The sequence below is a fragment of the Peromyscus maniculatus genome, chromosome 18 (genome assembly GCF_049852395.1).
Source record: "Peromyscus maniculatus bairdii isolate BWxNUB_F1_BW_parent chromosome 18, HU_Pman_BW_mat_3.1, whole genome shotgun sequence".
NCBI lineage: Eukaryota > Metazoa > Chordata > Mammalia > Rodentia > Cricetidae > Peromyscus > Peromyscus maniculatus.
In genome coordinates, this window is record NC_134869.1 from 53,858,913 (window position 1) to 53,931,001 (window position 72,089).

Sequence of the window (72,089 nt, forward strand, 5' to 3'; positions counted from 1 at the left end):
TATGTGATATACCATTAGGCCAATTATTCTTTTTCTTGGGTCATTTTCTCTGGATGATTTGTCCTTTTTCTTCAGATGTCTCATTTGTGTAGTGGTCTTCAGCTTCCTTAGCTGGATGCCTTCATTCTCCTGGAAAGACAAAAGCAAAACCCTGCCACAAATCTAACTTTGGGCAAGTTATAGCTGATCAAATGATAAGCATTTGTTAGTCTTATAAGTTAGTTTAGACTGAATGGTCATGCTGATTGATGAACTATCACCTCTTCTAATCAAGAGGTCTCTCTTGTACAAATCTAATAATCTTTTAGTTGTTCTGGGGAGGAGTTTCCCTCATGGTGATAGGGAATGACTGAGCCAAATTTGACATGGAGGCCCCCAAGAGGTCCCCCAAGGTGTTTCCTGAAAGCACAGGATTACCTTGTCTGTCCCTTGTTGACCTGTAGTCATTGGTCCAATGTTGGCCTTTGCTGCACCTCCTGCATACTCCAGAAGGGAGGGGCCTCCTGTTTGGATTATTCCTAGGGAGAAAAAATTGGTTCTAAAAATGCCCTGTTTATAATCCCTTTTTATGTGACCTTGTTTGCCATAGTTAAAAACTTGACATTTTGAATTTTTTCTTTAAGCCTCCGGAAATCACTTCTCTTATCCGAGCATCATCATGGTTATGAGATTCAATATTGACTATATCTCAGATCCATTCCTCTGTGGGAACTGATTTTGCCTTTAAAGGTCTAATTACTCTTTTGCATTGTGAAGTAGCATTTTCAAAAGCCAAAGATTCAATTATTATTTGTTTAGCTTCTGAATTTGGTGTCATCCTATTTACAGCTGAAGTCAATCATTGTAAAAAAAAATCAGTGAAGGTTTCCTTTGGGCCCCGTGTAACTTTAGCAAACGACTCACTTTTCTTTCTGACTTCTTCAGTTCTGTCTCAAGCATTCAAATTCTATGCTTCATGCCATAGAGCCAGGGTGTGATCATCATATAGAGACTGTCTTTGTACATCTGCATAATCAGATAACTCAGTACGCAGTAAATACAAGAGAAGTCAAGAAGACCTGGGAAAATGGGAATCAGGCAATGCCTGGTAGAGGATGGAGTTACAAAGGTTGTGGAACCTGGAGATCAAGTTCTCCTTAAAATCTGAGAAGAAGGATACACAGAATATTTGTGTCCTTAGTGGGGAGACATGAGTGGGTGGTCTTGAGCACCTTCACAGCTGTCAAACTGCTGGGAGTCAACAGCTGGTTTCGTAGCTCCCAGATAAAACAATGACCTCCAACATAGAAATCTTAATAACCAGATGGAACTCTCACACCTGGGAACTGATGGAAGCATTCAAGCTTCTCTTTAAAAAACAAAGATACCGTGGTCCCTATTGACTCAGGTTTTTTGAAACATGTCTACTCTGGCTCTTTCTGCCTCTCTCTAGTAATTCTATCTCTCAAAACAGTGCATTAGAGATTTCCTCCTCCTGAAAAATCCTTTCTCTTGCTCTATTATTCCTTCCCCTTTCTTCAGGAGTAAGACATCTACTAGTTCCTATTTTAAACAAGGCTGCTGACTTCACAAGCTCCTCTGATTGCTGGCTTTATTCCAAAATATAACAACTGCATTAGTAATATAAATCTCCTAGGCACCTCCCCACTGATATGGAGGAAATTGCCCACACTAAGGCCTCAGACCTGGTTTTAAAGCATGCCCTGCACAGTTAAACCATTGACCGTGCCGTGGGAGGCAGCTGTAATCACCAAACTTGAAGGCTGCCTACTCAGGACATATCTTTGGGACAGAGGGCACATAATTTTCCTTGAGAAAAAAAGGTTTCATTTTTCTAATTTTAATGGAGCTAGCTCATTCTTAGGAATAGGAACTGTCTCTCTGGGTGATTTCTGTGTGTAATTTGTATAGAAAGGAAAGGAATGATCACACTGAGAGCTAGAGGGTGACAAGACTCAGACTCTCAATACTATGAAATAACTAGGTTTCATCTTTGCTTCATAAGATGAATTTTCTCAGTGATTTCCTTTATAAGATATGATTAAATTTCTGTTCCAAATTCTCTATATTGAACAATTTTCAGTGAAGGATATATAAGGAAACCCCCATTTTATTCATATATAAATTTAAACAAACTTTCACAAATTTTTATTTGTAATTAGTTTTTTTTGACAATTTTGTGTAATTCATTATATATATATATATATATATATATATATATATATATATATATATAGTATCTTCAGTGTCTGGTTTTAAATAAAAAGATGCATTTCTCATAAAAGCTTGAGGTCAAAATGTGCCTTCTCACTAAATCAATGCAGTTTACTTCCATTTCTAGATTGAAATTCTTAGAATAACATACTCACATTGGGACTTACATTTTTTCTTTTTCTTTTTGAGATTATAATAAAGCTATAATCTTTCATCTCTTCAGATTCTCCTGTGTTCTACTCTTCTTCAAATTTATGACCTCTTTTAAAATATTATTGTATTCATATGTGTATATATGTATATACATACACATTCCTATATATAACCTGCTCGGTCCATATAATGTCATTTGTATGTATGTTTTCAAGGCTGACTAGTTGACACTGGACAACTCCAGGGAAGATGACTTCTCCTTTTCCCGAGTCTCTTCAGTTGCCTACAGTTCTTTTTGTAAGGTTGATTCCTTGTAGGCTCATATTTAAAAAATAGACACTGCATTATTAGTATTTGGTAGTAAAAATGTAACAATGCATTAAATTTTATCATCATTATGACTCAATTATATATATGTATACACACTTCTATCTCTCACATGTCATCTATCTATCTATCATCTATCATCTATCTATCTATCTATCTATCTATCTATCTATCTATCTGTCATCTATCTATCTATCTATCTATCTATCTATCTATCTATCTATCTATCTATCTATCATCTATCATGAGACCGTCACTCAAGGAACATTCTCTAGTCTGTCTTCTAAGACCAAAAAACAGACTTAAAGGGAGTATACTATGACTTGGTTCAAGTAAATGATCCAATATTTGGCTCTAGGGATGTTATGCTATGTTTCTATATAAACTGTTTATGGAAATTCAATAAATAATATTCATTTACCAACACAAAAATTGCTGGTAATAATAAACATTCTTAAATTCATAGAGCCTTAAACTACTCTAAGGATGTATTTGGTACGAGAATGAAGATCATCTCCAAGTATTTAACTAATCTATTCAGCTTCTTTTTTTTAGAATGTACACTTGTATCTTATCCTGGCAGAATATGACTTAGGTTTTTAAAAAAATTATTTACTTAATTTTATGTGTATGAGTGTTTTGTCTGTATGTATGCCTCTGCACCATGTGTGCGCATGGTACACATGTAATGGTAAGGGGAGGGCATCTGATCCTTTGAAAATGGAGTTACAAGTATTTGTGAGTTACTATGTGGGTGCTGGGAACTGAGCCCAAATCCTCTGCAAGAGCAACAAGTGTTCTTAATTGGGTTATTAATCTCTCATTCTCTCCACCCATTTCATCAAAATTAAATTTGTTTCTTAGGAATCTGAGATAGATAAGTGATTCCAATTGAAAATTAGCCATAATAATTAATATTTGCTAATTATGATCATTACAATTTATCTTCAGAGCTTTTATTTTGAAAATATTCTTTTATCCTGCTCTTCACAAATATCTATCATCAGTGTATATCAACAACAACTCTCCAAATAAACAATGAAGGAAACAGAGGAAGTGAATCTGAGGGAGACGGGAGGTAGGGGGAGCTAGGAGGAGTGGGAGGGGGAAAGTGTCATTGGGATGTATTTTATGAGAGAATAATCTATTTTGTTTTTTTGAGACAGGGTTTCTCTGTGTAGCTTTCATGCCTGTCCTGGATCTCGCTCTGTAGACCAGGCTGGCCTTGAACTCACAGAGATCCTTCTGGCTCTGCCTCTCAAGTGTTAGGAGGTGTACACCACCACCTCCTGGCTAAGAATAATCTATTTTTAATAAAAAAAAGATATAGACAATTACATGATGCTGATATGGAGGAAACTTCTACACTGAAGGATATGTTAGATAGATTTGAAAGGTCAAAGGCCATTTCTTTGTAAGATATACTAGAAAGTGGCTTTATTTATTGATGGTGTTTGTGTTTACATGCATGTACCTATTGTGGAATAATCTTTTTGTACACTGTGAAGATGTGTCTTTGCCAAGGCGCCTTCTTATTGGTTTAATAAAGAGCTGAGTGGCCAATAGCTAGACAGGAAGAGGTTAGATGGGACTTTCAGACAGACAGAAAAGAGCCAGACACACAGAGGAGACAGGAGGTACGAGATAGAAGAGAGGTAACACCACATGATAGAATGCAGATTAATATAAATGGGTTAATTTAAGATATAAGAGCTAGTTAGGAACAAACCTAAGCTATAGGCCAAGCTTTCATAATTACTAAGAAGTCTCTGTGTCATTATTTGGGAACTGGCTGGCAGGACAGAGAAAGATTCATTACATATGACACCCAATGTGGGGCTCAGATATCCAAACACAGGGCTTGAGAAAACTAAGATAAGTTCCGGACAAGGAGCCAGATGTGGCTTTCTAGTCTTACAGTCTCTCAGGTGGGACAGTGCTTGGCATACAGGGTTGTGACTACTGGTCACTGCCTGTGGGGTGGAGTCAGCCACCAGCACCATGTGTTAGCCCCATGTGTTAAGCTGAGCTATGTGGCAGCTGACGTCGCAGTTTAAGATTTGTTTCATGCAGTTAGCGAATGCTGCAGGTGCTCAGTAAAGACAGATGCAGACAGAAGAAAGTTCTAAACACATTCCCATGTGTTTAAAAAATATGTGTAGGTTTAAAAAAGGAAAAAATAGATATAGATAGTCATAAAAAGTATAAAAGTATAATAAAATAAAATATAAAAAGTATAATAAAATAAAATCTTTAAAGCAAAAAATAAAATAATATAATAAGCCATGTAAAGATGGAAAATACACAGGGACTCTGGATCCTCTGTGGTGTCTTGTTGATTTGGAATTTTTGATTGCTGATGAGTGAACAACAGCTACTGAGAGAAATGGGATTGTAAGAGGGACTGCTGAATTCAACCAGCCTAGATACTTTAGGAATTCATTAACTTTTAAATGGATGTCTGAAATTGTATTGCTTTGGGGAAGAGGTTATGCTTTTGTTTTCACAGAAAATGAAAGGCTGTGGGTTCCTTCAATGTTGATAGAGATCAGGTTTGTTCAGGCAAGACCTTCTGGAAATCATGGCTACAGACATAAAGAAATAGACTTAGAAAAACTACCTGTTCAAGCATAAACCAGAAAAATCATAATTGACTGTCTTGTGTACAATACAAGTCTATACTTATTATATCCTTCCTGTGTCTCTGATGGTGTTGAAGATATCAGATAGTTATAGTTAGAGTCTTTCTTAGTTATGATAGAAAATAAATTAGATACAAACATTTGGACTCCCCAAGATAAGGTAGATTTTGGAGTATTTTCTCTAAATTTACCAAATAGTAATGGACTGGACATTGTAAATATAATTTTTACCTGATATTTTTTTTTCTTATTTTATATAATTTTACTATTTTAGCTGTAAAACCTTTCTTTTTTATTTAGACAAAATGGGGGAGTGTTGTGCAATAACCCTTTTGTATACTGTGAAGATGTGTCTTTGCCAATGCACCTTCTGATTGGTTTAATAAAGAGCCGAACGGCCAATAGTTAGACAGAAAGAGGTTTGTTGGGACTTTCAGATGGAGAGAATAGAGCCAGACACATAGAGGAAACAGAAGGTACAAGATAGAGGAGAGGTAACACCACATAATAAAACATAGGTATATAAGTGGGTTAATTTAACTTATAGGATATAGTTAGAAACAAGCCTAAGCTATAGGTCAAGCTTTCATAATTAATAAGTCTCCATGTCCTTATTTGGGTGCTAGCTAGTAGAACAAAAAAAGAAACATTCCATGTATCTCTTCATATTTGTGTTTTACTTCTATTAATGGTATTTTATTTATGTACTACATCAGTGGTTCACAACATTCTTAATGATGCAACCCTCTAATACAGTTCCTTATGTTGTGGTGACCACCAGCCCTAAAACTTTTGTTGCTATTTCATAACTGTATTTTGTTATTATTATGAATCATAATGTTCATAATAAGTTATGCAACCTAAAGGGATTGTGGCCTACAGGTTGAGAACCACTGTTCAAGATGACCATTTTCCTTAGTGACACAGTAACTTTGGATTTTTCTTTTTTCTTTTCTCTTTTCCTTTTCTCCTTTCCTCCCTCCTTCCTTCCTTTCTTCCCTCCCTCCCTTCCTTCCTCCTTCCTCTTTCTTCCTTCTTTCCTTCCTTCCTTCCTTCCTTCCTTCCTTCCTTCCTTCCTTCCTTCCTTCCTTCCTTCCTTCATAGTTTCTTTCATGTGTGAGTGTGTATCTGAATGTGTCTGTAAGCACCATTTATATGCCTGTGGAGGTCAAAAGAGTGTGTTGGATTTTTGGAAGTGAAGTAGGTGGTTATGAGCCACCTGATATGTGCACTAGGAAATAATCTTGTCAACTACAGGAGTATTAATCTTTTTAAAACTTGAGCCATCTTTTCAACCACAGTAACTTTGATATCCTAGTATTTTCAACTTTTCTATATTTATTAAACTCTTCCCCTCTTTTGTTATACCTTAATAGATGGAGGTAATTAGAAAAATCACACATGGTTTATCTCTTCTTCAGAATTTAGTCAATGCATGAGGGAAAAGGATAATTATTTAACTAAAAGTATGAGCAATAAATCGCTTAGCTTCACATTATATAAAAATACATTTCAATCAGCTCACACATTTAAGAGTCTAAGTTATGACAAAGGATTTCTGTTCACCAAAATAAATCAAAGACTCATCAGGAGAACCCATGGAGTTTTCAGAAGACTTATTTTATTAGATTTTCTCTTTACCATTTTTCAAAATGATTTATGTAATTTATTGTAGAGTATGAATAAAATATATTAATTACCTTCAACAATAATAGGTGAGATTAATTCTCAGCATGGATATTATTGTTTATAGAGTCAAACCAAGTGAAAGAGACTATAAAATTATACCTAGTAATTTAATAAATACTAACATTTATATTCATAAGGGTTTATGGAAACCATAGGCTCAAAATCTCATGTTTTGTTCTTTAGATAGAACGTAATTTCTCATTTTTTTTTTTTTATTTTTTGGTTTTTCGAGACAGGGTTTCTCTGTGTACCTTTGCGCCTTTCCTGGATAATTTCTCATTTATGACACTATAAGTTCAACTTCATATCTCAGAATTTATATGGCTTTGTTTTCATTCCTTTTTTTTTTTTTGAGACAAGAGTTCTCTGTATAGCTTTGGTGCCTGTCCTGGATCTTGCTCTGTAGACCAGGCTGGCCTCAAACTCACAGAGAGCCGCTTGGCTCTGCCTCCTGAGTGCTGGGATTAAAGGTGTGTGCCATCACTGCCTGGTTGAATTTGTTTTTAGAGATATAGAGAAAAATTCAAATGGGCTGTGTTGATTTGTGATTTTAGTTTAGTTAAATTCTCTAAGGTGCAGCTTTTATGTTCAAAATAAAATAAAAATTTTCAGATTTTTTTGAGAATTGAAAATGTATAAATAATTGGGCTCTGAAAATTGTGAAGTACCAAGGCTCTGAGAACAGCTGTATTATTCCTTTTCAAATTGTAATGAAATCTCAGATTTGACAGTATATTCACAGCAGTTGTGACTTATTAAAGGTATTATTTAATTCTGCAAATAAAAGTGTTGATACTTGACTTCATTTAACCTTATAAACACTTGAGAAATTTTTGTTTTTATTTTCAAATTAAAGCATTGAGGTTTAGAGAGATTTCATAACTTTCAATAATTCACATGACTAGCAGTTATTAAATATCATCAGATTATGAATAAATAATATTTTCTTCAAAACAGAACTATATAGCCTATAATTTATTAAAAGAGAAATATGGAGATATTTTTGATTTTATCAATATAAAATATATAAGTCAAGCAACAAATATTTTAGTCCCATTTGGTCATGTCACATTTCAAAACATAATTTCAGCTTATTTTACTTGAGTTGGTTTAAGTTGTGCTTTGAATAATGAATTGAATGGAAATAGAGAGCCTTGTACTGCCTTCGATATATCCAACTTTCCTTTGACAGAAAATAAAACAAATTTCACTTTATCTTTATTAAATCTTCACAATGGTATATCTTCACATTAACACATTCTTTCATTTGCTTCTGTAAAATGTGACTTTGTAAAATAAGTCTTTGAAAGCTCGTTTTACTTGCTGGTTCCTCAAGGTATAAATAAACGGATTCAACATGGGAGCAATTGATGTGTTGAGAACAGCTACTGCTTTTGTTAATGATGCCCTTTCTTGTGCAGAAGGTTTCACATAGATAAAAATGCAGCTTCCGTAGGACATAGAGATGACAATCATGTGAGAGGAACAGGTGGAGAAAGCCTTTATCCTCTGACTGGCAGATGGAAACCTCAGAATGGTGCTGATGATGCAGATGTACGACAGGATCACTAGAGCCAATGTGAATAGCAGAGTGACAAAAGCAAAGTAAAAGCCGATCATCTCTAGACTCCTTGTATCTGAGCATGAGAGCTGTAAGATGGGAAAGTAGTCACAGGAGAAGTGATAGATGACATTAGAAGCACAGAAGTCTAACTTGAGGACTAGCATGAGTGGTGGGAAGATGGTCAGAAATCCTGCCAGCCATGAGGCGAGGACAAGAAGGGTGCAAACTTTCTGATTCATGATGATGGTGTAATGCAGTGGTTTGCAGATGGCGACATAGTGATCATAAGACATAGCAGTTAGAAGAAAGAACTCAGACACCCCCATGGAGATGAAGAAAAATAACTGAGCCAAACAGTTGTTATAGGAAATTGTCTTGACTTTAGTAATTATTGACCCCAAAAATCTGGGGATGGAAACACTGGTGAATATAATTTCTAAGAAGGAGAAATTCTGGAGGAAGAAATACATAGGAGTCTTTAGGTGAGAGTCTAGCAAGGTAAGGATGATGATGGTTACATTCCCAGTGAGACTTAGTATATAAGTTATTAATAAAAAGATGAAGTTCTGGATCATCTGTTATGCCCAAGAGCACAAACTCTGTGATCACAGTGTGGTTTCTCATACTGATATTTTTCTTGGAACAAAATCTATTAGTGAAAATGAAACAAAGAATTTAATTTAGTAATATGAAAGTTTCAGAGGAATAAAGAGTTAAAGGAAGATGGTGTATGAGGAAAGGGCTCTTAGGGAAGTAAAATAAAACTAAGAATATATCATAAAGCCATATACAGTCTTCCTATATCTTAAAGTAGCTAAAATAAGGTTTAAAAGGAGACTAAATGGAAGTACTTTGCATGGGAAATCAACACTGCTCTAATAGCAGTAGACTTTAAATTAAAACACTATTGCCAGGTATGAGACACCTCCTTATGAACTGTTAGCCAATCATCCCCCAGAAACTCTCAAAGCAACACAGACTATTGCCATTATTTTTGGTTTCCCACCAAAACTAGAAATTAATACCCTATTGCTGAAAATATTATATAGTTTAGATATAGAGTATTAGGATAGATAGAATACAGAATATTCAAGTTTAAACTAGGCTGGACAGTTTCATCACGTTGGCTAGTATTCACAGTGCTGGAAGGTTCTATGCAGGCAGGGGAAGGTGAAGAGTAATAACTAGCCATATTCAGTTGTAGGTCCTTTGGGATGCAACACTGAACTGCCTGAAAATATATGCCCACCAGGTCAATAGTGACATGAATGTTCTAAGGGTACCCAATAGCTTCCATATTGGATTTGAGACCTGCTCCAATGGAGGGAACACATGCCTGCCTCTGTAGAACTGGTCAAAAGTCTATGGACAGAGAGGTCACAGTTCCTCTTGGTGAATATTCTATGAATTTTTTTCAAATGGAAATGTAAACTTCTTTCTGAATATTTATGTTTATACCCATAGATGAATGTGGCTCTCAGCTTTGGTTTAAAGACCCTCTTTCAGCAGTGTGGGATGGGTCAACGTACTGGAAATTAGTGGCTGTTGAATGTTTGGTCCTAAACAGGATGTCTGTCATACTTCACTATCCACCAGCATCCAGTGAACATTGCAGAAAAGAAGGTGAATAAACTGTGGGAACCATAGGATGGGGAGGAGCTCTGTATTCTGGATAGGGCACAGCTGTTGCAACAGTGAATGTGCAGCAGCTGTCTGCTACTTGAAAATAATTTGTAAAATAGAAAAAGAATTATTTTAATGCAATGTGTTTGAAAAAATATAGTGTTAACATTTCCATTGACATGATAGAATGGCTTCCTCCCCTGTTAGAATTATTGTAACTATTTGTTCATTCCTCATAAGGAGATTGATACATACTGTACTGAAAGGGAAAGTGTGTTTACAGATATTTGTTTATAGATCTCTCATCCATGAGTTCACATAAAGCCTCTATACATGCAATTTCTATACTCGCAATTTCTATACATGCAATGCCCTGAATTATAGATTGTTGTAATAACATTTATCAATTTCACCAATAGTTTGAATAGTCAGATACTGTGTTCTAAAAAAATGGATGGTTTTAGAACTGAAATGTGTAAGGTTTTGTGTTGAATCTGATGCTATATGTTAATTTACAATAACTTATTGGGTCGAATTGATAATACAATAAAAACTGAACACAGTTATGGTTATTATACTTTTCAGTCTTAGTACATATTCTCTTAAATACAATCCCAGAAATGCACTTGTTTGTGCTTACAGAAATAAAGGAGTAGTATCTCCTTGGTTACAAAGATTGCCTCCAATTAGAACTCTAATATAATACTATAACACATTGATGTAGTCACATGAGTTTTTATGCTTGTTGTTTTAATTATCTATGAACATTTTTTTTCTATAGTAACTTTATTTAGGGCTGAATAGATAGCTCAGCAGGTAGAGACAACTGCAGCTAAGCCTGGGGCCATGAGTTCAATTCCTTGAACCCATGTGGTGGAAGGAGATAACTGACTCCTGGAAGTTATTCTCTGACTTCAATAAACATGACAGGGTACATGCATACAATAAGTGCCGTACAAAGTTAAAACAAAGCAAAAATCTTTACACTTTTAATCTTCAGTTTTTCAGAGAACAAAAATGAAGTCATGAGGTAAAATTTTAATGCAAATATAACATTGTCTCCATGAGGAAATAGTAATTTCTGAATTATTAGGAATAAATAGAAATTATCATGGAATATACTTTATTAAAATTATAAAGCTAGAAATGTAAACAACATGACTTCTAATGTCTTGGTATGTAGCAATGAATAGCTGACTGTTACATAAGTTCTTTTTTGTGTGTGGTGTCATTGGTTTTTAATAGCAGAAACTGGAATACTGACAGGAAAATTATTGTGGGTTTTCTTATTTTGAGACAGGGTCTTACTGTGTAGATTAGGAAGGTCTGGAACCCCTAAAGATCCATTTGCCTCTGCTTCCTGACTGCTGCTTTTATTCAAATAATGGACATTTCTTCTCTTTTGTTTGCTTTTTTGTAATCAACATTATTTTATATTAATGCATGTATATATCTGTCATTAATATAACATGAAAATTTCAAACCAAAAGACAATCTGTTATTGTGGCTGAAATATATTAAAATATGTGGCCAATAGCAATTAATATGCCTAAGTGATGATTTGAGTAGCTCTCCTTTTCCCAAATAAACTATTCAGTAACAGATGAAATATACTTATTAAAAACATATAACATACTTTTTGTTATGTATGAAAACACCAATCAAAAATTTGTACTCTTAAATGCCTATTCACTTAAAATATTAAGCTTAGTATATTTATACTATTCTTGGGAAGTTTCAAATTTTTTAAAAGTATTTTTTATTAATTTTTCATACACTATATCTTGATTGTATTCTTTTAACTGCCCCAAGTCCTCCTAAATTTTTCTCATCTCTATGCCCATTCAACTTCATGTTCTATTTTCCTATTTCCTCAGATAAACCCCAATAAATATAAAACAAAAATAAAAACAAATGAACTAAATACAAAAGAAAAGAAAACAACAAAGAATAAGACTAAACACAACAAAATAAAAAGCATAGAGTTTATTTTGTGTTGGCCAACTACCCCTGGGCATGGGGTTTGCCCTACAGTGTGATTGATAGACCCAGTGACACTCTATTGGAGAAAACTGAATTTCCCTTTAGTGGGACTCCTAATGGCACATTGCTGTACCCATAAATAAAACATTTCCCATTCATTGTCAGAGAAACTTCCTCTTGCAGTAAAGAGTAATTGACAGAACCACAGCTGACAATGTGTGGAAAGTGACAGAGTTTGGAGCACTCAGCTCTATCTCAAAGTCCTCTTCTCAAGGCTCATGGAGCTGTGAGGAAGAAGAGGCTTAACAAAAAGTGCTGGAGGTCATAGATAACACCAAGAAAATAGTGTTACCCAGACACAACAGGACTACAGATATGATATCACAGAGCCTGTGACAGCATACACAAGACAGACAGAGAGAGAGAGAGAGAGAGAGAGAGAGAGAGAGAGAGAGAGAGAGATTTAAACAAGACAAAATCCCAGCAGGGAGAGGGTAAAGTGAAAACAAAATCCCACCTCTAAAAAAGAACCCATTTTCAATTCTAGAGACTTTGCTGATTCAGTTCAACCTCATGTCTATTACATAAAATCCTCTCACATAGATGAAGAACACTCCTGAAGTACATGAACAATTTCTAGCAGTGTCAGAAGTAAAAATAAATTTATCTAAAATATCTTCTTTGTATGAACGTACCAGCTAGGAACTGGCCTGAAAAACTTATCATCTTAAATCATGACATTTCTTTAATTTCCAGGGAATAGTGGGTGGTGAAACATTTTAAAGTCCTCCAAAGTAGGTAAAGATTGAATATTACATAAGGATAAGACAATTTACCTTCTGTGGTCACTATAAATTCCTGAGAGACTAGCTTGAAGAAAGGAAGGAAGCAATCAGAGGTTAATTCAGATGTAATGCTCTTATGAAATATCTGTCTGGAAAGCACAGCAATATAGGGAGATGAAAATATTGTAGGCCAATGAACTGATGTAATCGACCTCCTTTCTCTTCAGCCAAACTTAATTTTCATAATAAACACATGGGCTGCTCTAGACTTGGTAGATAATTTATTCTCAGGTCCTTTGGGATTGGCTAAATATAGAACTGAACTATTCTAAAACATTTTCTTTGTTAAGGGTAGCATCCATATTTTACTCACCTGTACATTTTGAGAGCCCAAAGAAAATGAAAAACTAATAAAAAACTATTTAATATCTTTACAAATCAACAAAATTTTATTTGATACTAGTGAAAGTATAACAAGCTGCATTTACTATGGACATCATTATGGGGCGGGGGATGTCTCAAAAAACTACCACATGACTCACCTATACCATTATTGGGCCTGTACCCAAAAGACTCTAAATGCCACCACAGAGGTATTTGCACATTTATGTTATTTTTTTCTCAATTTACAGTCAAGGAAATGGAACCAGTTTACTGTTCATTAACACATGAATGTGTGGTATATACCCTCAATTGATTTTTATTTAATCAAAGAAAAATTAATAATGACATGTATAGAAAAATGAATAAATCTGGAATTTCTTATGTCAAATTAGGCAACTCTGACTCAATAAGACAAAATGTCATTTTCTTTCATAAGTGAATCCTAGATTTGAACTGTTCTATGTGTGTATGTATGCACAGCTGTGGTGTGTGTCTTGGCCATGAAACTAGAAATGGTACCATGAGAAAGGAGGGGGAGGGTTTTAAGCAAACAGAATATGGAAGCACAATAAATATGATATGAAAGTGGGAAGGAAAAACTGGGGGAAGATTGGTTTAGGCAGGGAACCTAAGTGGGTAGAATCACAAAAGCAAAGTAGGAATAAAAATTCCCTAACAAGACCAAGTACTTTGTGCTTTTACTTTAAAAAATAAAAAGGAGAATGTGTTAAAATTTATTTTTTAAACTAATAATGTTGTAAGATGCAAGAATATTAGTAGTATATAATAGTGTATATAGTAGTGTATAAGGATATACAGAGTCATTGTTATATTTGCAACCTGGCTTCAATTTCTCTCAAATCTTCAAATGAAATTGTACACAATATTATAGTCTATGAGATACTTCTATGTATTCACTCAGAAACAAGTCCTATTTACTCAGTTACAAGAGATGTTTTCTTTATACTTTACACACATTTACAAATTTTACAGATGCATTCAATTCATGAAATTTTATTATACAAAATACTCTTCAGATTTCCTGTATGTTTTTCCTTTTCTAGTCATTATTGTAAAGAGCGTTACTCATGATCAACCTTTTAGACAGTTGTTGAAGATTGAGGAGGGTTGCATATAGTTTAATAATGTAGGAAGAGTACTGTGCATATTAGCATGTTATATAGTTTAAAACTACACTAATAGATATTGAACAGAAATTATTTTTATGTCTATGAATTGTCTATAAAGAGTTAATTTTCTATTGTGCTTATTGTGTAAATTATTAGATAAAGGGATTTCTGTACATTAATATATAACTTGAATTTTAGGTAAATACACAAAATAATGGGTTTCATTATGGAAGTTTATACACATGTCATTCCTTTGATTCCTTTATTCTTGTGTACTACACCTCCTCACTCATTTTTCAAATTATTTCATTCATGTTGTGACTTTCCTCTGTATGTCTCGGCCCTCTGTTAAGTCACTGTATATTTTTTCCAGTTAGAAAAATTTTTCAAAAAATTTTTTTATTTAATTAACATTTTTTCATTCCCCTCATCACCTCCCATCTACCCCCTCCCCATCCATTCCTCCTCAGTCTCCATTTAGAAAGAGGCAGGGGCTTGAACAAAGCATGGTACATCAAGTTGAGGCAGGATCGAGCTCCTCCCCTTGATGGATAAGGAAATGTGGTACATTTACACAATGAAAAATTTACTGAGCTGTAAAAAGTAATGGCCTCATGAAATTTGCAGGCAAATCAATAGCACTAGAAAAAAATCATTCTGAGTGGGGTAACTCAGGCCCAGAAAAAAACAAAACAAAACAAAACAAAACACATGGTATGTGCTCACTCATAAGTGGATTATTAGGAGTAAATTATAGGATAACCAACTACAATCCATAGCCCCAGAGAGTCTAGGTAACAAGGAGGGCCCAAAGAAGGATGCATGGATTTTCCTGGGAAAGGGAATAGAAGAGATCTCCTGGGTAAATTGGGACAAGGGTGAGGAGAATGGGGTAATGGGAACTTGAGGGAGTGGGTTGGGCAGGCTGAGTATTGGGGGCAGGTTGGAGGCTGAATGGGGGCATGGGAGTAACAAAAGAGACATCTGGATGCGCGCAGGAGAGGGGGTGCATTTTGGGGTTAGAAAAGTTTTGAAATCTATAAACTGTAAAAATAATGTGCCAGGCAAGGTGTGCCTACTGTGAAAATAGTGGCATTGTTGTTAATCAGTGTCTTCAATTGCTTTCTGATTAGAGTTGAGGCCCATTCTACAAGATTGATTCTTGCCTGATTCTGTAAACCTAGGTAAAAAAATAACAGCTAAGGAGGGCTCAGGCTCTTGGATTAACCTAATGTTGTTATTTAACTAAGTTATCATTGTGCAAGCAGCTTTCTATGTTTATATCCATAGACAAATGTGACTTCCAGATCAGAAAATCTTTTTTTTTCCTCCCAATAAACGACAGGGATTACAGACACACATAACTGCTGTGGTAGAGAATAATACGTAATAGTTGATTACTCAGGTCAAACCAGCACATTTACATATCGCTTTCACAGGCTCAGGGATCATTTCAGAAGAAGTAGTAGGAAAAAAGAAAGAGCTCAAAGAGGAGGAGACAGGCTGGATAACGCTGTCTTTTGGGCATGGTATGCTTCTCTTGGTACTTGCAATGGTTGACATAAGACTCCACCCATCAATAGTCAATCATGGATCAGGGAAAATCTCATTCAGCTCTACCACTTACGTATGAAAATCCAGAAATAAAGTACAAAACGGGGTATATCTTTGATATGAAATTCCAAAAGAGATAACACTCTCAATAGTAGTTGAAAAATCACCTGTAGACATTTGATTTAATTTCAAATGGATGTAAGAGGTATTAGGGGAATGTTTGTAGGGAAGGATGATGGAATTTAAGGGAGCAGGGGAAAAAGGGTAATAGAGAACATGAGTCTTGATGCATAGATCATAACTGACATACTTGGAAATTATATTCCCCTTTTTTCATTCATGTCCCAGTAGCATACTATTTATGCCTAAACCTTAACTCATTGTTTTGAGAAGAATACAATCTGTGAAGTACCTGTTTGAAAGCATCCTTCACCTGTTGGCTTCTTAAGGTGTAAATGAAAGGGTTTAGCAAAGGGGCCACGGAAGTATTAAGCACAGCTACACTTTTATTTAAAGTCACCCTTTCCTTGGCTGATGTTTTCATGTACATGAAGATACAACTCCCATAAGTAATGGAGACAACAACCATGTGTGAGGAGCATGTGGAAAAGGCCTTTCTCCATTGTTGAGCTGAAGGGAACTTGAGGATGGTTTTGATGATGAGTGTGTAGGAGAGGATCACTAAGATCAAGGTGATGACCAGTGTCATCACAGCCAAGGCAAAGGCCATCAATTCTATGAAATGTGTGTCTGTGCAAGACAGCTGGAGGACAGGAGAAGTGTCACATAGGAAGTGATCTATTGTTTTAGAAGCACAAAAATCCAGCTTGAGTCCCAAGAGCAAAGGGGGGAAGATGACTAAGAACCCAGTCACCCAGGAACTGATGACCAGCAGGTGACACACTTTGCTGTTCATGATGATGGGGTAGTGCAGTGGTCTGCAGATGGCTACATAGCGATCATATGACATTGCAGCCAAGAGGTAGAACTCTGTGATTAGTAATAGAAAGAAAAAGAATAATTGAGCTGCACAAGCATTGTAGGTAATTGTTCTGTCTCCAGTGAGGATGCTCATTAAGAACCGTGGAATACAGGCAGATGTGAATGCCATTTCTAGAAAGGAGAAATTCCGGAGGAAGAAATACATTGGAGTCTTGAGGTGGGGATCCAGCAGGGTGAGGAGGATGATCACTAAATTCCCCATCAGGCTCAAGATGTAATTAATAAATAGAAACAGGAAAATCAGAATTTGTAATTGAGGGTCATCTGTCAGTCCAAGCAAAATGAAGACAATCTCCACAGATTGGTTCTTCATTTCCTTTTCCCCCCTAATAAGTCTATAGAAAACAAAACAAAATTAAATTTAAAAATAAATTAAAAAACAAAGAAGGAAAAAAACCCAAACAACTAATATCACATATCATACATAAGAAAAATCTTTATTCCTTTGTAATCATATCAAGGTCCATTTTCATTGTATAACCCATGTAAAAATATTTTAATGTGTTTAGAGTTCATCTCATGAATATATCATATACCTCATCATTATGTGTCTTAGTTAAGCTTTCTACTGTTACCATAAAACATCATGACCAAAAGTAACACGGGGAGGAAATGCTTTAAAGGGTTTCCCTTACTTTATAGCTTTTAAGTCCACTAGTGGGGGACTCCAGGGCAAGAACTAAGGGAAGGAACCCAGAGGCATGAACTTCTGCAGAGGCTATGGGGGAGTGCTGTTTACTGATTGACATGCTCTTCATGGCTTTCTCAGATTCCTCCTAGGACCACCTTTCCATATCAACCATCCATCAAGACAATGCAACATAGACTTGTCCAAAGGTCTTTCTGGTGGGGATATTTTCTCAATTGAGGTTTTCTCTTCCCAAGTGACTATAGCTTGTGTCAATATGACATAATGCTAGCTTATAAGACTCAGAACCTTATTTAACTCTAAGTTAAGTAAGTCCTTTTGCCTGTTTTATAGGAGGCATGTCAGTTATGTGTTCATCTGTTCCTGTCTTTGTAGTAATTTATTTAAAGAAATTGTGCAAGTTTGTGGTATTTGAAAATTTCTCATTTAAAAATATTGAGTTAGTTACTACTTGAGTGATACAATGGTTATAATAAATGATGGTGTTCCCAGTAGCTGTAGTAATTCCCAAAGTAGGGATCTACATCTAGGGCATTTCTAAGAAAGAAAATCCTTAAAGAAGAAAATACATGAGACTGTAGTAGGAGGTTCTAGTAGGGTGAGTGTGGTGATAATCAGAGTTCAGTTCCTAGAAATGAACTGTGGAACACAAAATCACACAAATTTCTAACTGAGTAATCATGTGAACCTGCTACCATAAGCTCTGTCTTTCTAGTAGGATTTCTCATTACCATTGTCTGTCTTATGACAGTTTTGAATGGAGAAAAATATCTGTATGGAAAAAGTAATAACTAGTGTTTAACCTATGAATACAAAGCCAGTGTTTTAAATAAAAATACAAGGCTCATTTTTCATTTTCAAACAATTGTATAAGACAAATACCTTAAATTTATACAATACTTAGATTCAATATTAAAACTTTGTGTATCCTGCCAATTTTATAGTCATGTAAGCATAGGAAATTTTGAAATAAAAGGAATATTTATTTTGAATAATTAAGATACACTTAAAGTTTAGAAAATGCACATGTTCTGTATAATGTCATTGAATACCAGATATTTTCCTGATTTGTTTTAGGAATTGTATAGTAGAATCAAGTGATATGAACGAACAACAATCTATATCTGTCAATGAATATGCACATCCACAGAAACAAACCTAGACAATATCAGTAATTAGCATTAGTTCATTGGTACTGTTTTATTCAGTCAACCAAAGATTAGCATATCTGATTTTTGAGTGATTTTGTTTTATGGCCAATGACACTGGTGTCCTGGTATTTCCACCTAATAAAGGATGCTGAATTTATGCTTTTCATTTAAGGCTTCTGAGTTATCACTCATACCGCATTCCAGATATGATTTTTTTCATTATGAACAGTTTGGTAATGCTGTTACAGGGAGCAACATACCATCTCTTTTTCATTTCTGTGGTATTGACACAATGCAGGGTCTAGTGATATGAAATGTCTGTTAAGTTACTGTAGGAACAGAAAAACATGTAAATATTTTAGGACATACTAAGAAATCACAGAATGATATGATACGAATAATAGCAAACAAAATATTTTGGCTAGCATTCACAGCAAAGGGTAGACTGACTGAGGCTGATTTCAGAAGTCGTGATTTTAAAATTATTCTATTTTATAAAAGCTTTCCTTAAAGATTTTATTCAAATTCGAATCAAAAGCCAACTCACATAACATTTATTAAAAAATTAATGACATCATCTCTAGTGAAAAACTTTTATGAGATTTTTAAATAACCATAATATGATCACTTGGGCCATTTAAAGTAAAAATATATAAGGTCGTATGTTCTTCATTGTGAATGTTAATAGAATTATTTCTAACCCCTGAGGTACAAATTGTTCTTTAGGAAACAGTAAAAGTTCAAAAATAAACATATAAAGAACCAAAGGATAATTGAAAATCAATTATTTCCTTTGTTATTTATGGGAATATGCAGAAAGATACATATGAGCATTTGGATATTTAAATGGTCCATAAAGAAACCAAAAATTTGAGGTAGGATGTTCTAGGCAGATGACCCAGCCAGAGACAAAGAAAACCTAATGTATCACACAAGCTTTGCTTGGAAAAAATACTTATTATTTTCATATTTATTCATCACTCATAGAACCATAAACTATTATAAGGAAGAGTACCATGGTCATTGAAGTTCTGTAGGACATGTAGATGTTATAAAACAATATATCATAAAATATGCTAATTTATACAAATCTTCCCATTAGTAGCACTGATGCAACTGTTTAATTATACTATACTTACACTAAGTTTTCCTCATATGAAATTATTGATTTTTCTGATTTAACAATTACACACCTCATACATCTTCATAGTACATACTGTAAAGGAAAACAACACAAATCACACTGTGTGTAATATGACCCACAAGCACATAAATACAATTGCATTTAGTTTTGTTGGAGCTTATGGATACCACATAAAATTGGAAATTTTTTCTAATGTTAAAACATATTATATTAAAATACTAACCCTTTATTAGTTCAAAAGCTCTCTTCAGTTGAGCATGTAAATTCCTCCAAATGTGTGCTTTCGTATGTCAGTTATTATCCTGGTGAACAAAGAGTGTGGATGGACCATTCCTTCTTCCTCATTCTATCCTAAAATATATGACAGATTTGCTTATTTATATAAGCAAATGAACTAGCGATACTATTTTTGACTAATAATGCTTGGGAGGAAATTAGTATTTCTGTAGTACTATAGTTCATTTATTTAAAGCATTTAAAACCTTGTTAAATGTAACATACACCATAATATAGAAATTCACCATCTCTGAAATAACGAAGAATTTATGCTTCTGTTTCCTATAGGAAAACATTTAATAAGAACAAACAATTCTCAGGGTAACTAGACCTAACACCACCTTTTCCTAAGGGATTGCCAAATTGTATGATGCAGAAATCCTGCTTATAAAAGTAAACATCCACACATAGACTTTTACTTCTTTTAATTACAGTTCAGAAAATTAATTACTGATTAATATTTCATTGCCTAATTTACACTAATCTTTTGTAAATATAACTACATGGTTCTGGGTTCAAAATCAGAGAAAACAAAGAATATTTCAAGTGAATGTGAAAAGTGATAATGTAAGATGGGAAAGTATAACCTGTTGTATACCAATTAACCCTAAGATAAAGATGTTATTCTAAAAATGCCTGATTCCTCTTGGCTCATTTGCTTAACAGTATATACTGTCAATCACAGGACCATGCCAACACATGCAGGCATTTCAAACATTACTACAGATGCACAGTTCTTTGTAAAGCTGAACCTTAACTTTTTTTTTATCATTCTCTTAGAGGTCAATCAAGTTTTCAATTATAATAATTAGAACAGTATTAACATCTAAAATTGTTTAGCTGTACTAATATCTAAAATATGTATATTATATGATGCATTTTCAAAAACCATAAACTTCTCAGTGTTCAAAATTATGTTACAATCTTTGGGATGAATTCCTCATAATGATTGCCAAATGAAAAGTAAACAGTAATTTAAACAAAACTAAATAAATTCTCTATCTGGATTCAGTCAATTCCACATTAATGGACAAGTGCTCCTGTTTCATTCATTCTCCACAACTGAGTGGGTTGTCTTCAAATATTCAGAATAATTTGTAGCTTAGCGATATTTGTTTAGAATCTATGTCTTCTACTTTCATATCACTTTCTTATTTTTTTTTCGTATAAGAGAAATCCCATCCATTTGCCTTTGGATTCTTGTTTTATTAATTTGCATGCTGAATTTTAGTACCATCCACTCTTATGAAAATGATCTGATTTTGTTCTTTTTTGATGAATGCACTGCACGATGTGCATTATTATATTTTCTCAGTTCTTTTATTTGCTGACAGTCACTTAGGCTCACTCCATGAGTTAGGTAGTGATACAATAAATATGGCTATCCCTACATATTATGAAGGGATAACTAACCATGAATGCCTTTTAAAAAATTCAGATAATGAACTTTTATTTCTGCTAGTTGTGTTTTTTCTTTAAAAGTTGTCAACATCACTTATCTTCTACATTTCTGAGTTTTTGTATATTTATTGAAGGAAATAACCAATGTTTAATATACAAGACAAACTAGAAAAATATGAACAAAAAAGAACAAGTTGTCCAGTACTTTAATTTCTTCGCTTAACTCTTTATTGTAGCACTGGTATTCCACTTCAGATATTTTTGAAAAGCTATTTGGAAACTCACTTCTCTGAAAACTTCATATATGTGAGTGTGTGTTTGTGTGTGTGTGTGTGTGTGAGACAGAAATTTTAAAGGAGTCACTACAAAAAGGGGAACAGAATGCTCAACTAGCTGTCTTGTTACCATAAGTAAGAACCCTGGTCCTAGAAATGGTTTCCATCTTGCTGAGTCATTGTTCAAAGGGATTCCATAGAACTCTCAAAGATTTAAGACTATTTCCAAGGCTGTTGGTTACCCTCTGCCATCTGACAGTAAGGCCCTATTGCTGAAGACATCACTTTTCATCAAGAATGGAGAAATTGAGCTAATGTTCAAAGAAACTTTATCCCTACTAACTAGAGTTCATGGCACTGGAAAGTACTATGGACACTATTGGAGAAGAAAAGTAATCATCAATATCTCCCAGATACAAACCATGTGATACAACAGCAATCTCCCTGCAAGATACACTAGTGCAATGGTGGCATAGATATTATGGGAGTAATAAGCCACCTCTTTTAAATTTAAGGCCCAATCTACGAGGTGGAACCCACACTTGACATTCTTAATGAGGCCAACTTGAAACTAGATAGGTCATGGGCGCTAGGGGAAACATACTACAATTATTCTGCTAACTGAACATAGCAACAAAATGACCCCTGATGACATATTTCTATACCCATAGATCAGTGAATTGTTCAGCTCTCATCAGAGAAGCTTCTTCTTGCAGTAGATGGTAATTAACATAGAGACATACAACTAGAAAATGCAGATATCGAGAAACCTTGGACTACTCTTCCTTTATCACATATCTTTAAAGTATAGTTCCTGACTCCCTTGGGTGTATTCTCAGGAGTGATATATCTGGCAAATATGCTAATTCTATTTATAGTTATTTTGAAGAGCTTTATGATGATTTCCACAGTGAATGGACCAATTTACATCTTTGCCAAGAATATATCAAGGTTCTATCCCCCTACATTCTCACCAGAACTCATTTTTTTGTATGTTCATACATAGAATTGTATTTTGTGCTGCTGTAATGATTTCTCCATAGATCAATGGAGATAGGAAAGGAAGGATGAAAGCACCGCTTGAGTAAATGAAACAAGCTCTGAACCTCAGAAAAAGCAAGAGGAAAATGTAGGAAAAACACAAGAAGATCCTGGCATAGGTAAGGACTTTGTGAAGAGGACTCTGATTGTTTATGAAGACCAGAAGTTTACACATTGGATCTTATGAAATAAAAAGGCTGTATATAGCAAAAGGTAAAGGAAATTACTGATTGAGTGAAGAGATAGCCCACAGAATGAGATAAAATCTTTTTATTCAGCTATGCATCCAACAGGTTACTAACACAGAGAATATAAAACCAAAAACCAAAAAAATAAAATGTAAGCATGAAGAAAACAGATGAGTCACAAAACGAACCGTGTTGCTGAGAAGGGTGTTCCAGAAAGAAGAAATAGAAATGGTCATTCAAAAGTGATCAATATCTCGGACCAATAAAGAAATACAAATTGAAACTACTTGGATTTCCATCTTACTCCAGTCAGAGTGGCTATCAAGAAAAGAAACTGCAACAAATGTTGACAAGGATGTGGGAAGTGATGGTGGCTGTGGAACTGCTGTATCCTTTATGTAAATTAAATTAAGTAAAAACTCAAAAAAAGTGTGTGGGTTTCCTAGAAAGCTAAAAGTAGAAATACTGTATGACCCAACTAAACCATTCCTTTGTAGATACCCACAGAGATACTAGCACCCCTACATTCATTGTTGAATTATTTACATGGTGGAAATGGAATCTTAGATGTTTATCACCTGATGAATGGAGAAAGAAAATGTGATACTTATTCACAATGGGATCTTATTTAGGCATAAAAATATAAAAAATTTAAAATTCTGTGGAAATGGGTGCATTTGTAAGATACTATACTAAGAGAAGTAACTTGGCCTCAGAAAGTCAAACATCACATGTTTTCTCTTATAGTGGTTCTTAGCTTCAAATGTTTAGATTTATGTATTTAAACTGGAGATAGTTCCTGTAATGCAGGAAGCTAGGAAGGGGTTATGAAGATAAAAAGTCTCTCTAAACCCTCAAAACAAAACAATCTATTGTCACTGCTCTTAGCTTTCCACCATAACTAGGTGATAAGACTCTATTGATGAAAATATCTTAAAGTACAGTTTTAGGGCATGTAGAAATCAAGATATAAGTAAAGTGGAAGATTGCTCCACGATGGTACATTTCTTGTTAGGACGCTGCTATGCAAATTGCTGAGGTAGAAAAAGCAGCAACAAGCCATAGGCTTATGCAGCTGTGGATCCAAACAACAGCACAGGCAGGAAAGTTTGCCCCTGGTGTAGAAGTGGCTTGATTATCATGCATGTATCCAGTCACTTTCTGATTGGATCTTAAGCTGTTCCAAGAAAGGGAATTCATATCTGATATTGTAAGCTGGTCACTGACTTTTTAAAAGATGACCCTCCTCATTGTGGGTGAACATGGTCTTTCTGGTGTGTACTAAAATAGAAAAAGAAATGAGTGAATTTTCACTCTCTAGATCTCACACTGAGATGTCTATCTAATCCTATCCTTGAACAATTTTCACACAGGCAAACTCTTACTCGTTCTTTGAACATTGAGCTTACATTCTCAGGTCGTTGGGCATGAGCATGAATTAGAGGCATACCATCGATTTTCTTAGGCCTATAGTTGACATGGCCAATCTCTCCTGATGAAAACGAATCTCTCTCATTTTCAAATTTTAAATCTAGTGTCTCATCCAAATCTGCCATTGTTTTATTCTCTAAAGAATCCTGACTTGTACACTCTGCCTCCTTTGGATTACAGAAAACATTATTTAACGAAAAGAATTAATACAAAGAACTAGCTCTTTCTTAAGTTTAGCAGTGGAAAATGATATTCTCATGGTTAATTCTGGACACTTTGACATAACTGTCTATACACAGAGTAGGTTTGAATTGACTTTAAGAGGGTTTCAGCTTTATTTTCTAGTTTTCCTTTTTCTATTTTTTTTTCAGCTTCTGCAGTTTACTCTGTGGCTTTCTGCAATATTTCCTTTGGTGTATTTCTTTTTTTTCTTTTTCTTTTTTTTCTTAAAAAGATGTTATTTTATTTTTTAACAGAATGAAATATAGCAAGATAAAACAAACAAACAAAAAATCATCACATTGAACTTGGACAAGCCAATCAGCGGGAGGAAAAGAACCTCCAAAGAGAAGTCACAAGAATCAGAGACCCACTCTTTCACACATTCAGGAGTCCCATAAAATACTAAGCTAAAAGCTATAATAAATATGCAGAGGACCTGGTGCAGATCTGTGTTGGCCCTGTGTTTGCTGCTTCAGTCTCTGTGAGTTCATGAGAGCTTTGCTCTGTTGATTTAGAGGGCCTGTTCTCCTGGTGTTTTCCATATCCTCTGGTTGTTACACACTTCTATCTCCTTTTCCATGGGGTTCCCAGCTCTGAGGGGAGGGATTTGGTGGAGAAATCCCATTTAGAGACCTCCCAGGGTCTTTAAAGTCTGGCTGTGGGTCTCTGTGCTTGTTCCTATTTGTTGCAGGAGGAAGCTTCTGTGATGATGATTGAACACAGCACTAATTTATGAGTATAGTAGAGTATCATTAGGACCCATTTTATTGTTACTTTTTATTTTACACCAGTAGTATTTGTTTTTACCCCAGGTCTATGGGCTAGCTAGTCTCTGGGCCTTTGTCATCCAAGAAGTATTACGTATGGGTTTCATTTCGTTGAGTGGAGTAGGCCTTAAGTCAAATCGGGTATTTATTGGTTACTTCCACAAAATTCGTGCCACCATTCCCTAGCATATATTGTAGGCATGACATATTGCAGATCAAAGATTTTGTGGCTGGGTTGATGTTTCATTTTCTCTTTTGGTAGTGGGCAGAGTTCCTTCCCAAATCAAAGACACTAGAATGTAGGAGTGAAGGGTCTATGTAGGCATCAGCCTTACCTTACCATGTTCAACAAGTTGTGTTGATGTTGTTTTTAGGAATGGGGCCTTGCTGTCAGTTTATGGAGAGCAATCTATTGTCATGGTAATATCCTGGGCTCCCTGGGGAACTTCATTAGACTCCTTTGGCCAATAGCTCAATTGGTTGTAACCTAGTCCCAGTACTTGAAACTTTGTTGACAAGAGATGGCCAGTTGGATTCTGTCTCTCTCATTATTTGGAGACTTTATTAGGACCCCTTCATGTATTTTAGGAAGTTTCTGTAGATGTAATTCTAAACAGTCTTATTTAATAAAAAATAGAGCCAAATAAAGAGTTAAAAGCCCAGAGATTAGAGCAGTAGCCAAGAACTAAGACCACCTTATCTTATCACTGGCTGCTGTCCTTCCTCTGAGAGAAAGAGACCTTTTACTGTGTGATCTGTCTTTTTATTGTCTTTCTGATCTACCATCTCATTGGCTTTAAACTCAACCACATGATTTCCTCGTCACTGCCTGTCTATACAGACCTCCAGGTCTCTATGGTTCGTACTGAGAATTAATGTTTGTGTCACCACTTGGCTGTGTCCTTGAACACACAGAGACTCTGCCTGCCATGTGATCAGATTGAGATGTGTGCCACCATGCCAGACTTCTTCTAAATGGCTTGCTTTTAGCTCTGACCCCCAGGCAATTTTATTTTATTAACATACAAATAAAATCACATTTCAGCACAAATAAAATATCACCATAAGTTTCCACTGGATTAGGTTTCCATACCTACCCTGAAATGCTCTTCATTTATAGATGTCTTTCGCTGTATTCCCTCTCTCAACCCAATCTTCCCCTCCCCCTTCACACTTGGTCCTGCTGTTCCTGTCCCCCTGCTCCTAGTCAACCCATAAAATCTGTATATAAAATCTATAAATAAAATTCTATTTCCACCTCCCAGGGAGATCCATGTGTTCCCCTTAGTCCCTTTCTCTATACCTAGCATTTCAGGGTCTACATATTATAGCCTGGTTATTATTTGTTTAATGGCTAACATCCACATATAAGTGAATATATACCATATTTATCTTTCTGGATTTGAGTTACCTCACTCAGGATGACTTTTTCTTCTTACATCCATTCCCCTGAAAATTTCATGATGTCTTTTTTCTTTAAACCCCTGAGTGTAATGTACACTCCATTGTGTAAATGTAACACATATTCTTTATCTGTTTTTCCACTGAGGGACAACTAGGTTGTTTCCAGTTTCTGGCTATTATAAATAAGCATCAATGAACATGGTAAACAAGTGTCCTTGTGATAGGATGAAGTGACCTTTATGTGTATGCCCAAGAGTGGTATAGCTGGGTCTTAGGTAAACTGATACCCAGCATTCTGAGGAACCATCACACTTATTTCAATATTGGCTGTACAATTTTGTGCTCCCACAAGCAATGATTAAGTGTACCCTTATAAAACTTTTTTTACTAGTTCTTTGAGAATTTCATAGTGTGTTTTGATCATACATTCATGATTTTTTTAAATTTCATTGCTGGCTAAGGAAGAAACTTTTATTTGTATCTTTGGCGTCATTTGAAACATACTTTTTCTATTCTTGTCTTATAAGTGGGGTTTTGATAAGCCAGTTGGTAGTTCTGGAAGCTTTGGGTCTTAAGTTCCTTTGCAATTGTGGAAAACTAATGGGATCCTCACTGAAAACTTGGAATCCATATAGGCTGTTTTTTCCTTCCTGACTCATTCTATAAATTTCACTAGATCAGTGAAATTTCTTCAGCATTCTACGTACTAACTTGTATATTTCATGCAGCATATAATAGACATAGTACATGATGATTAATAACTATTTTATAAAAAATAGTTAAAAATGTGAAAATATTATGAATAATATATTCATTTCCTGAATAGTTATAAAGACACTATCAATTCTTATAGTAAAAATTTATGAAAAAAAAGCTTTTAAAATGTATTTTTTCATGTTTATAAAAATACTATTGAAATCTTCAAATACATATCATGGACTTCCACACAGTTTTTAGCAACAGCATCGACCAGTCATCCACATGGCCTCTAGCATCAGCGTGTGCTGTGGACCTCAGCATGGTGGTAGTATAGACCATGGACATCATCATGACCCTTGGTGGAAGCACAGGTCTGGAACATCAACATAGCCTCCATGCAAGGAAGCTACTTTTGCAGTGCATTGGTGACTGCAAACTCACAGTTTAGAAAGAAATTCATAGAAGGCTTCTGTGACACGATCCCCCCCCCATCCTCCCCAAAAAGAGGACATAAATTCAAAAGAGAGAAAGGACTGTTATAGGGTAGAGTGTGTTGGGAGGAAATGAAAGGGAGAAATTATGTAATTATCTTAAAATCTCAAAATAAAAAGTTTTAGGAACCACAAAGTGTCATTTTTAATGTTCAGTAAATAATGTATATTAACGTTTATAAATATCTCTCTCATTTCTAGAACAATATTTTTATGAAAATAACTGATACCACATTAATACCTGAAAATTAATAAAACTAAAAAATAAATGCAATCCAGTATTAGAAAAAAAATGTTAGAAATTCTTAGGAAAGCAATTTTAATTGGTTGAGTAAAAATTACATAAATAGCTTATTAAACTCTTAGAAAAAAATGAACAAGGACTGGGGACCATGTTGATATAAGCAGGCCATTAACATCCTCTATTTTATTATTTGAATTGGCCTTTACTGTGCCTCTCACTCACAGGTCACATCATTTCATGTACTTGTGAAAAATACCATTTTCCTTGCCATGTTCATAAAGGCTTGCTTGACTTGCTGATTCCTCAGGCTATAAATGAAGGGGTTTAGCATGGGAGCTACTGAAGTATTTAGTATGGCAACTCCCTTGGTCAAAGATGCCCTTTCTGATGCTGAGGGCTTAATGTACATAAAAATGCAGCTTCCATAAGAGATGGAGATGACAATCATGTGGGAAGAACACGTGGAAAAGGCCTTTGTCCTCTGACTAGCAGAAGGAATCTTCACAATTGTTCGGATGATATATGCGTAGGACAGAAATATTAATGCCAAAGTGAACATTAGGGTAAAGACAGCACAGGAAAACCCCATCTTCTCCAGGAATTTTGTATCTGAACAGGAAAGTTGCAGCAGGGGGAAATAATCACAGGTATAGTGATCAATGATGTTGGACCCACAGTAATCAAGGTGTAGGAGCAACATGAGCGCAGGGAAGATGATTAGGAAAGAGACCAGCCAGCAGGCAAAGACAAGCATTGTGCAGACTTTCTGACTCATGATGGTCAGGTAATGAAGGGGCTTGCAGATGGCAACATAACGATCATAGGACATGGCAGCCAGAAGGTAAAATTCAGTGACTCCCAAAAGGATGAAAAAAAATAACTGAGCTATGCAGTTGTTGAAGGAAATGGTTTTATCCCCTGAGATAATGGTGCCCAAGAACTTGGGTATAGTGACAGTTGTGAAGGACACTTCTAATACAGAGAAGTTCCTGAGGAAGAAATACATGGGGGTCTGGAGCTGGGAATCCAGCAGGGTGAGAGTGATGATGGTCAGATTCCCTGTGATGCTGAGTGTGTAGGTGATGAAGAGAAAGACAAAGATCACAACCTGGAGCTTGGGGTCATCTGTTAACCCCAGAAGAATAAACTCTGTGGTTTCTGTATGGTTTTTCATTCTGCATTCACTTTTTAAAAATTTTAGCCTGACCTATTTAAAAAAAAAAACACAGACAACCAACTTGAATATCAGAATAATATATTTTACAGCATGGAGCTAGAATTTTGTAAAAATATGCTTTCTCTATATTCAGGAGCATTGGAAACCACACAGTAGCAGCAATGGTTCTTTATTTCCTTCCATTTTGTAGGGGAAAAAACCTTTTATTGATATCAGATTTTAAAATTAAATTAATTGGTAAAAATAACATGAGATATCAATATTAGCAACACAATAAAATGCCTAGTGTGGGAAAAATATGGGCGAGTCTGTGGAGAGAAAACAATTTACAGGATCTGATGCTAGGCATGTAAATTAGTACAGGCACCATGGAGAGTAATAAGGCAGCTCTCTAGTGCTTACTCTGGAACTATTGTAGGATCCTATGATCTCACCATTGGGTATATATACATGGTAAATATATTCAAATACAAAGGAAATACTTACTAACACTTGCATGTCTATTGTGACGCTGTTCTAATGCCTTAAATATGGAATCAACATTGTGGCATATCAACAGAGAATGTAGTATGAAAATATTTTTCTCAGCCAAAGAAGACTGAAATCCTAGAATTGTCAGAAAAATGTCTGGAACTGGAGAAAATTATGTTGAGCAAAATAAGACAAACACAGAAAGACAAATGCTCTAGATTTCATTTATATTGAAAAGTTTTAAATCCTCATCCCAAAGAACAAATTTTTACTAGAATATTTAAAGGGTATGGGGTTTGGCTGGCCAGAAGTATGGAGGCAGGATGTTTGGATATAATGAATGCTTGGTGTATTTATGCAGAAACATCATGTAATTCCACTAATGTGCAGAATAAATATGAATGAATAATAAAAGATAAACAAAATAAAACAGAATACCAAATTGATAGATGTCACACAGCCTGAAGTGGCAAAACAGGGGTTTGTAGGTGGACTCATAAGGCCAGATACCTCTTATCTTTAGAGGTGCCTCCAAATGTTATAAGAATATCATCACCTTTGTGTTAGTGTTCCAATGTCCTTGCTAATTTCTCTTCACGTAAAAGTTTATTTGTACTAAGAATTACAAAATAATGAGAAAGATAGTTTATTTCTAAGAGTGATTATTTTGTTTTTAGCCATTTATCCTTGTTTAAAACATCACTTTTCAAATTCCTGTATCGACCTTTTCGGAAGTTAGATGGGACAAGACCATTTTCCCCTCACTAATCTTAAAGATGAGGGTGACAAAGGTCAGTGAGATACAAAAGGAAACAAACAGCAAGGCTGAAACCTCAGGTGTAGTGCATGTGATCCCCGAAAGTTCACAGTGCTTTAGCCAAACTATTGCTATTCTGAAAGCTTTCTTCCTACCCAACAGATTTTTTTCTATTTGAAATAAATGTTATTATTATCATCTATATTTAATCATGTCCCATAATAGCTTTATTTACTTATATTTAAAAACTAAGTTTAAGTGCCAGTAAAAATTAAATTTTATGGTTAGCACCATAGATACAGAAAGAAGAAATCTTTCTAGTTTTGGATGCAACCCATTTTCTAGTTCTGCTAATCACTTTCTGTCCTATGGTCAGTGTCTCATCTATAAATATAATATTTTTTCAGCAAATAAGTCAATCTCCTAGGTTAATTCAGAGTACTAAATAATTTGATAAATGTGAAACTTTAGGAAAATGCTTAAAATTTAATAGAAGTCATCTAGGCATGTACAGTGAGAAAGCAGTTCTTAACAACTGAAAAGTAAAACATCAGGACTTGGATAGTGGCCTATGTCAATGACTGTCTCAAATAATCATAAATAGATCTAATACCAAATGAGTTACTTAAAACAACAATAACAATAAAGAAAAAATAGAAACTACCTAATTCTATGGTACCATTTAAGCTTAGGCACATGATTCTTTTACATTTATTCTTTTACCTTGTCTATATGGGGCTGGCTTCTCCTTTTGGGCTGCTTGTGGTGCTTAATGTCTTTACCACAACCACCACCACTGCCACCACAACCTCTACCTGAACCACATACTTCTCTCATCTTCAGTGTGGCTTGTTAACTGTATTGAAGGTAGTTACACTGCTACCCATGACCAATCCTGATATCCTTTAGCAACAATGTTTCTGAAAGTGACTACCAACTGTTGTAGAACATAGGCACACACACTCACAGTAGGCCTTGCTTATAGAACTTTATATTGACTCCAAGTCACTGTTTTAAATTTCCATGACACAAATAATACCTGTTGCATAAATTTCTCAAGATTCTGCCAAATCTCCCAAGCTCACCATGTTTAAAACTGTACCACTGTCTCCTGTCAACTCTTCTGCTACTCTGTATTCTTGGAAGTTGGGATAGCATCATACTTCCAATTAACGTAAACAGTTCAGTGTTTAGTATAATTTGTTTAGGTTAGATGAAGCTTTAGTTCAGTTGCTTTTCAATGTATATGTTGTTTCATTACCCGCTGCTGTCCACCATAGCTCTCCATTCTGTGCTGTGTGGTAGCATGGAAATGACATAGGTGCTTTTCTCAGTTTCATACAATGTGTTTCCATAATTATGAACTTCATCAGATATGTCACATACTTGTTCCAAACTCCCTCAGTTTAGCAAATTTAAATGAAAGAACACAAAAGAGTACTGGTTATAAATATATATATATATATATATATATATATATATATATATATGTATATATATATATATACATATATATATATATATATTCATAAAACATTATTTCTAAGTTCTCCCTAGCTCTACAAGCCATCTATTCAATTCACTTTTCTCTTGTTCTTCAGCATCATTAACTTCATCAGTTTGTTATTGATTAATAGTATGGGTTTTCTATAACACCTTTAAGTCACAATTAATTTTATTATTGGATAGAGAATAATTCCATACAGGAGATATATTGAAGTATCTTAACTTTGTTTCAGGATTATTCGTGTATATATTTTCTTAAGTTTCTTGTTAATTTAAATATTTTTAAATAATAATGCCACATTTAATTACTCAGTTGTTATTGAGTAAAGCTATGAAGAGGTTTGGGAAGATCTGTTTGGAATGGTATGAGTGGTCAATGGAGGCGTTATGAAAGGCATAATAAAAAAGTATCATTTCTAAAGACAGTCTTTAAAACCCAGAAAAACAGTATTATAGACTTTAACAGTAGGAGATCCACTGTCCAGAACTAGAAGTAGCAAAATATGCTTTTATGTAAAAGTATTTATGAAAAAATCAATGGATTATACATATATTAACATACAATAAATCTAATAAGGATCATAGGTAGTCACAGTCCTTTCAAATAACTTAACCTCAATATTAATAAACATGTCCATGATTCCTGAAGCCTTCAACTACTGCAAGGATGCACTTGTACAGGGTATGAAGAATATCTTAATGCATTGAACTCTTCATTTGAGTTTTTCTTTATGAATTCAGATCCTTTGTTTTCTCTTGAAGGGGCTTGGCTTAGGTAATTAATCTCTCATTTCCTTCCATGCATTTAATAAAAATTATTATATATGTAATCCAGAGCATTTGAGACAATTTACTCTCATGGGATTAAAAAATAACCGTGATCACTAATATTTGTTATGAATGATGGCTGTAAAGCACTTTTAGGGCTTTTATGAGAAAAGCCAAGTATCTTGACTTCTTTAAATCCCTAATACTTAGTAAGTACTTACAGGAATCCTCCAGGTACCCCAGGGATGATGCTCAAGGGAAACAAAGTCTTCATTGAAGGGTGCATTATGCTCAGTTGTCGGTTTCTTTGGGAAACTGATGAAGAGACTTTAAAGAGTTCCTTTTTATTTTTATGCATATGCTTTATGTTAAATAATGTTATATTATCTACTGGATAATATTTCCTTTAGCAATATTCTTATACTTTTCAACTTTTTCTGTGTTTATTCATTTTTCTATTTTTCAATTATACTTTAGAACACATATCCAAAAAAAAGTGTACTTTAAGGATCATGTCACAAACTTTCTTTCAAGTTCATGAATTTAAATATTTATTTAGAGTTCAGGTTAACACGTTACACAAAAGAATAATTATCTAAATTAAGATGTGGATAATATTTGTTTCAGTCTCTGATTATAAAAGAATCCAGCCTCATTCAGTGTTTTTGGGGCTAACTCACAATATAGGATTCATATTATGACTTATTATTCTCAGTGAATCAATATCTTTTCAGAAGAAGCCATTAAATATTTAGTGGACTTTATAACATTGTAATTTATTTTGCCTTAAAAAAAAAAAAAACAGGCTTCAACAATTCTCGCTCATATAAACCCTCCTCTTTCTCACTAATTAGACTCCCAGCGCTCCACCAGGGGCCCATCTGTGGATGTCTGCATCCAGATTCCTCAGTCAAGGTTGGATAAAGCACAGGGACAAATAACCAAATGAATGGAAGCACATGAACTATGAACCAAAGGCTGAGGGGCCCCAACTGGATCAGGCCCTCTGAATGGGTGAAACAGTCGATTGGCTTGATCTGTTTGGGAGGCATCTGGGCGGTGGTGCCCGGTCCTGGGCTCTTTGCATGAGTTGGCTGTTTGAATCCTGGGACTTATGCAGGGACGCTTGGCTCGGTCTGGGAGCGGGGAACTGGACCTGCCTGGACTGAGTCTATCAGGTCGATCCTGGTCCTCGGGGGAGACCTTGATCTGGAGGAGGTGGGAATGGGGAGTGGGCTGGGAGGAGGGGTAGGGGGGCGGGGGGGGGAGAGCAGGGGAATCTGTGGCTATTATGTGGAACTGAATGGTGTTGTAAAATATAAAAAAATAATAATAATAAAAAAAGAAAAACCTCAAAAAAAAAAACCAGGCTTATTTAGAACACTGCAAAGTACAGTGGGTGGGCAGTACAAAGAATGCCACTCAGAGTTCCTTTATATTATTTATGATTTTAGATGTTTTCTAGAGAAATGTGAACAAGTGATATTAATCAACTTCAAGAATTATGGGCACATTCACTTGTCAGCATTAACACCACTGTCTACAGAAAGAAATTAGGAAAGAGACACTATCAAATCCCATTTCATAAATTAATAAAAATTAAACACTCATATTTCTGTTTGTGGCAAATATCTACTCAGAATCTAATAGTTTCAGGTCATTAACTATCCAGGTATAATCAAGCAAGAGGGTAAAAGAAATAAATTGGTAAAGAATTAGCATATAAAACAAGATTAAATTCCTAATTAGGAAATTATGAGGTCAATTTAGCATCATAGAAAGTGCTTTGTAGACAGTGAGATTTTGATTGAAAATACAAAGGGAATATTTTTGTATTCATGACATAGGATTAGTTAATTTGCTTAAATTTTGTTTTCTCTGCTTAAAGTGGACTTGAACTGTTGATAATAGTTCTGAAAACTAAATGAAATCATACAAGTGATTATATTTTTTTAGGTCATATGGCATTTAAGCTATAAGAATGGCAGTAATAATATTTTATTCTCCTTTGAGTTGGAATCAAGTTTAGAGTTTGGGAAGGATTATCAAAGTACTTGTGAGTTATTAGAAGTCCTATTTAAGCAGTGAATAAAGACTTCTATGTTGAATCTCATTCAACTTAATGCAGTATGGAAATTCAGAAAATTTGTACAGTATACATTAATTCCTATAGTCAGCACATATCAATACAGTTTCTGACTACCTCTAGTAAAAACACATTCCTTGAAACACAGTGCTACACAGACTTTTATTAAAGCAAGACACACCCTAGTATTTCCTTGTTTTAAATCAGTAGAAAATGAATAAGTTGATATAGTAAGAAACATTTTATTAAGGGTTGAGCAGTTAAGTAACAAATCAGAGTTGGACACTGAGAGTTCCTACACTCTCTTTATGTTTACCTTACCTCTGGTTCTCACAGAATTTCACAGACACTGGTGGTAATGACTGTAATATTGAAGACAGTGCATGCAATTGCTGTAGTCCAGGGAAATCAGAATTAAAAAAATACTTTCATCCCTTTGTTAAACTAACTTCTTCTACATTGCAAAAGTTTCTGTCTTAATTCTCCCATTTTATCAAGAGAGAATATATCACACTGACTACAAAGAGGAAGGATCAATAAACATAAAGCAGAAAATTATTATGTGTTTGAAAATTATTAAAATGATAGCATCTGTTACTAAATGTTTTATCTATTGTCTCTGTAACCAGCTCAAGGGACTAATTCAGAGATTCATAATTACTGGAGATGGAATGCACATAAAGCACAAAGGAATATGAACTACAATAGACATTAGTACTAAAATTGGGAAGGAGGCCTTTAGGGACAGTGTCGAGTGACACCAAGAAGAAAGCAAAACACGGAAATAACAGCATTGCGTGTGAAGGTATTTTTTCCCCCAGTATTATTATTTTTTGAAACAATTGTAGCAACTGAATACAGAATATTAATTTTTATTATTTTTTTGAGAATTTTCATACAGTATGTTTTGGTCATAGTCACCCTGTCCTTCAACTCTTCTAAAGGCCACTCTCCCTTCCTTATCCACCCAATTCTGTGTGTGAAAATACATTATTCAGTTTAATTAAAATTCACCCTTTTTTCTCATGAAATCTAATTTGTGCAACCCATATATTTTGGATGTATGGCTTTCTACTGGAACATGGTTAACTTACTAAGGGTAATCCTATTAGAGAAAACTTCCTCTGTTGGAAGTTTTTAATTGCCATGAGATCCTCTGCTAGGGGTGGGACTACCTGCCCACCTCGCCTCTCTCTGCTGACATTTGTGCATGCCCTCCGACTCCTGCAGTCTTTCTGCCCCCTATTGATTCTCAATGTGAACATCTGCTAATGTGTTATGTTTTCCAGACTGTGGATCCTTTACAAATAGGTACACTCTTAGCTCTGTTATCTTCAGTATGCCTGCCTGGACCAGTGTTTACTATCATGGTAATGCTTGTGCCTTGTCCTTTTCTCCCTGCTCATCTATTATTCAATAGCAATGCTATTGGAAAGTTTCTTATTTTTACTTATTTATCTTATAATATATATTGAAATATAACATGATCTTATTGTCTTCCTTAATAATACTATATTTATATAGAGATGAAAAGTAAGATATTGTTACTTTAAAAAACCAATAAAACTGATTGTGCATGATATCAGTAAAATCATAACACAAGTAAAGCAGAGATGAGGACATTTTAATTTGTTTGTTTTAAAAATCAAGTCATCATATTTGCTGTTGTCCAATTTACTTGTTCAAAACACTCAAGTTCTCTCAACATAAATTTATTTATTTATGACCATAAAAGAACCATTCTGTTTTATCATATAGCTTTGATGCTTGAATTTAGGTATGGTGTAGAGTACACTGAGTCTAAGATATGGCATAGGGCCGGGCGGTGGTGGCGCACGCCTTTAATCCCAGCACTCGGGAGGCAGAGGCAGGCGGATCTCTGTGAGTTCGAGGCCAGCCTGGGCTACCAAGTGAGTTCCAGGAAAGGCGCAAAGCTACACAGAGAAACCCTATCTCGAAAAACCAAAAAAAAAAAAAAAAAAAAAAAAAAAAAAAAAAAAAAAAAAGATATGGCATAGGATGAGTACACTTTATGGAAGAAAAAATACTTTTTGGAAAATCACCCTGGATCTCAGATTGGACTCTAAATATTAATCTTTTATGTTGCTGTATAAATACAAAATGAAGAATACATACAACTAGAGAAAATACATTATTCAGTTTAATTAAAAAACAGAAAATATGAACTTCAAACAAATTGTGTGTAAGTAGAAAAGCAAGACAGAGTCCCTGGCCCTTAAAATGGTGTTCTTACAAGACCAAAAAAGGAATGTCTCTTGGGATAGCCAATATCACCTTAGTCATAAGGGAAAGCCTGCAGGAGAAATCATGGGCTAGGTGCTGCAATAATTTCTGCTCTTCACTCCTTCCCTATAAAGGGTCACATTAATCTTATTCCTCTGGCAGACTCTTCAACTTGGAGTGAGTAAGAGAGTCTGTCCTTCACTATGTGTGGTAATAAATACACTCCTATTTGCTGAAATGTCAGACTCCTCTCTCTTCCTCTTTTCTTTTTAAGCTGCCTTAGAAATCTAACATATGGTGCTTGTGGTGGTTTGAATGTAATTGGCCCCTATAAGCTCATAGGGACTGGCACTTATTAGGAGGTGTGGCTTTGTTGGAGTAGGTATGACCTTGTTGGAGGAAGTGTGTCACTGTGGGGGTGGGCTATTGGGGAAAATTATAAAGGCCACTCCACGTAGTTAAAAGGAAGATTTATTTAGTGGATGACTTACAAATGAAGGAATGGACAGGTCGCGGGGGTCTGGGGAAGGCGTATAGCAATCCAGCGGTGTTCTCTGGAGCTCTGCACAATCAATCTCCACCATCCAGGGTCCAGGCGTAGAGAGCGCACCCAGAGCGAGCGCTTGCCCATCCAGCTCTCAGGTTTCCAGCACCTCCCCTCGCCCCGCCTCGTAGGCGTGACAGTTGCCAGAGTCTCAATGGGGGTTGGAGCTTCCAGATCCAAGCTGGAATGGCTACCCACTACATCTCCCCCTTTTTGTCTAAATAAGAAGGTTCTAAACTAATACAAGACTATATACAAAGGAATGGTTATCAAATATTGTCCAGAAATAATGAGGGATAATGACCTAGATAAGATGTAACTACAACCAATGCAAACAATATCAAGCAAGAAACACATTCTAAAATCCAGAGAAGTATAGAGCATAGGTAAACGGCATGTTATAAAGATCATTCAAAGGTGTCCTATCCTAAAGAACCTGAATCTAATACTTAATATGTTCTATCTAAGATATTATATATACTAAGTTGTAACTATAACTGCTAGTCTTCAATCCCATCAAAGACCTGAGAAGGAACATAATGGTACTTGAGAAATGGTAGACGGATGCAAGCAACTTCGGGAGTCTTGCAAGAGTAGACCAAGACAGCTGGCAGCCTGGACAGTCACCTAATGTTTCTCAGCATTGTTGGTGCATTCAAATTGGCTACAGGCCTAGAGTATCTGACAGACCATTTTCAGAAGCAGGATTTCTGAAAGACCATCTTACCCTGTCTTGGCAGAGTACAGTGGTCACTTTCCTTGTGTCCTGCTTGTCCAGAAAGGACAGCATTGCATTTGTACTGTCAGCCATCAAGGCAAGGGCAGTTCTTTGCCTTGATGTACATTATAACAAATATAGTTCTGTATTTGTATCAATATACAAATTATCTTAAACAGGAGTATAAAAATAGTTTACATTTGTATCAACATATAAGAATCTGTAACAGTACAAATTACAGTGCAAATTGTCTAAGGTTGCTATTTTACCAAGTTTGTTTACTAGTATATGCAATGATTTATCATCATATCTTATACCTATCCGTTCCATTTCTTCCGCCCCCCCCTTTTTTTTTTTACAATACTGAGTTAATATTTTCTTCCACCCCCAACCCTACAACCGTCATCCATAACCCTGAGAATTATGAAACCTAAGGGAGAAGGGGCGTCGTTTTCTTAGAATTGCTCCCTGCCGTTTAGGGGGTGATGTTATCTCTGTTGGGTACTGTGAGAAAGCTCAGATAGTTAAATCTCAGTTAGACTAACTGTAGGTTCTGCAGCAAGTTTTAGAGTAATGGGTAAGATTGTCTGAAATTCTGGCAAGAAGTGTAGTATGATGATGATTACCATGGCATCATTCTGGATTGGGTAGAGTTGTTGTTGTTGGGGCCCCATCTTCCTTCTGGTGACTTCATTTGTTATCAAAAATGGGAGGTTTGGATTTAAAGAGGACATAGCATGTAAGAAAGGATTCTGAGAAATCAAGAGTAAGCATGGAGAGAATTAGAATTTAGAAGACAATGGTCCCTTTTTATTGGTTTCCTTCTGTCTCACACCAGAGGGCTCTTCTGATATGGGACTGAAGAATCTCTTAAACTTTTCTTTTAGCAATATGCTTGGGTTTAGAGAAGGAGTGAGCCAATTCCATCTCCAAAGCCAGCTTGGCTATAATTGAATTGGAACCACAACTTTTCTAGATTGATAGAGAGAAAGATGTTAGACAGTGAGATTTTACCATGTGTAGATTGGTACCAATAGATTCTTCCTTTCTGCTGTAAACATCCGGATATCCAAGGCCTTATGAGTTTTGGAAGATGGGTATTTCCATTATCCTGGAATGACAAAAACAGAACCCTACCCCACCCTTTGATTGTTAAATTTTTCTTACAACTTGTAGAGATGTCACATTGGTGGATGATCTTTTACTTCTCTTCATCAAGGGGTTTTTCCTGTTCGAATCGGATTTTTATTAATTTTGTTGGTATCCATAGCTTTTTTTCTCCTGCAGAAACAAAGGCAAAACCCCTTCCCCAACGTAGAACATATCCAGGTTTCCATTCTGAGGTCAGCACATCCTTGAAATAAACTGGTTGGTTTAGCTCAGGAGTTTTGTCTATCGTCCAATGTCTCTCCGCAGCTGTTGTTCCTTTCTCATTAGCATTGAGAAAATTCAAGGTTAATAAAGCACTATGCAGTCTATTTCTAGGAGTCATTGTTACCTGTTGCTGTTTATTTAGCATATCCTTTAAAGTTCGATTGGATCTCTCTATGACTGCTTGGCCTGTGGGATTGTGTGGTATACCTGTAACATGCTTTATATTATAATAAGCAAAAGACTGTCTCATTTTATTGGAGACATATGCTGGGGCATTGTCTGTCTTAATTTGTACAGGTATTCCCATGATGGCCATAACTTCTAATAGGTGTGTAATCACAGACTCAGCCTTTTCAGAACTCATAGGAGTTGCCCATTGAAATCCTGAATAGGTGTCAATGGTATGATGTACATACTTTAATCTTCCAAATTCTGCAAAATGAAACACATCCATCTGCCAAATTTCATTTCTTTGTATACCTTTTGGATTACTCCCTGCAGGTAATGGAGTTTGGTTATAGATGGAACAAGTAGGACATTTTTTCACAATATCCTTAGCCTGTTGCCAAGTGATGGAGAAATCCTTCTTCAAACCTTTGCTATTTACATGGTGTTTCTTATGACATTCTGAAGCTTCTAGCACATTACCTATTAGTAACTGATCAATCTCATCATTACCTTGTGCTAAAGGTCCTGGTAGACCTGTATGGGATCTGATATGTGTTATATATATAGGATGTTCCCTTTTTCTGATGATTTCCTGCAATTGTATGAATAATGAAGTTAATTCTGTATTATCAGGAATAAATTCAGCAGTTTCAATATGTAAAACAACTCTCTCTGCATATTGAGAGTCAGTGACTATATTGAGGGGTTCTGTGAAGTCCATCAGTACCATAAGAATGGCATACAGTTCTGCCTTTTGTACAGAGCTATATGGACTTTGTACCACTTTACTTAAGTCTCCTGATTTATATCCTGCTTTCCCTGATTTATTTGCATCAGTGTAGAATGTGAGGACTCCAGAAATTGGCTTTTGTCGTACAATGTGAGGAAGGACCCATTCAGTCTTCTTTATGAATTCTATTCTCTTGCTTTTGGGATAGTGGTTGTTAATCTCTCCCCAAAAGTTACTGCAGGCTCTCTGCTAGTATTCATTATCTTTCCATAGTGATGAAATTTCCTCATTAGTTAATGGTACTACAATTTCTGCTGGGTCCATTCCTGTCAACTGGCGAAGTCTTAATTTACCCTTTTGAATCAAATCAGAGATCTTTTCTATATAAGTCTTTAATTTCTTATTTGGTTTACGTGGTAGGAATATCCATTCCAATATAATATCTTCCCTCTGCATCAAAATACCTGTTGGGGAATGTCTGGAAGGGAATATGACAAGAATGCATTTAAGTTCTGGATCCACACGATCCACATGTGCTTCTCGAATTGTCTTTTCTACTAGAGCCAATTCCTTCTCAGCTTCGGCTTATAATTCTCTTGGACTATTTAATTCTTTGTCCCCTTCTAGAGTATTAGCCAAATTTTTTAGTCCATCTTTGGGTATTCCCATGATACCCAGTAAGTTGGAAATGCTTCCCAATAACTTTTGAAAATCATTAAGAGTCTTCAATCTATCTCTTCTTAGTTGTACCTTTTGGGGTCTAATTTTTTGTAGCTCTATCTTATATCCTAAGTAATTAATAGAATCTCCTCTTTGTATTTTTTCAGGAGCAATTTGCAGTCCCCAGCGAGGCAAAACTTTTTTTACTTCTTCAAACATGCTTTCTAATGTATCTAACTTTGGATCAGCTAATAGGATATCATCCATATAGTGATAAATTATGGATTGTGGAAACTTTACACGAATTATCTCTAATGGTTTCTGCACAAAGTATTGACACAAAGTAGGGCTGTTTAACATTCCCTGTGGGAGGACCTTCCATTGATATCTCTTGACTGGCTGAGAATTATTATAATTAGGTACTGTGAAGGCAAATTTTTCTCTATCATTTTCCTGTAAGGGTATGGTAAAGAAACAGTCTTTTAAGTCAATAACTATTATAGGCCATTCTTTTGGTAGCATAGAGGGCAAGGGGATCCCAGTCTGTAGGGAGCCCATTGGCTGAATTACTTTATTAATAGCTCTCAGATCTGTCAGCATTCTCCAATTACCAGATTTTTTTTTAATAACAAATACAGGAGAATTCCAAGGGCTGGTAGATTCTTCAATGTGTTGAGCATTTAACTGCTCTTGAACCAGCTGTTCTAAAGCTTGTAGCTTCTCTTTTGTCAAAGGCCATTGTCCAACCCAGACAGGTTTATTAGTTAGCCATTTTAAAGGTAAGGCAGTTGGTACTTCTGAGAGTTCAACAACAGTCGTGCTCTGTTTGTGAACAGCCTGAATGGTTGGTGACTGATTTTTATAGCATGTTATGATATTATTCCTAGAAACATGCATTGGTCTGTATTCCTTTTCTGAAAGTGTAGGAATTTTAATCTGGGTATTCCACTGTTGTAACAGATCTCGGCCCTAAAGATTTACTGCTACATTTGCTACATATGGCTTCAGCCTTCCTCTCTGTCCTTCTGGCCCTATGCATTCAACCCATCTCGAACTCTGTTTTATCTGAGATAGGGTGCCAATCCCTAACAGTTGGACATCTACCTCTTGAAGAGGCCAATTCGGATGCCATGATTTTGGTGTAATTATAGTCACATCTGCACCTGTGTCTACCAGGCCCTCCAGAACCAGGCCATTAATTCGAATTCTAAGCTTTGGTCTTTGTTCATTTATGGAAGTCTGCCAAAATATTTGTTTTACAGTGTTCTTTGTAAACTGTGATCCATCTATCAAAGCTGTTTTATCATCCATTGCAGTATCGGTTTTTACATTAAGCATTGGTTTATTCAGTTGTCCTGGAGAGGAATTTCTTCCACAGTGGCTGGGAATGTTCGTACTACATTTGATTTGGGGGCCTGCAAGAGGCCCCCTGAGGCGTTTCCCGCCAGTAAAGGGTTGCCTCGTATATCTATTTTTGATCTGCACTCATTGGTCCAATGTTGGCCTTTGCCACACCTTCTACATAATCCAGGAGGTGGTTGGGGTCTCCTGTTTAGGCTATTCCTAGAAGGAGTATTACTTCTAGGAGTACCCCACGTACAGTTTTTACTTATATGCCCTGGTGTACCACACTTAAAACATTTGGTAACACGGGGCCTTCTTTCACCTCTGGGATTTGTCTCTCCTATCCAAGCCTCATTACTGTAGTTAAGAGACTGAACACCATTAGTGTACTGAATCCATTCTTCCAAAGGAGCTGATCTGATCTTTAGTGGTGTAAGTATTCTTCTGCATTAGCATTGTTGAATGCCAAGGACTCAGTTAATACTTTTCTTAATTCTTTATCTGATATAGCTTTTGTTATAGCTGTGTTCAGCCTTTGTAAAAAATCAGTGAAAGATTCATGTGGTCCCTGAAATATCTTTGTGTATACCTCAGTTGGTTTTCCAGGTTCTGGAATTTTTTCCCAAGCATTTAGAGCTGCTGTACGGCATAGGGATATTGTATGCTCATCATAAGTGGCTTGTACATTCCTGTCAGCAAAACATCCCTCACCAAGTATTTGATCTTGGGAGATCACAAAACCTCTGAGTTTACCTTGTTGTTCTAAATTTTTTGCCTCTTCTCTCAACCAGCTCTTCCACTGTAGCTGCTGGCTATATTCTAGAACAGCTGAAATTAACTGATGCCAGTCATCTGGGATGATTCTATGTGAGGTAGACCATGAATTTAACATCTGTTTTACTTATGTGGAATGTATCCCATACGTAACTACTGCTTCCTTTATATTTTTAAAGTCCCTTGTTGAAATTGGTTGTAATGTATATGTCATATATGGCTCGGGGTGTGTGTCACCTGCTGGCTTCTCATGGACGATAACAGGATAAGCCATTGTATGAGAGCTGTTTGGAGATGTTACAACCTCTATGGTCTTGACCTTCTGCTTATTAGTTCCCTTGTCATGTTTACTGAGAGTTTCTTCTAGGGCTTGCAAACGAGCACCTAGGGTCTGTTCTAGGGAGTGAACCTCCTCTCTTGCAAGGGACTCCAGATTTCTCATGGAATCATAGACATTTTTATTTTCCTCAGAAGCACATGATTCCATGGACCTTATCTTATCAATTAATGATAATCTTTCTTCCTTATGCAATGTCTGAGTAGCCATAACTTCACTCTGGAGAGTTAGTGTTCTATCCATTAGATATTCATATTTATTATCAATAAAATCAATTTTGGGTACAAGCCTGTTTTGTAAATACTGATTAGCAGATTCTAGAGAAAGAATCTTTTCCTGTAAGCCTTCATTACTATCTTTTAAAGCAGATTCCAGAAAGAGAATCTTTTTCTGTAAGCCTTCATTGCTATCTTTGAAAGCAGATTCTAGAAAGAGATTCTTTCTCTGTAAGTCTTCATTGCTATCTCTTAAAGCAGATTTCAGAAAGAGAATCTTTTTCTGTAAGCCTTCATTGCTATCTTTGAAAGCAGATTCCAGAAAGAGAATCTCTTTCTGTAAGTCTTCCTTGCCATCTCTTAAAGCAGATTCCAGAAAGAGAATCTTTCTCTGTAAGCCCTCACTGCTATCTTTGAAGGCAGATTCCAGAAAGAGATTCTTCTTCTGTAAGTCTTCATTGCCATCTCTTAAAGCAGATTCCAGAAAGAGAATCTTTTTCTGTAAGCCCTCACTGCTATCTTTGAAGGCAGATTCCAGAAAGAGACTCTTTTTCTGTAAGTCTTCATTGCTATCTTTTAAAGCAGATTCCAAAAAGAGAATCTCTTTCTGTAAGCCTTCATTGCTATCTTTGAAGGCAGATTCCAGGAAGAGAATCTTTTTCTGTAAGCCCTCATTGCTATCTTTGAAGGCAGATTCCAGAAAGAGATTTTTTTTCTGTAAGCCTTCATTGCTATCTTTTAAAGCAGATTCCAGAAAGAGAATCTTTTTCTGTAAGCCTTCATTGCTATCTTTGAAAGCAGATTCCAGAAAGAGATTCTTTTTCTGTAAGTCTTCATTGCTATCTTTTAAAGCAGATTCCAGAAAGAGAATCCTTTTCTGTAAGCCTTCATTGCTATCTTTGAAAGCAGATTCCAGAAAGAGATTCTTTTTCTGTAAGTCTTCATTGCTATCTTTTAAAGCAGATTCCAGAAAGAGATTCTTTTTCTGTAAGTCTTCATTGCTATCTTTTAAAGCAGATTCCAGAAAGAGAATCTTTTTCTGTAAGCCTTCATTGCTATCTTTGAAAGCAGATTCCAGAAAGAGATTCTTTTTCTGTAAGTCTTCATTGCTATCTTTTAAAGCAGATTCCAGAAAGAGAATCCTTTTCTGTAAGCCTTCATTGCTATCTTTGAAAGCAGATTCCAGAAAGAGATTCTTTTTCTGTAAGTCTTCATTGCTATCTTTTAAAGCAGATTCCAGAAAGAGATTCTTTTTCTGTAAGTTTTCATTGCTATCTTTTAAAGCCTGTATCAGTCCCAATAATGACTCATCTTTGTTCTTATTATTAAAGCAGTGTTTGAACACTGTGTGAATTATTATGATGAATGCCAAAATGGTACAGGCCAAATATGCCTGAGGAAGGTCATATATTTCCAGGAGAATGTCATTCATCATACAGGCAAAAAGGTTTTTAAATTCTTGTGAGGTAATGTTGTCAGCCATATTACAAGAATTACTCAAAATTTGTTAGTCAATTTTAAGATGTAAAATTATCAAGTACTTTTACTTGAAATAAAATGCTGGTTTGCTTATCTTACCTTTCTGTGGTATGGGGGGTGTAGTAGCCCTTTTCAACCAGCAGGCGGTGCTGGTACAGCTCCAAAGCAGGGCCTGCTGGCAACCTTGGCTGGCGGCAGCTGGAGGCAGATGGCGGGATGGCCAGGAGACGGGTGCGGGTACCTCACTCGCAGCGGTTTTTCACTGGTCTCAGGGCTAAGCTAGGGAGCTGAGACCAGACTAGCTGCTCCCCTTTTCGGGAATGGACTGGTTATATGGAACTTTGCAGGTGGGTTTAGGTACCCGCCAGCCGGGGAACAGGCTGAGGGCAGGAGCTGCCCAGACCTTTGGAATTTGACCCACGTGGGCGCCAGATATTGGGGAAAATTATAAAGGCCACTCCACGTAGTTAAAAGGAAGATTTATTTAGTGGATGACTTACAAATGAAGGAATGGATAGGTCGCGGGGGTCTGGGGAAGGCGTATAGCAATCCAGCGGTGTTCTCTGGAGCTCTGCACAATCAATCTCCACCATCCAGGGTCCAGGCGCAGAGAGAGTGCCCAGAGCGAGCGCTTGCCCATCCAGCTCTCAGGTTTCCAGCACCTCCCCTCGCCCCGCCTCGTAGGCGTGACAGTTGCCAGAGTCTCAATGGGGGTTGGAGCTTCCAGATCCAAGCTGGAATGGCTACCCACTACAGTGGGCTTTGAGATTTCATGTATGCTCAAACCATGTCCAGTGTTTCAATTCACTTCCTGTTGTCTCTGGTTCCAGATGTATCTCCTTCTCTACTCTCAGCTCCTTTTCCAGAAACATGTCTACCTACATGCAGTCATATTCTACCATGATGATAATGGATTAAACCTCTAAATGGTAAGCTACCAAAATAAATGTTTTCCTTTATAAGAGTTGCCATGGTCATGATGTCTCTTCACAGTAATAGAAACCCTAAGTAAGACAGAAGTTGGTACCAGATACTAGGGTATTGCTGTGATAGGCCTCACCATGCTTTCATTTGAAGGAATATTGAACTGTGGGATTGTGAATTAGAAAAGAAGTTGAATGCTTTAAGTGCTGATTGCTGGGCTGTACTAGTAGGATCATAGAAGACAATGATGCTGAGTGTGATTTGATGAACTGTGGGGTCCTGGCTTAAGAGCTGTCAGAAGAGAAGAATTTTAGTATGTTTAGTATGTTGCCAAGAGATCATTTTTATGATAATTTGGTGAAGGATGTGGCTGCTTTTTGCCCTTGTCCAAAAAGTTTGCCTGAGGTTAAAGTGAAGAGTTTTGGATTAATTGCATTGGTTAAGGAAATCTCAAAACAGCCTACTATTGACTCTATTGTGTGTTTATTAGTGTTAATACTAATAAAGATTTATAATGCAAAGGAGCAAGCTGAGCAAGGAAAGATACAAACTATACAATTTGAGGAGAAAAGGAGCACAGGGAAGTGGAATGGGGCTAAATCCTGTGTTCAAGAAAATAAACAGATTAAGAAATAAAATAAAGGGAGTCGTGATCTCAGGACAAGTTCCATCCAGCTAAACTTCCAACTTGTGAAAAGGGATTAAAGAAAAGCTTAGAGCCAGGAATATGGTGGTGCAAAACTTTAATCTCCACATTCCAGATGCAGAGGCTGGTGGATCTCTGAGTTTGAGGCTAACCTGGCCTACGAAGAAAGTTTCAAAACAGTCAATCTTGGCAGTGAAGGTAACTATGGAAAACAGAAAGCTGGTGAAGATGTAAGTGAATGAGAAGGCCATGTTCCAGGCCCAGCAAACAGCAAAACTTGGCAGCTTCAGCCATATGGTTCTGGCTTTAGAGTTGAAGATAGCGCGAAGGGGTTGTGGAATCTCCCTTTGTCACTAAGGAAAGCTGCTGAGGCCAGACATGTGTCAGGGATGTTCCTGAATGCAGGCTCAGAGAGGCCATTGTGTGAAGCTGTGAAGTTGAAGTCTGGATTGCCTTGGAGACCCCAAGATTCTAGAGAAACTGGAGCCATGGGATACTTGCTGAGGAGAGCTGCTAACAGGCAGTGGAACCAGTCCAATAGAAAAAAATATGTTGTAGTCAAAAAAGCTGAAACGAGTTGGAGATCTGAAGAGTGCTTTGACATCAGACACAGAGATGCAGAGTTTGGAGTCTGCCCAGCTGGTTTTAGGTCTTGCTTTGGTCCAGTATTTCCTCACTATGCTCTCTTTCCTAGGGTTTTGAAACAGTAATGTATATCCTGTGTTGGAAGTATGTGACACGTTTTTTTTTTTTTTTAATTTTGATTTTATAGGGGATTACAGTTAAGAGATTGTATGAATCTCAAAAAAAAAAAAAAAACTTTGAACTTTGAAATTTTAAACCTTGTTGATACTGTGATAGACTATGGGGACTTTTGAAATTGGACTAAATGTATTTTGCATTGTAATATTATTATAAGCTTCTGGGGACCAGGGAGTGAAATGTAGTATTTTGAATATAATTGCTCCAATAAGCTCATAGGAAGTGGCACTATTAGAGGTATGGCCTTGTTGTGGGAATTGTGTCATAAGGGATGGGCTTTGAGGTCTCATATATGCTCAAGCCATGACCAATGTTTCAGTTCACTTCCTGTTGCCTGTGGGTCAAGATGTAGCTTCTTCTCTGCTCACATCTCCTTTTCCAGAACCATGTTTGCCCACATGCAGCTATGTCCTACCATGATGATAGTGGACTAAACCTGTAAAACTGTAGCTACCCAATTAAATGTTTTCCTTTATAAGAATTGCCTTATCCTGCTGTATATAATAAATGCACTGAGATTTCTGGGTTGTTGCCTAGTTTATGCTATTCTGTTTGAGTGAGCATGGCACACTATATCCCAACTTTTCTGTTATAAGTATTGTCTGTCCTTTATCTACTCCTTCATCACATCAGTCAGATTATCAGGACCAAACCATATTGGATACAGTATTTCATGATATTCCATACACATTTTGTCATCCAAAAAGAATGAAGACTATTGACAACCAACAACTCATCTATAAAACACAAATAAGAAATTCTATATCTGTTAGAAGCTATCCAAATACCCACTTAAGTGGCAGTCATCTATTGCAAGGACCAACAGAAGAACATCCTTAATGTCCCCACGGAAATAAGCTAACAGACAGGAACTCCAAAAAGACAGTTTTAGAGATTCCTTAAGATTTAGCACTTTCCCCTCCAAGGACAGATGATATAAAATCAAAGTATATTTCTCAAGAGGAATAAGAAGGTGACAAACAAAGAGGATCATGGGAAATAAGATAACATCACCTCAAGCCTTCCACTGAATAACAATTAAAGGAATACATGACTCGTTCCACATGGGTAGAGATGCCAACCTGGGAATGGTAGCTTACTATTCATAGAACAGGGACTGACTTCATAGTAAAACATTTATGTTAGGCCTTCACTCTATACATACATAACAGCTCTGACCATCTTCATCCTCCTGTTTATTGAGCCAATCCAGGAAAAGGAAATTTATTCAGGTGGGGAATGACAAATAGGCTTTACTCATATGCTTCCTTGTGCCAACTTCACATATTTGTTGGTGTTTGTAGATAACGTCACTGGCTTGATAGAAGCTTTCCCCACTAGACCTGAAAAGGACACCAAAGTGGCAAATGTCTGGGTGAAATCATCTCAGTGTTTGGCATCTCTCGTTCATTCAAGAGTGATAATAGACCTTTATTTCACAGGCAATCCAGTCTGTATCTAGGAGGGTATGGATAAAATATTATCTTTTGTACTTGGCAACCATTAGGCAAAGCCAAAAAGACAAACCAAACATGAAACATGATCCTAATTAGTCTCATTAATAGAATTCAGGAGTCAAATATTGGGGTAATAACCTGAAAGATCAGAGAGGCAGAGCAGCAGCCATTAGACTGCTTACCTCTATGAATCCTCGGATGAAAAGGGGCCAAGATCCTGTCTCCACCTGCCTTATATTCCTGTCTCCACCTCTCAAGTATTGGGGTTAATGGCATGAGCCTCCCAAGTGCTGGGATTATAGGTGTGAACCACCCCTGCTTGGCCTCTGTGGTTAACTAGTGGCTAGCTCTGCCCTCTGATCTCCTGGCAAGCTTTATTTATCAGAACACGTACAAAATGTCATGCAACATTTCTCCCCTTTTGTCTAAATAAAAATCAAAGGTTTTAACTAACATAGAAAAACTATATACAATAAGTACAATAACTATATACAAACATATACAGGCAATAATTACATTAACAATGTCTAGTCCACTAGCACTTGAGAAACACAGAGAAAATACTCAATGATCTATCCTATCTTGGTGAGTCCAAAGTGTTGTACCTAATTCACTTTTTATCCTAAATTGTATTACCAAACCCAAACTATCTTTTTATGTCTCTCAACCTTATATGCTTTACACCACTTTTGTGAGTTTCTTTTCTGAATCTGGTAACAATGAAAACTGTAACTATCTAGTCATCAGCTCCACCAGAGACCCAAGAAGGATATAATTATTACCCGAGTAAACAGGAAGTTCAGAGCAAGTAACTTCCAAAATTAAGAAATGACAGAAACAGCTGACTGCCTGGACAGTCACCCAAGTTTCCTCTGCAACATTGGGTCATCCATCTTTGGCCTACAGGCGTAGAATATCTGACAGACTTTTCTGTGAAGCAGGATTTTTGAAAGACTGTCCTGCCTTGTCTTGGCAAGGTTCTGTAGTCACATTCTTTTGTGTCCTGCTTGTCCAATTTGGACAGCATACTGTCAGCAGTTGAGATAAGGGCACTTTCTTTCCCAGTGGCTAACTTTTGCCACAGAGAAAGTAAATTTCACATGGAGTTTGTTCAATGCCAATAATCTACTCTGAAGTAGATTGGTGCTGCCAGAAGCAGACATGTCTCATTGTCATAAAAAGAACCTTATGTTATTAAAATATCTTAAATGCCACATTCTGTGGATCTCTGAAGTGTTTGAAGACCACTTGCCTATCTAAAATATATCTCTGTCTGACCTTGAAAACATACCTAACATGACTACAAGTTAGAATGTAATAGGTGACAAACTACTAACCTAAATTTCTTTATTATCCTAAATAGTTTGAAATAATTTTCCAGGATTAGAAATTTACATTACATTGTTAGATGAGTATAGATCTTGAACAAGAGTAGAAACATATGTACAGTATGTTCTAACAAAAATAACCTAAAATGTGTACCAATATACAAAAATCCAAGCCAATGTAAAATATTTAAAACTAGTAGTTGCTTTTTTGGTCTAAAAGTAGACTCAATAATCTATCGTTTTATCCTATGTCTATATCCCCTCTTTTTCTTTTTAGAATGAGATCCCTGAATCTAATCTCCTTTGTTCAGCTTTTTTTCCTACCATTACCAATAACAACCTGTAACCAATGGCAAATATCCATAACCCATTGAATTACCAAAACAACCCACCCTACCTCTTGGGAATGTGGGCATCATGTTCTTAAAATTATTTGCTGCTCTCTGGGGGCAACAGCATCTTTAGAGGATCCTGAAAAAAAATTGGGATAATTGTCAAGTCCTGGGAGAGCTAGCTGTATCATTTGTTGTCCAGTCTCTGTGTAATGGGAAAGTGCAGGGCTTGACTCAAGTGCTGGCTAAAGTAGTCTGTGAGGCTGGATCATCTCAACCAGCTATCTTGAAATTGTCCTGAGTAGTTTGTAGTTCAAAGCTGATCTTTAAGTGGTGTTTGTCAGCTTGGTGACATTACCATAGTCCAGGTGGAATCACCGTTTGGGGCCCCATCATCTTTTTCGAGAGTTCAGAGATCACTGTTAGGAAAGTTTATTATTTATTATATAAAAATTTTAAACATCATTAATATCAAAACAGAAAGTTTAAGATAGTGCTATACCCCCAAAAAAAGTTTTAAAGAGTCAAAATAAATTTGAGGGGTAAATGATTTGTGACAATAATAGTCCCTCATTTTTTTTTCTGTCCCATACCAGATGGCTCTTCTGATATGAAACTGTGACTCTGAATTTTCTTTTAACAATGTGCTTGGGTTTAGAGAAGGAGAGAGCCACTTGCCAACTCCAAATCCAGCTTTAAACTTTTAATTGAACTGGAAATAAAAAAAAAGACCATTTGCATTATATGTCTTTAGAGAACAGCAGAAACAAGCATTTAAGAAGATTCATGAAATTTTATGTGATATACCATTAGGCCAATTATTCTTTTTCTTGGGTCATTTTCTCTGGATGATTTGTCCTTTTTCTTCAGATGTCTCATTTGTGTAATGGTCTTCAGCTTCCTTAGCTGGATGCCTTCATTCTCCTGGAAAGACAAAGGAAAACCCTTCAACAAATCTAACTTTGGGAAGTTTCCCTTTGGGCAAGTTATAGCTGATCAAATGATAAGCATTTGTTAGTCTTATAAGTTAGTTTAGATTGAATGGTCATGCTGGTTGATGAACTATCACCTCTTCTAATCAAGAGGTCTCTCTTGTACAAATCTAATAATCTTTTAGTTGTTCTGGGGAGGGGTTTCCACCATGGTGATAGGGAATGACTGAGCCAAATTTGACATGGAGGCCCCCAAGAGGCCCCCCAAGGTGTTTCCTGACAGCACAGGATTACCTTGTCTGTCCCTTGTTGACCTGCAGTCATTGGTCCAATGTTGGCCTTTGCAGCACCTCCTGCATACTCCAGAAGGGAGGGGCCTTCTGTTTGGATTATTCCTAGGGAAAAAAAAAATTGGTTCTAAAAATGCCCTGTTTATAATCCCTTTTTATGTGACCTTGTTTGCCACAATTAAAAACTTGACATTTTGAATTTTTTCTTCAAGCCTCCGGAAATCACTTCTCTTATCTGAGCATCATCATGGTTATGAGATTCAATATTGACTATATCTCAGATCCGTTCCTGTGTGGGTGCTGATTTTGCCTTTAAAGGTCTAATTACTCTTTTGCATTGTGAATTAGCATTTCAAAAGCCAAAGATTCAATTATTAGTTTAGCTTCTGAATTTGGTGTCATCCTATTTACAGCTGAAGTCAATCATTGTAAAAAAAAAAAAATCAGCGAAGGTTTCCTTTGGGCCCCGTGTAACTTTAGCAAACGACTCACATTGGGACTTACATTTTTTCTTTTTCTTTTTGAGATTATAATAAAGCTATAATCTTTCATCTCTTCAGATTCTCCTGTGTTCTACTCTTCTTCAAATTTATGACCTCTTTTAAAATTATTATTGTATTCATATGTGTATATATGTATATACATACACATTCCTATATATAACCTGCTCGGTCCATATAATGTCATTTGTATGTATGTTTTCAAGGCTGACTAGTTGACACTGGACAACTCCAGGGAAGATGACTTCTCCTTTTTCCGAGTCTCTTCAGTTTCCTACAGTTCTTTTTGTAAGGTTGATTCCTTGTAGGCTCATATTTAAAAAATAGACACTGCATTATTAGTATTTGGTAGTAAAAATGTAACAATGCATTAAATTTTATCATCATTATGACTCAATTATATATATGTATACACACATCTATCTATCACCTCTCATCTATCTATCTATCTCTATCTATCTATCTATCATCTATCATCTATCTATCTATCTATCTATCTATCATCTATCTATCTATCATCTATCTATATTTTTACTCTTAAACTTACTTTAATTTTTAGATTTATGGATAATAGTACAATTGCTCACTGTGTTTTTATACTGATAAAGCAGTGAAGGAATGTAGGAAGAGATGTGAGAAAAATAGCATAGTAGATCTTCAGAGAGTTCATGAGACTGTCACTCAATGAACATTCTCTAGTCTGTCTTCTAAGACCAAAAAACAGACTTAAAGGGAGTTTAGTATGACTTGGTTCAATAATCCAATATTTGGCTCTAGGGATGTTATGCGATGTTTCTATATAAACTGTTTATGGAAATTCAATAAATTATATTCATTTACCAACACAAAAATTGCTGGTAATAATAAACATTCTTAAATTCATAGAGCCTTAAACTACTCTAAGGATGTATTTGGCATGAGAATGAAGATCATCTCCAAGTATGTAACTAATCTTTTCAGCTTCTTTTTTTAGAATGTACACTTGTATCTTATCCTGGAAGAATATGGCTTAGGTTTTTTTAAAAAAAATATTTACTTAATTTTATGTGTATGAGTGTTTTGCCTGTATGTATGCCTCTGCACCATGTGTGTGCATGGTACACATGTAATGGTAAGGGGAGGGCATCTCATCCTTTGAAAATGGAGTTACAAGTATTTGTGAGTTACTATGTGGGTGCTGGGAACTAAGCCCAAATCCTGTGCAAGAGCAACAAGTGTTCTTAATTAGGTTATTAATCTCTCATTCTCTCCACCCATTTCATCAAAATTACTTCTAAATTTGTTTCTTAAGAATCTGAGATAGATAAGTGATTCCAATTAAAAATTAGCCATAATAATTATTTGCTAATTATGATCATTACAATTCATCTTCAGAGCTTTTATTTTGAAAATATTCTTTTATCCTGCTCTTCACAAATATCTATCATCAGTGTATATCAACAACAACTCTTCAAATAAACAATGAAGGAAACAGAGGAAGTGAGTCTGAGGGAGACAGAAGGTAGGGGGAGCTAGGAGGAGTGGGAGGGGGAAAGTGTGGTTGGGGTGTATTTTATGAGAGAATAATCTATTTTGTTTTTTGAGACAGGGTTTCTTTATGTAGCTTTTGTGCCTGTCCTGGATCTCGCTCTGTAGACCAGGCTGGCCTTGAACTCACAGAGATCCTCCTGGCTCTGCCTCTCAAGTGTTGGGAGGTGTGCACCACCACTTCCTGGCTGAGAATATTCTATTTTTAGTAAAAAAAATATAGACAATTACATGATGCTGATATGGAGGAAACTTCTACACTGAAGGATATGTTAGATAGATTTGAAAGGTCAAAGGCCATTTCTTTGTAAGATATACTAGAAAGTGGCTTTATTTATTGATGGTGTTTGTGTTTACATGCATGTACCTATTGTGGAATAATCTTTTTGTACACTGTGAAGATGTGTCTTTGCCAAGGTGCCTTCTTATTGGTTTAATAAAGAGCTGAGTGGCCAATAGCTAGACAGGAAGAGGCTAGGTGGGACTTTCAGACAGGCAGAAAAGAGCCAGACACACAGAGGAGACAGGAGGTACGAGATAGAGGAGAGGTAACACCACATGATAGAATGCAGATTAATATAAATGGGTTAATTTAAGTTATAAGAGCTAGTTAGGAACAAACCTAAGCTATAGGCCAAGCGTTCATAATTACTAAGAAGTCTCTGTGTCATTATTTGGGAACTGGCTGGCAGGACAGAGAAAGAATCATTACATATGACACCCAATGTGGGGCTCAGATATCCAAACACAGGGCTTGAGAAAACTAAGATAAGTTCCGGACAAGGAGCCAGATGTGGCTTTCTAGTCTTACAGTTTCTCAGGTGGGCCAGTGCTTGGCATACAGGGGTGTGGCTACTCGTCACTGCCTGTGGGGTGGAGCCAGCCACCAGCACCATGTGTTAGCCCCATGTGTTAAGCTGAGCTATGTCGCAGTTTAAGATTTGTTTCATGCAGTTAGCGAATGCTGCAGGTGCTCAGTAAAGACAGATGCAGACAGAAGAAAGTTCTAAACACATTCCCATGTGTTTAAAAAATATGTGTAGGCTTAAAAAAGGAAAAAATAGATATAGATAGTCATAAAAAGTATAAAAGTATAATAAAATACAATATAAAAAGTATAATAAAATAAAATCTTTAAAGCAAAAAATAAAATAATATAATAAGCCATGTAAAGATGGAAAATACATAGGGACTCTGGATCCTGTGTGGTGTCTTGTTGATTTGGAATTTTTGATTGCTGATGAGTGAACAACAGCTGCTGAGAGACATGAGATTGTAAGAGGGACTGCTGAATTCAACCAGCCTAGATACTTTAGGAATTCATTAACTCTAAAATGGATGTCTGAAATTGTATTGCTTTGGGGAAGAGGTTATGCTTTTGTTTTCACAGAAAATGAAAGGCTGCGGGTTCCTTCAATGTTGGTAGAGATCAGGTTTGTTCAGGCAAGACCCTCTGGAAATCCTGGCTAGAGACATAAAGAAATAGACTTAGAAAAACTACCTGTTCAAGCATAAACCAGAAAAATCATAATTGACTGTCTTGTGTACAATACAAGTCTATACTTATGTTAATGCAGATATGTATGTTACCTTTGAAAGTCTGTAATTTCTGAGCAAGGGGACCAGACACCAATGAAAATGTGTGGTCCAGGTGATCCAGCCTCAGAGTGCCTCTTTGTGGTTTCCTTAGAATTCTATACACAGAATAGCCTCAAGGCTTCTGGCTGAGACAGTCCAGCCTCACAGACTATTCTAGTCAGGACTACAGATAAGCCTGGCACTTTCCCATTACACAGAGACTGAACAACAAATGTTATGTCTAGTTTTTCCTGGACTTGACCATTTTCTCAATTTTCTTAGGTCCCCTAAAGATGCTGTCACCCACAGACAACAGGAAGCAGTCTAGAGAACATGTTGCTCACATTACCAAGATGTAGGGTGGGTGGTTTTTGGTCATTCAATGGTTATAGATTGTCATCATTTAAGGGGGTTTGTTATAAATTGTTCCTGGTCAGGTAGAAACCTAAATAAAGATTAGATTCAGAGATCTCTGAAGGGAAAAGGGAGATATAGTATAGAGATAATGGGATAAAAGGATGGGTTGTTGAATCTACTTTTAAACAACCACTAGTCTCAATTACTTTACATTGGTATGGATTTTTGTATATTGATTCAAAATTTAAGGTTATTTTTTATAATGTATGTATGTTTATAATCTTAAAAATATAGTTTTAGTCCTTGAAAGCAATTTAGGATAATAAAGAAAGACAGGTTAATATTTAGTCATCTACAACAACCAAACTTATAGTCATGTTAGGCATGTTTTCAACATCAAACCGATATATATTTTAAATAGAGAAATGGTCTTCAAACACTTCAAAGACCTACAGAATATGGCATTTAAAATGTTTTAATAATACAAGGCTTTTCATGACAGTGAGATATGTCAGCTTCTGGCAGCTCCAATTTACTTCAAAAGAGATGACAGGCATCAAAGAACCTCCATATGGAGTTTGCTTTCATTTGTGGTAATGTTAGCCACTGGGCAAAGAAACTGCTCTTGCTTTGACTGCTGACAGTATGCTGTCCAAATTGGACAAGCAGGATGCAAAGGAAGACAACTGCCAAACTTTACCAAGGCAAGACAGGACAGTCCTTCAAAATTCCTGCTTTACAGAAAAGTCTGTCAGATATTCTAGGTCTATAGGCCAAAGGTGGATGCCCCGACATTGCAGATGAACCTTGGGGTGACTGTCCAGGCAGCCAGCTGTTTCTGTCATTTATTTAGTTTTGGAAGCTGTTTGCTCTGCACTTCCTGTTTACTAAGGCAATATTATATCCTTCCTGGGTCTCTGATGGAGTTGAAGATATCAGATAGTTATAGTTAGAGTCTTTCTTAGTTATGATAGAAAATAAATTAGATACAAACATTTGGACTCCCCAAGATAAGGTAGATATTGGAATATTTTCTCTAAATTTGCCAAATAGTAATGGACTGGACATTGTAAATATAATTTTTACCTGATATTTTTTTCTTTTTATTTGTGATAAAAATTTTTTATTTTACAATACCATTCAGTTCTACATATCAGCCATGGGTTCCCCTATTCTCCCCCCTCCCATGCCCTCCCCTTACCCCCAGCCCACCCTCCATTCCCACCTCCTCCAGGACAAGTCCTCCCCCGAGGACTGTGATCAACTTGGTAGACTCAGTCCAGGGAGGTCCAGTCCCTTCCTCCCAGACTAAGCCAAGTGTCCCTGCACAAGTTCCAGGTTTCAGACAGCCAACTCATGCAATGAGCACAGGACTTGGTCCCACTGCCTAGATGCCTCCCAAACTGATCAAGCCAATCAACTGTCTCACCTATTCAGAGGGCCTGATCCAGCTGGGAGCCCCTCAGCCTTTGGTTCATAGTTCATGTGTTTCCATTCATTTGGCTATTTTTTTTCAATAATTGAGTAAAACTGAAATTTATTATATGCCACAGTCGTCCTAGGGACCTCCATGCTATATATATAGCCTCTATGGTTCTATGGGTTGTGGTCTGATTGTTCTTTATTTTATATCTAGAATCCACCAATGAGTGAGTACATACCATAACTGTCTTTCTGGGTTTGGGTTACCTCACTCAGGATGATTTTTTCTAGTTCTATCCATTTGCCTGCAAATTTCATGCTTTCATTGTTTTTCTCTGCTGAGTAGTACTCCATTGTGTATATGTACCACATTTTTTTCATCCATTCTTCCGTTGATGGACATCTAGGTTGTTTCCAGGTTCTGGCTATTACAAATAGTGCTGCTATGAACATAGCTGAGCATGTATCTTTATGGTATATAATTTTACTATGTTAGCTGTAAAACCTTTCTTTTTTATTTAGACAAAAAGGGGGAGTGTTGTGCAATAACCCTTTTGTATACTGTGAATGTGTACAATTGAATGTGAATGTTGTCTTTGCCAACGCACCTTCTGATTGGTTTAATAAAGAGCTGAATGGCCAATAGTTAGACAGAAAGAGGTTTGTCAGGACTTTCAGATGGAGAGAAAAGAGCCAGACACACAGAGGAAACAGGAGGTACAAGATAGAGGAGAGGTAACACCACATAATAAAACATAGGTATATAAGTGGGTTAATTTAAATTATAGGATATAGTTAGAAACAAGCCTAAGCTATAGGCCGAGCTTTCATAATTAATTAATCTCCATGTCCTTATTTGGGTGCTAGCTAGTAGAACAAAAAAAGAAACATTCCATGTATCTCTTCATATTTGTGTTTTACTTCTATTAATGGTATTTTATTTATGTACTAGATCAGTGGTTCACAACATTCTTAATGATGCAACCCTCTAATACAGTTCCTTATGTTGTGGTGACCCACAACCCTAAAACTTTTGTTGCTACTTCATAACTGTATTTGTAATTATTATGATGCATAATGTAAATATAAGTTATGCAACCCAAAGGAATTGTGGCCTACAGGTTGAGAACCACTGTTCAAGACAACCATTTTCCTTAGTGACACAGTAACTTTGGATTTTTCTTTTTTCTTTTCTTTTTCTCCCTCCCTCCTTCCTTCCCTTCCTCCCTCCCTCTCTCCCTTCTTCCTTCCTTTCCCTTCCTTCCTTCCTTCCTTCCTTCCTTCCTTCCTTCCTTCCTTCCTTCCTTCCTTCCTTCATAGTTTCTTTCATGTGTGAGTGTATATCTGCATGAGTCTGTAAGCACCATTTATATGCCTGTGGAGGTCAAAAGAGTGTGTTGGATTTTTGGAAGTGAAGTAGGTGGTTATGAGCCACCTGATATGTGCACTAGGAAATAATCTTGTCAACTGCAGGAGTATTAATCTTTTTACACCTTGAGCCATCTTTTCAACCACAGTAACTTTGATATCCTAGTATTTTCAACTTTTCTGTATTTATTAAACTCTTCCCCTCTTTTGTTATACCTTAATAGATGGAGGTAATTAGAAAAATCACACATGGTTTATCTCTTCTTCAGAATTTAGTCAATGCATGAGGGAAAAGGATAATTATTTAACTAAAAGTATGAGCAATAAATCGCTTAGCTTCACATTATATAAAAATACATTTCAATCAGCTCACACATTGAAGGGTCTAAGTTATGAAAAAGGATTTCTGTTCACCAGATAAATCAAAGACTCATCAGGAGAACCCATGGAGTTTTCAGAAGACTTATTTTATTAGATTTTCTCTTTACCATTTTTCAAAAATTACATAAATATGTAATGTATTGTAGAGTATGAATAAAATATATTAATTACCTTCAACAATAATGGGTGAGATTAATTCTCAGCATGGATAATAGTGTTTATAGAGTCAAACCAAGTGAAAGAGACCATTAAATTATACCTAGTAATTTAATAAATACTAACATTTATATTCATAAAAGTTTATGGAAAACATGTGCTCAAAATCTTATGTTTTGTTCTTTAGATAGAACATAATTTCTCATTTATGACATTATAAGTTCAATTTCATATTTCAGGATTTATATGGCTTTTTTTTCCTCCTTTTTTTTTGGTTTTTTGAGACAAGATTTCTCAGTATAGCTTTGGTGCCTGTCCTGGATCTTGCTCTGTAGACCAGGCTGGCCTCAAACTCACAGAGAGCCACTTGGCTCTGCCTCCTGAGTGCTGGGATTAAAGGTGTGCGCCACCACCACCTGGTTGACTTTGTTTTTAGAGATATAGAGAAAAATTCAAATGGGCTGTTTTGATTTGTAATTTTAGTCAAATTCTCTAAGGTGCAGTTTTTATGTTCAAAATAAAATAAAAACTTTCAGATGTTTTTGAGAATTGAAAATGTATAATAATTGTGCTCGCCGGGCGGTGGTGGCGCACGCCTTTAATCCCAGCACTCGGGAGGCAGAGGCAGGCGGATCTTTGTGAGTTCAAGGCCAGCCTGGGCTACCAGTGAGTTCCAGGAAAGGCGCAAAGCTACACAGAGAAACCCTGTCTCGAAAAACAAACAAACAAACAAAAAAATTGTGCTCTAAAAATTGTGCAGCACCATGGCTCTGAGAACAGCTGTGTTATTCCTTTTCAAATTGTAATGAAATCTCAGATTTGATAGTATATTCACAGCAGTTGTGATTTATTAAAGGCATTATTTATTTCTGCAAATAAAAGTGTTCATACTTTACTTCATTTAACCTTATAACACTTGAGAAATTTTTGTTCTTATTTTCAAATTAAAGCATTGAGGTTTAGAGAGATTTAATAACTTTCAATAATTCACATGACTAGCAGTTATTAAATATCATCAGATTATGAATAAATAATATTTTCTTCAAAACAGAACTACATAGCCTATAATTTATTAAAAGAGAAATATGGAGATATTTTTGATTTTATCAATATAAAATATATAAGTCAAACAACAAACATTTTAGCCCCATTTGGTCATGTCACATTTCAAAACATAATTTCAGCTTATCTTACTTGAGTTGGTTTAACTTGTGCTTTGAATAATGAATTGAATGGAAATAGAGAGCCTTGTACTGCCTTCGATATATCCAACTTACCTGTGACAGAAAATAATACAAATTTCACTTTATCTTTATTAAATCTTCACAGTGGTATATTAACACATTAACACATTCTTTCATTAACACATTCTTTAATTAACACATTAACACATTCTTTCATTTGCTTCTGTAAAATGCGACTTTGTAAAATAAGTCTTTGAAAGCTCGTTTTACTTGCTGGTTCCTCAAGGTATAAATAAAGGGATTCAACATGGGAGCAATTGATGTGTTGAGAACAGCTACTGCTTTTGTTAATGATGCCCTTTCTTGTGCAGAAGGTTTCACATAGTTAAAAATGCAACTTCCATAGGACATAGAGATGACAATCATGTGAGAGGAACAGGTGGAGAAAGCCTTTTTCCTCTGACTGGCAGATGGGAACCTCAGAATGGTGCTGATGATGCAGATGTATGACAGAATCACTAGAGCCAATGTGAACAGCAGAGTGACAAAAGCAAAGTAAAAGCCGATCATCTCTAGACTCCTTGTATCTGAGCAGGAGAGCTGTAAGATGGGAAAGTAGTCACAGGAGAAGTGATCGATGACATTAGAAGCACAGAAGTCTAACTTGAGGACCAGCATGAGTGGTGGGAAGATGGTCAGAAATCCTGCCAGCCATGAGGCGAGGACAAGAAGGGTGCAAACTTTCTGGCTCATGATGGTGGTGTAATGCAGTGGTTTGCAGATGGCGACATAGCGATCATAAGACATAGCAGTTAGAAGAAAGAACTCAGACACCCCCGTGGAGATGAAGAAAAATAACTGAGCCAAACAGTTGTTATAGGAAATTGTCTTGACTTTAGTAATTATTGACCCCAAAAATCTGGGGATGGAAACACTGGTGAATATAATTTCTAAGAAGGAGAAATTCTGGAGGAAGAAATACATAGGAGTCTTTAGGTGAGAGTCTAGCAAGGTAAGGATGATGATGGTTACATTCCCAGTGAGACTTAGTATATAAGTTATTAATAAAAAGATGAAAAGTACAAGTCGAAGTTCTGGATCATCTGTTATGCCCAAGAGCACAAACTCTGTGATCACAGTGTGGTTTCTCATACTGATATTTTTCTTTGAACAAAATCTATTGGTGAAAGTGAAACAAAGAATTTAATTTAGTAATATGAAAGTTGACAGAGGACTAGAGTTAAAGGAAGATGGTGTATGAGGAAAGGGCTCTTAGGGAAGTCAAATAAAACTAAGAATATATGATAAAGCCATATATAGTCCTCCTATATTTTAAAGTAGCTAAAATAAGGTTTAAAAGAAGGAGACTAAATGGAAGTACTTTGCATGGGAAATCAACACTGCTCTAATAGCAGTAGGCTTTAAATTAAAACACTATTGCCAGGTATGAGACACCTCCCTATGAACTGTTGCCCAATCATCCCCCAGAAACTCTCAAAGCAACACAGACTATTGCCATTATTTTTGGTTTTCCACCAAAACTAGAAATTAATACCCTATTGCTGAAAATATCATATAGTTTAGATATAGAGTATTAGGATAGATAGAATACATAATATTTAATTTTAAACTAGGTTGGACAGTTTCATCATGTTGGCTACTATTCACAGTGCTGGAAGGTTCTATGCAGGCAGGGGAAGGTGAAGAGTAATAACTAGCCATATTCAGTTGTAGGTCCTTTGGGATGCAACACTGAACTGCCTGAAAATATATGCCCACCAGGTCAATAGTGACATGAATATTCTAAGGGTACCCAATAGCTTCCATATTGGATTTGAGACCTGCTCCAATGGAGGGAACACATGCCTGCCTCTGTAGAACTGGTCAAAAGTCTATGGACAGAGAGGTCACAGTTCCTCTTGGTGAATATTCTATGAATTTTTTTCAAATGGAAATGTAAACTTCTTTCTGAATATTTATGTTTATACCCATAGATGAATGTGGCTCTCAGCTTTGGTTTAAAGACCCTCTTTCAGCAGTGTGGGATGGGTCAACGTCTGGAAATTAGTGGCTGTTGAATGTTTGGTCCTAAACAGGATGTCTGTCATACTTCACTATCTACCAGCATCCAGTGAACATTGCAAAAAAGAGGGTGAATAAACTGTGGGAACCATAGGATGGGGAGGAGCTCTGTATTCTGGATAGGGCACAGCTGTTGCAACAGTGAATGTGCAGCAGCTGTCTGCTACTTGAAAATAATTTGTAAAATAGAAAAAGAATTATTTTAATGCAATGTGTTTGAAAAAATATAGTGTTATCATTTCCATTGACATGATAGAATGGCTTCCTCTCCCTGTTAGAATTATTGTAACTATTTGTTCATTCCTCATAAAGGAGATTGATACATACTGTATTGAAAGGGAAAATGTGTTTACAGATATTTGTTTATAGATCTCTCATCCATGAGTTTACATAAAGCCTCTACAAGTACTCGCAATTTCTATACATGCAATGCCCTGAATTATAGATTGTTGTAATAACATTTATCAATTTCACCGATAGTTTGAATAGTCAGATACTGTGTTCTAAAAAAAATGAATGGTTTTAAGACTGAAATGTGTAAGGTTTTGTGTTGAATCTGATGCTATATGTTAATTTACAATAACCTATTGGGTGGAATTGATAATACAATAAATACTGAACACAGTTATGGTTATTATACTTTTCAGTCTTAGAACATATTCTCTTAAATACAATCCCAGAAATGCACTTGTTTGTGCTTACAGAAATAAAGGAGTAGTATCTCCTTGGTTACAAAGATTGCCTCCAATTAGAACTCTAATATAATACTATAACACATTGATGTAGTCACATGAGTTTTTATGCCTGTTGTTTTAATTATCTATGAACATTTTTTTTCTATAGTAACTTTATTTAGGGCTGAATAGATAGCTCAGCAGGTAGAGACAACTGCAGCTAAGCCTGGGGTCCTGAGTTCAATCCCTTGAACCCATGTGGTGGAAGGAGATAACTGACTCCTGGAAGTTGTTCTCTGACTTCAATAAACATGCCAGGGTACATGCATACAATAAGTGCCGAACAAAGTTAAAACAAAGCAAAAATCTTTACACTTTTAATCTTCAGTTTTTCAGAGAACAAAAATGAAGTCATGAGGTAAAATTTTAATGCAAATATAACATTGTCTCCATGAGGAAATAGTCATTTCTGAATTATTAGGAATAAATAGAAATTTTCATGGAATATCCTTTATTGAAACCATAAAGCTAGAAATGTAAACAATATGACTTCTCTCTGTCTTGGTATGTAGCAATGAATAGCTGACTGTTACATAAGTTCTTTTTTATGTGTGGTGTCATTGGTTTTTAATGGCAGAAACTGGAATACAGACAGGAAAATTATTGTGGGTTTTCTTATTTTGAGACAGGTTCTTACTGTGTAGATCAGGAAGGTCTGGAACCCCTAAAGATCCATCTGTCTCTGCTTCCCAGCTGCTGCTTTTATTCAAATAATGGACATTCCTTCTCTTTTGCTTGCTTTTTTACAATCAACATTATTTTATATTAATGCATGTATATATTTGTCATTAATATAACATGAAAAATTCAAACCAAAAGACAATCTGTTATTTTGTCTGAAATATATTAAAATATGTGGCCAATAGCAATTAATATGCCTAAGTGATGATTTGAGGAGCTCTCCTTTTTTTCCAGTCAAATAAAGTATTCAGTAACAGATGAAATACACTTATAAAAAATATATAACATACTTTTTGTTATGTATGGTAACACCAATCAAAAATTTGTAATCTTAAATGCATATTTACTTAAAATACTAAACTTAGTATATTTATACTATTCTTGGGAAGTTTCAAATTTTTTAAAAGGTATTTTTTTTTAATTTTTCATACAATATATCTTGATTGTATTCTTTTATTCTTTTAACTGACCCAAGTGCTCCTGAATTCTCATCTCTATGCCCCATTCAACTTCATGTTCTATTTCCCTATTTCCTCAGATAAACCCGAATAAATATAAAACAAACAAACAAAAAAACAAACGAACTAAATACAAAAGAAAAGAAAAAACAAAGAATAAGACTAAAAACAACAAAACAAAAAGCATAGAGTTTATTTTGTGTTGGCCAACTACCCCTGGGAATGGGGTTTGCCCTACAGTGAGATTAATAGACCCAATGACACTCTATTGGAGAAAACTGAATTTCCCTTTAGCGGTACTTCTAATGGCACATTGCTGTACCCATAAAAAAATTGCCCATTCATTGTCAGAGAAACTTCCTCTTGCAGTAAAGAGTAACTGACAGAACCACAGCTGATAATGTGTGGAAAGTGACAGAGTTTGAAGCACTCAGCCCTATCTCAACGTCCTCTTCTCAAGGCTCATGGAGCTATGAGGAAGAAGAGGCTTAACGATGATAAGAGCTAGAGGTCATAGATAACTCCAAGAAAATAGTGTTACCCAGACACAAGAGGACTACAGATATGATATCACAGAGCCTGTGACAGCATACACAAGACAGAGAGAGAGAGAGAGAGAGAGAGAGAGAGAGAGAGAGAGAGAGAGAGAGAGAGAGAGAGAGAGATATTTAAACAAGACAAAATCCCAGCAGGGAGAGGGTAAAGTGAAAACAAAATCCAACCTCTGAAAAAGAACCCATTTTCAATTCTAGAGACTTTGCTGATTCAGTTCAACCTCATGTCTATTACATAAAATCCTTTCACATAGATAAAGAACACTCCTGAAGTACATGAACAATTTCTAGCAGTGTCAGAAGTAAAAATAAATTTATCTAAAATATCTTCTCTGTATGAACATACCAGCTAGGAACTGGCCTGAAAAACCTATTATCTTAAATCATGACATTTCTTTAATTTCCAGGGAATAGTGGGTGGTGTAACATTTTAAAGTTCTCCCAAGTAGGTAAAGATTGAATATTACATAAGGATAAGACAATTTACCTTCTGTGGTCACTATAAATCCCTGAGAGACTAGCTTGAAGAAAGGAAGGAAGCAATCAGAAGTTAATTCAGATGTAATGCTCTTATGAAATATCTGTCTGGAAAGCACAGCAATATAGGGAGATGAAAATATTGTAGGCCAATGAACTGATGTAATCGACCTCCTTTCTCTTCAGCCAAACACAATTTTCATAATAAACACATGGGCTGCTCTAGACTTGGGAGATAATTTATTCTCAGTTCCTTTGGGATTGGCTAAATATAGGACTGAACTATTCTAAAATTTTTTTTTTGTTAAGAGTAGCATCCATGTTTTACTCACCTGTACATTTTGAGAGCAAAAAGAAAATGAAAAACTAATGAAAACTATTTAATATCTTTACAAATCAACAAAATTTTATTTGATACTGGTGAAAGTATAACAAGCTGCATTCACTATGGATATCAGTATGGGGGGGTGTCTCAAAAAACTACCACATGACTCACCTATACCATTATTGGGCCTGAACCCAAAATACTCTCAATGCCACCACAGAGGTATTTGCACATTTATGTTATTTTTTTTCTCAATTTACAGTCAAGGAAATGGAACCAGTTTACTGTTCATCAACACATGAATGTGTGGTGTATGCCTTCAATTGATTTTTATTTAATCAAAGAAAAATTAATAATGACATGCATAGAAAAATGAATAAATCTGGAATTTCTTATATAAAATGAGGCAACTCTGACTCAATAAGACAAAATGTCATTTTCTTTCATAAGTGAATCCTAGATTTGAACTGTGCTATGTGTGTATATATGCACAGCTGTGGTGTGTGTCTTGGCCATGAAACTAGAAATGGTACCATGAGAAAGGAGGGGGAGGGTTTTAAGCAAACAGAATATGGAAGCACAATAAATATGATATGAAAGTGGGAAGGAAAAACTGGGGGAAGATTGGTTTAGGCAGGGAACCTAAGTGGGTAGAATCAAAAAAGCAAAGTAGGAATAAAAATTCCCTAACAAGACAAATACTTTGTGCTTTTACTTTAAAAAATAAAAAGGAGAATGCATTAAAATTTATTTTTTAAACTAAAAATGTTATAAGATGCAAGAATATTAGTAGTATATAATAGTGTATATAGTAGTGTATAAGGATATACAGAGTCATTGTTATATTTGCAACCTGGCTTCAATTTCTCTCAAATCTTCAAATGAAATTGTACACAATATTATAGTCTATGAGATACTTCTATGTATTCACTCAGAAACAAGTCCTATTTACTCAGTTACAAGAGATGTTTTCTTTATACTTTACACACATTTACAAATTTTACAGATGCATTCAATTCATGAAATTTTATTATACAAAATACTCTTCAGATTTCCTGTATGTTTTTCCTTTTCTAGTCATTATTGTAAAGAGGATTACTCATGATCAACCTTTTAGACAGTTGTTGAAAATTGAGGAGGGTTGCATATAGTTTTATAATGTAGGAAGGGTACTGTGCATATTAGCATGTTACATATTTTAAAACACACTAATAGATATTGAACAGAAATTATTTTTTATATCTAAGAATTGTCTATAAAGAGTTAATTTTCTCTTGTACTTATTGTGTAAATTATTAGATAAAGGGATTTCTGTACATTAATATATAACTTGAATTTTAGGTAAATACACAAAATAATGGGTTTCATTATGGAAGTTTATACACATATGTCATTCGGTTAATTCATTTATCCTCCTCGTGTACTACACCTCCTCACCCATTTTTCAAATTTTTTCATTCATGTTGTGACTTTCCTCTGTATGTTGTAGCTAGAGTTTTCCTGCCTTGCCCACAGTCAGGACAAATCTTTGTCACCCGCCAGTCCCACAGCCACTCAGACCCAACCAAGTAAACACAGAGACTTCTATTGCATACGAACTGTATGGCCGTGGCAGGCTTCTTGCTAACTGTTCTTATAGCTTAAATTAATCCATTTCCATAAATCTATACCTTGCCATGTGGCTGGTGGCTTACCGAGGTCTTCACATGCTGCTAGTCATGGCGGCTGCTGGCAGTATCTCTCCGCCTCAGCCTTCTGCTTCCCAGAATTCTCCTCTCTCCTTGTCCCACCTACTTCCTCCCTGGCCACTGGCCAATCAGTGTTTTATTTATTGACCAATCAGAGCAATTTGACATAAAAATCATCCCACAGCAATATGTCTCTGCCTTCTGTTGTCACTGTATATTTTTTCCAGTTAGAAAAATTTTTCAAATTTTTTTTTATTTAATTAACATTTTTTCATCCCCCCATCACCTCCCATCTACCCTCCCTCCCCATCCATTCCTCCTCAGTCTCCATTTAGAAAGAGGCAGGGGCTTGAACAAAGCATGGTACATCAAGTTGAGGCAGGATCGAGCTCCTCCCCTTGATGGATAAGGAAATGTGGTACATTTACACAATGGAAAATTTACTCGACTGTAAAAAGCAATGGCCTCATGAAATTTGCAGGCAAATCAATAGCACTAGAAAAAAAAATCATTCTGAGTGGGGTAACTCAGGCCCAGAAACAAAACAAAACAAAACAAAACATGGTATGTGCTCACTCATAAGTGGATATTAGGAGTAAAATATAGGATAACCAACTACAATCCATAGCCCCAGAGAGGCTAGGTAACAAGGAGGGCCCAAAGAAGGATGCATGGATTTTCCTGGGAAAGGGAATAGAAGAGATCTCCTGGGTAAATTGGGACAAGGGTGAGGAGAATGGGGTAATGGGAACTTGAGGGAACGGGTTGGGCAGGCTGAGTATTGGGGGCAGATTGGAGGCTGAATGGGGGCAGGGGAATAAGGAAAGAGACATCTGTATGCGCGCGGCAGAGAGGGTGCATTTTGGTGTTAGAAAAGTTTTGAAATCTATAAACTGTAAAAATAATGTGCCAGGCAAGGTGTGCCTACTGTGAAAATAGTGGCACAGTTGTTAATCAGTGTCTTCTCCTGCTTTCTGATTAGAGCTGAGGTCCATTCTACAAGATTGATTCTTGCCTGATTCTGTAAACCTAGTTAAAAAAATAACATAGCTAAGGAGGGCTCAGGCTCTCGGATTAACCTAATGTTGTTATTTAACTAAGTTATCATTGTGCAAGCAGCTTTCTATGTTTATATCCATAGACAAATGAGACTTCCAGATCAGAAAATCTTTTTTTTTTCTCTCCCAATAAACGACAGGGATTACAGACACACATAACTGCTATGGTAGAGAATAATATGTAATAGTTGATTGCTCAGCTCAAACCGGCACATTTACATATCCCTCTCACAGGCTCAGGGATCATTTCAGAAGAAGTAGTAGGAAAAAAGAAAGAGCTCAAAGATGAGGAGACAGGCTGGATAACGCTGTCTTTTGGGCATGGTATGCTTCTCTTGGTACTTGCAATGGCTGACACAAGACTCTGCCCATCAATAGTCAATCATGGATCAATCATGGATGAGGGGAAATCTCATTCAGCTCTACCACTTACACATGAAAATCCAGAAATAAAGTACAAAGTGGGGAATACCTTTGATATGAAATTCCAAAATAGATAACACAAAATTGGGGTTGAAAAATCACCTGTAGACATTTGATTTAATTTCAAATGGATGTAGGAGGTATTAGGGGAATGATTGCAGGGAAGAAGGATGGAATTTAAGGGAGCAGGGGAAAAAGGGTAATGGAGAACATGAGCCTTGATGCATAGATCATAACTGACATTCTTGGAAATTATATTCCCCTTGTTTTTCATTCATGTTCCAGTAGCATACTATTTATGCCTAAACCTTAACTCATTGTTTTGAGAAGAATACAATCTGTGAAGTACCTGTTTGAAAGCATCCTTCACCTGTTGGTTTCTTAGAGTGTAAATGAAAGGGTTTAGCAAAGGGGCCACGGAAGTATTAAGCACAGCTACACTTTTATTTAAAGTCACCCTTTCCTTGGCTGATGTTTTCATGTACATGAAGATACAACTCCCATAAGTAATGGAGACAACAACCATGTGTGAGGAGCAGGTGGAAAAGGCCTTTCTCCGTTGTTGAGCTGAAGGGAACTTGAGGATGGTTTTGATAATGAGTGTGTAGGAGAGGATCACTAAGATCAAGGTGATGACGAGTGTCATCACAGCTAAGGCAAAGGCCATCAATTCTATGAAATGTGTGTCTGTACAAGACAGCTGGAGGACAGGAGAAGTGTCACATAGGAAGTGATCTATTGTTTTGGAAGCACAGAAATCTAGTTTGAGTCCCAAGAGCAGAGGGGGAAAGATGACTAAGAAACCAGTCACCCAGGAGCTGATGACCAGCAGGTGACACACTTTGCTGTTCATGATGATGGGGTAGTGCAGTGGTCTGCAGATGGCTACATAGCGATCATAGGACATGGCAGCCAGGAGGTAGAACTCTGTGATTAGTAATAGAAAGAAGAAGAATAATTGAGCTGCACAAGCATTGTAGGTAATTGTTCTGTCTCCAGTGAGGATGCTCATTAAGAACCGTGGAATACAGGCAGATGTGAATGCCATTTCTAGAAAGGAGAAATTCCGGAGGAAGAAATACATTGGAGTCTTGAGGTGGGGATCCAGCAGGGTGAGGAGGATGATCACTAAATTCCCCATCAGGCTCAAGATATAATTAATAAATAGAAACAGGAAAATCAGAATTTGTAACTGAGGGTCATCTGTCAGTCCAAGCAAAATGAACACAATCTCCACAGATTGGTTCTTCATTTCCTTTTTTCCCCCTAATAAGTCTATAGAAAACAAAACAAAATTAAATTTAAAAATCAATAAAAAACAAAGAAGGAAAAACATCCAAAACAACTAATATCACATATCATACATAAGAAAAATCTTTATTCCTTTGTAATCATATCAAGGTCCATTTTCCTTGTATAACCCATGTAAAAATATTTTAATGTGTTTAGAGTTAATCTCATGAATATATCTTATACCTCATCATTATGTGTCTTAGTTAAGCTTTCTACTGTTATCATAAAACATCATGACCAAAAGTAACACGGGGAGGAAATGCTTTAAAGGGTTTCCCTTACCTTATAGCTTATAAGTCCACCAGTGGGGGACTCCATGGCAAGAACTAAGGGAATGAACCCGGAGGCAGGAACTTCTGCAGAGGCTATGGGGGAGTGCTGTTTACTGATTGACATGCTCTTCATGGCTTTCTCAGATTCCTCCTAGGACCACCTTTCCACATCAACCATCCATCAAGACAATGCAACATAGACATGTCCAAAGGTCTGTTTGGTGGGGACATTTTCTCAATTGAGGTTTTCTCTTCCCAAGTGACTATAGCTTGTGTCAATATGACATAATGCTAGCTTATAAGACTCAGAACCTTATTTAACTCTAAGTTGAGTAAATCTTTTTGCCTGTTTTATAGGAGGCATGTCAGTTATGTGTTCATTTGTTCCTGTCTTTGTAGTAATTTATTTAAAGAAATTGTGCAAGTTTGTGGTATTTGAAAATTTCTCATTTAAAAATCTTGAGTTAGTTACTACTTGAGTGATACAATGGTTATAATAAATGATGGTGTTCCCAGTAGCTGTAGTGATTCCCAACTTAGGGATCTACATCTAGGGCATTTCTAAGAAAGAAAATCCCTAAAGAAGAAAATACATGAGACTGTAGTAGGAGGTTCTAGTAGGGTGAGTGTGGTGATAATCAGAGTTCAGTTCCTAGAAATGAACTGGGGAACACAAAATCACACAAATTTCTAACTGAGTAATCATGTGAACCTGCTACCATAAGCTCTGTCTTTCTAGTAGGATTTCTCATTACCATTGTCTGTCTTATGACAGTTTTGAATGGAGAAAAATATCTGTATGGAAAAAGTAATAACTAGTGTTTAACCTATGAATACAAAGCCAATGTTTTAAATAAAAATACAAGGCTCATTTTTCATTTTCAAACAATTGTATAAGACAAATACCTTAAATTTATAAAATACTTAGATTCAATATTAAAACTTTGTATATCCTGCCAATTTTATAGTCATGTAAGCATAGGAAATTTTGAAATAAATGGAATATTTATTTTGAATAATTAAAATACCCTTAAAGTTTAGAAAATGCACATGTTCTGTATAATGTGATTGAATACCAGATAATTTCCTGGTTGGTTTTAGGAATTGTATAGTAG

The 72,089-nt window shown here is 36.1% G+C and overlaps 4 protein-coding genes and 1 pseudogene across 4 annotated transcripts; all 5 read right to left on the bottom strand.

The window, feature by feature from the left end:
• Positions 1–8,288: 8,288 nt before the first annotated feature.
• LOC102907847 (olfactory receptor 6C3-like) lies at positions 8,289–9,213 on the bottom strand (annotated as a pseudogene).
• Positions 9,214–16,403: 7,190 nt separating this feature from the next.
• Positions 16,404–17,375, bottom strand: LOC102927706 (olfactory receptor 6C6-like). Its single transcript, XM_006996619.4, has one exon. The coding sequence runs from the start codon at positions 17,361–17,363 to the stop codon at positions 16,404–16,406; it is 960 nt and encodes a 319-aa protein (XP_006996681.3). The 5' UTR covers positions 17,364–17,375.
• An 11,293-nt stretch (positions 17,376–28,668) lies between these two features.
• On the bottom strand, positions 28,669–29,607 carry LOC102921334 (olfactory receptor 6C1). Its single transcript, XM_076554412.1, has one exon. The coding sequence runs from the start codon at positions 29,605–29,607 to the stop codon at positions 28,669–28,671; it is 939 nt and encodes a 312-aa protein (XP_076410527.1).
• Positions 29,608–61,142: 31,535 nt separating this feature from the next.
• On the bottom strand, positions 61,143–62,081 carry LOC102917645 (olfactory receptor 6C3-like). Its single transcript, XM_006998962.2, has one exon. The coding sequence runs from the start codon at positions 62,079–62,081 to the stop codon at positions 61,143–61,145; it is 939 nt and encodes a 312-aa protein (XP_006999024.2).
• A 7,620-nt stretch (positions 62,082–69,701) lies between these two features.
• On the bottom strand, positions 69,702–70,673 carry LOC102903607 (olfactory receptor 6C6-like). Its single transcript, XM_006998935.4, has one exon. The coding sequence runs from the start codon at positions 70,659–70,661 to the stop codon at positions 69,702–69,704; it is 960 nt and encodes a 319-aa protein (XP_006998997.2). The 5' UTR covers positions 70,662–70,673.
• Positions 70,674–72,089: the final 1,416 nt, after the last annotated feature.

What these genes read in the sequence shown, in the direction of transcription:
- LOC102927706 (XM_006996619.4), bottom strand. Translation starts at nt 17,363, where the DNA reads ATGAAGAACCAATCTGTGGAGATTGTCTTCATTTTGCTTGGACTGACA.
- LOC102917645 (XM_006998962.2), bottom strand. Translation starts at nt 62,081, where the DNA reads ATGAGAAACCACACTGTGATCACAGAGTTTGTGCTCTTGGGCATAACA.
- LOC102903607 (XM_006998935.4), bottom strand. Translation starts at nt 70,661, where the DNA reads ATGAAGAACCAATCTGTGGAGATTGTGTTCATTTTGCTTGGACTGACA.
- LOC102921334 (XM_076554412.1), bottom strand. Translation starts at nt 29,607, where the DNA reads ATGAAAAACCATACAGAAACCACAGAGTTTATTCTTCTGGGGTTAACA.